The sequence below is a fragment of the Onychomys torridus genome, chromosome X, assembly GCF_903995425.1.
Source record: "Onychomys torridus chromosome X, mOncTor1.1, whole genome shotgun sequence".
NCBI lineage: Eukaryota > Metazoa > Chordata > Mammalia > Rodentia > Cricetidae > Onychomys > Onychomys torridus.
In genome coordinates this window covers 72577663-72649751 of record NC_050466.1, presented here as the reverse complement: position 1 = coordinate 72649751, position 72089 = coordinate 72577663, and the positions used below count along the sequence as shown (strand labels likewise).

General features: G+C 36.7%; 1 protein-coding gene across 1 annotated transcript; it reads left to right on the top strand.

Annotated features, from left to right (window-relative positions):
* The first annotated feature begins 14759 nt into the window (after positions 1 to 14759).
* On the top strand, positions 14760 to 45331 carry LOC118574674 (E3 ubiquitin-protein ligase RLIM-like). The gene is made up of 4 exons (XM_036175599.1): positions 14760 to 15388; positions 37439 to 37632; positions 41677 to 41853; positions 43854 to 45331. Exons 1-4 carry the CDS (start codon positions 14760 to 14762, stop codon positions 45329 to 45331), a joined length of 2478 nt encoding a protein of 825 aa, XP_036031492.1.
* The last annotated feature ends 26758 nt before the right edge of the window (positions 45332 to 72089 follow it).

Here is a 72089-nt window from a genome sequence, read left to right as displayed (position 1 = left end):
TGCTTCAGCCTTCCACTTCCCAGCATTTTCCTCCCTCTTTGTCCTGCCTATATTTCCTGCCTGGCTACTGCCCAATCAGTGTTTTATTTATCAATCAATCATCCACAGCATAATATAATGTGCTGCCTCATTGATTTTTTTCATATAGAAATAACAGTTTACTTCAAAGTCAGTTTTCTTTACCTAGTATTGGCCTGTCATCCTCACCCTCAACTGTATTTTTACTCTGACCATAATTTTATTATCTACTTTCAATGCATATTTTTGTAATTAACTCCATAATTTAAACATTAAGAACCCCACTTGTCTCTTTTCCATCAATACAGTGAAATTCTTGAGGAAAACTGACTTCATACAGTTTTATTTGGCTTACAGTTTTGGGGGCTGAAGTTAAAGACAGAATAGTTTCATTATAATGACCTTTAGTGAGGGTCTCACATTTGAAACAAGTACAGGAGAAGGTATCTTTCATATCTTGAAACTAAAGGCCAAACTGAGCCTCAAAGGTCAGACTCAGTCTTTTAAACTAACTCACATGAAAAAGAACTTAAACATCCCATAAGAGCAATCTTCATTGCTTCAGATAGTTTCACCCTCTGTTAATATGAGGACCTTCCATTAGGTCTACCTGCTAAGGTTCTGTACCTTATACATATACCGGAAGCCTGGGTATCAAGCATCAGACAGAGGCTAGGAATCAAGTCTCAATTTCATGGAACTTTGTAGAACAAAGGAAATAGAAAACATTTAAAGAGGGGGAATAGATGGGCTCTCCATGAGTAAATTGGGGATGTGGGGTGGGCAATGGAGGGTAGGGGATGGGGGATGAGAACATAACAGAATGGGATGGTTGATCTTGAACTAGGATGGAGTGGGAGAACAATGAAAGAGATACCATGATAGAGGGGGACATCATGGAGAGAGGGAGAAACAGGTTGCTAGGAAAATTCCCAGGAATCCACAAGGAAGATCCCAGCTTAGACTACTAACAATAGTGGAGAGGGTGTATGAACTGGCTTATCCCAGTAATCATATCAGTGAATACCCTAACTGTCATCATAGAGTCTTCATCCAGTAACTGATGGAAACAGATGCAGAGATCCATAGCCAAAGACCAAGCCAAGCTCCAGGAGTCCAGTTGAAGAGATGAAAGAGGGATTCTATGGGCAAGGGGCATCATGATCATTATAGGGAAACCTACAGAGACAACCAAACAGTGGGAAGTCATAAAATTTAGACCAATACCTGTGGAACCTCCATTGGACTGGACTAGCCCTCAGCAAAAGCAAGATAGTTCTGTAGCTTGATCTGATTAAGGGTCTCCCTGGCAGTAGGATCAGGATCCATCCCTGGTGCATGAGCTGTATTTTTGGAGCCCACTACCTCTCACAGCCTTGAGGCAGGTGGAGGGGCTTGGACCTACCTCTATTGAATGTACCAGGCTATGCTGATTCCCCATGGGTGGCCTTACCTTCTTGTGGGAGGGGAGTTGTGGTTGAGGGCAGATGGCTAAAGGGGCAGGAGGAGGAAAGAGGGAGATCTGTGATTGGTATGTAAAATGAATAAAGATTTTCCCAGGTGGTAGTGGTGCATGCTTTAATTCTAGCACTTGGGAGTCAGAGGCAGGCAGATCTCTGTGAGTTTGAGGCCAGCCTGGTCTACAGAGTGAGTTCCAGGACAGGCCCCAAAGCTACACAGAGAAACTGTGTCCTTACAAAACCAAAAAAAAAAACTTAATTAAAAAAAGAAATATGCTTGTTTTGTCTTTGTTTCTTGTACTTCAAATATATTCCTTCTGAAATGCACAGCTTTATATTAAAAATTTGCAAGACAAATCTTTCAGTGGATGGTATTTATATATACACTGAGTAAAACTTCTTAATTACAATACATGTTTCCTAGTATAAAGTACTTTTTCATCATGGCCATGCATTAGGTAACCTCTATGCTCCTAAGAAATAGAGAGTATATTACCAATCTTAATTTACATTTACCTTTATTATATAACATTTTACTCACTATGTATTCCTACATGCTGTATTCTTTTTTTGGTATATACTAACATCATACCTATGTTTTAAAGGACACACATTTCCCTGATTATCAACTTAATTTCTAAAAAACTCAAATAGTATATTACTCTAATGATATCATATTCCTCATTGATAAAACCATAAGATACTCCACATTGAACAAATTTAGATATACATTTTCTTCTGTATGTCCCCAACTAAATCATTTATAGAAAAGAACCCAATATATTTATTACTAACCCAATATATCCTCCCCCATATCAAGGATAAGATAATGGAATTTTTGTGACATTAATCGTTCCACATATAATTATAATAAATCTGAAAGAGAGAAGAAATGGAAACTTTTATTTATTCTGATAGGTTACATGATAAATTGCATGTAACTGCTTGAGAAATTCATTGCAAATTAATTTTAGGGGTATAGATCATATACTATCTGTCAATCACTTCAAAACAGGTTTTAAAATTATCTGGCATTAATTTCAATATATGAAAATATCATGTCCAAAATAAAAATCAATGACTGATACATCTTTTATTCTGAACAAATATTGGAGTTGCATGACAAAATTATTTCCTTGTACTAACCAGCTACTTTTTAAGGTCTCTAAATTATATTTTAATTTCTATTCTTGGATGGAGAAAGATATATGAGAAAGTTTTTTTTAAGTCTTTCTCTATGAAATGTCTAGAGAGATAGCACAGGAGGATGAGAAATGTCTAGTCCCCTTATAAGCACAGGAGGGAGCTAAGAGGTTTGTTTTTGCTTCATCGTTGTTTTAGTTACAAAAATGCTACAGGAACATTAGGGTTTATTAGTTTAGGAAATAATGAAGACTTGCCTCATTTTTCAGACTATGATATGGGATTATTTCATGAATAATTACATTTTGAAATTGTTGTAGTATTTTTTTTTCTTTTTTACAGATTCTATTTTACATTCTTGGCATTAGAATTTTTTCTGACTGTTCTGTATCCCTGCATTCATTTTGATCTCACAAGCATAATGCCATTTGATAAGATGAAAGTAGACCATTTTCTGCAGATTGAGTGTTTCAAGGACATTCTTCCATTTTGTGTGGTAGTTTTCTTCCTTTCTAGTACTTCTATCTCCTCTGTTTTAGATTAAATTATAAAAATTAATGCATTTTAACATCTCTAATTCTTACATAAAAAATTAACACAACATTATCTAACATCCTAAAATATGAATAGAACAATAGGTTGAATAAAATATATTTACACTTTATGTGAAAATAAAAACAACTGCCATTTTAAATGAAATTATCATATCTGATATGTGTAGAAACAAAATCATATTTTATGCATTTCATTTAATACCAATCCTACTTAATAATATTTTATTTAATCACCACAAACATGAAGTTTACAGATAAGAAAACTGAGACAACAATACATCCAAATATGCACATGAGTAAGCTTTGATTACAGTTTGAATTTGCCTTAATAAATGCAAAGCAATAAATTTCTGATACTCAATGTCTATTTAAGTGTGTGTCCTTGTCTACTTCATATAGGCGTATGTTAGAAACATAGCTATTAAATTCCCACCACAAAATTGACTGCATCACAATCTCCATTTTAGCAATCACCTGTGGTTGTTTGAATGAGAATGGCCCCCATAGGCTCATATATTTGAAAAGTTGGCCCATAGTTAGTAGAAATATTGGCAAAGATGATGAGGTGTGACCTTGGGAGTTATATCCCTGGGAGTGGGCTTGGAGGTTTAAAAAGCACAAGCCATTCCCAGTTAGCTTTTTCTTTCTTAAACTTTTGCTTGATCAGAAGCAAAGTCTAAGCTTCTGCCCCAGTGCAAAGCCTGCCAGCCTGCTGGCATTCTTTCTTCCATGAAGGGCACAGATTCCAACCGCCTAGAACCATGAGCCTCAAATTAAATGGTTTCTTTAATAAGTTCCTTTGCATTATTCAAAATAGCCAGAACCTGGAAAAAAACTAGATGCCCCTCAACTGAAAGGGAATCCTGTTGAAAAGAGGCAGAAAGAATTGTATGAGCCAAAGGGGTCAAGGTCATCACAAGGGAACACACACAGAAACAACTAACCCTGACTCATAGGATTTCAGAATCTGGACTAACAGCTAGGGAACCTCCATGGAACTGATCTAGGACCTCTATATATGTGTGATAGTTGTGTAGTTTCCTCTATTTATGGGACTGCTAGCAATGGGAGCAGGGCTTGAACCTAAAGCTTTGGCTTGCTTTTGAGAAAATGTTCCTTATATTGAGTTGCCTTGCTCAGCCTTAATGCAAGGGGACATGCTTAGTCTTACCACAACTTGATGTGGCATGCTTTATTGATACCTATGGGAGGCCTGCTCCTTTCTGAACATAAGCAGAGAAGGAGTGTATGGGGGAAGATGAAGAAGAGGTTTTGGGAAGGAATTGGAGAAGATGAAGGAGGGGAAAGTTCAGTTGGGGTGTAAAATAAATGAATAAATTTAATTAATAAAAATATGTTGTTTTTGGTCATGGTGATTGTCATGACAATAGAAAAGTAATGAGATACCCCCCAAGTGATTTTAAGTACATTCAATGTAAAATACACTTCAATGTTGGCCTACAATACTTGTCCCCATAATCACACACACACACACACACACACACACACACACACACACACACACACACACACGCACACGCGCACACGCGCACACGCGCACACGCACACACGCACACACGCACACACGCACACACACACACAATGTGAGGAACCTCCACCTGAAGATACCAATACTTTGTACAGAGATGAAACCTTTATATATATATATATATATATATATATATATATATATATATATTTATATATATATATATATATACACAGTTTTCTCTCTGTATCTATACATTCAGAATAGACAATTTTTTCTGGATATTTTTATTCTTGGTTGGTTGAATTCACAAGTATAGAACACATAATCATGAAGGATTAATAGTGTTTGTCATATGTATATAGCTCAGCACATAATGTAGAAATTAAACACAGTTTAAGAGTACAATAACAGATTAAAATCAAGAAATTATGTTATATTGCAATACATGTTAAAATTAATGTTATCTTTCAAAGTAACATATTGTGTTGTATTCATATTTCTTGTGGTGATATGAGATGATATAGGTTTCCTATATACATATTAAAGCAATAAGTGACAGACATCATTTCATAACAATAACCTAGTAGAGATGATGTATTTGAACACTATCATTCTGATACAACTAAGTAAAAGAAGTTCTATGTGACTAGCAACTAGGTAGTATATGCAATATGTATGTATACTGAATAAATGAGAGATTCATGCTGTAACTAAGGCAGAGTATGACAGCCTGGGCATTCATCCACATTTTCAGTGCAGCATACCATTTAAAATCTAGGAGTTGTTAATTTCAGGAATGTTCTATTTAATATTTCCAATCCACAGCTGACCATGAATAACTGAAAATTTGGAAAGTAAAGTTATGGATAATGGGAAAGTAAAGTGACTGATAACAAGGAAAGGGACTAATGTATGCATTATTCAATTTAGTATTGACCCAAACTTCTCCTTAAACCAAACTTGAGTTGGAATCTTCTGGGTTCTTTTTATGACTGCTATTTACCTTGTATGTGAGCATTGCCATCTTTATTTCAATATGAGCAAGAATACTACTGGGTTAGTTTTAAGAAATATATATGTCTTACCCTTGACAGCTTATCAATTCCTCAACTCTTTGTTCTTGTGTCTGACCAGCTTTCATATTAATCACTTCTCTCCTACCTTGTGTACCTTTCCAGATTGGCCTTTCAACAACACTCATACCTAGATGATTTGCCAAAATGCCAGAAGGACGCTTGTACTGTTTATTAGTCTTAAATTGTTGGCACTTATTTGGCTATAAATTTCTACTTGTCCATGTATTATGCATCACATACTATTAATAAAATCTTCTTTATTACCATTAACAAATATCATGAGTTTTCCTTAAAAATTCTGCCAAAATGTATGATTTCTAAAACCATCACAGTATATTATGTAACTCAACTTTTTTTCAAAATTAATTACAATTGAAAACATCAGAATACAAGTGAAAAAATGTCTCCATTATTTTTCAATGTAAAATAATCATGAAATTCTTGTGCATACAACATACTGTGAATTACTACAAAAATGATAATATGATCCCTTGATTTCTAACAATTGACCCTACTGGGAAAGGTGGCACAGACCTTTAATCCCAGCACTTATGTGTCAGAAACAAGTAGATCTCAATGAGTTTGAGGCCAGTCTGGGCTATGTAGCAAGACACTGTCTCAAGCAAAGCAAAAACTAAAACAAACAAAAACCCTACACCCATTCACCTCTTTGTTCTTCAGTTATAAATTTTCACTTATCCTTATAAGAGGAGTCCTCTGAATAAAATGTTTACTAAAAACCCTTTTCTATTCAAAGAAATAATAATGGATAAACTAAGATTTTTCTAGTCTTCTCTCTATTTTACATCCCTCACTAGCTTCTTTTCCTTCTATATTTCATTTTCTTTGAATCTAGAAATCCCTTTACTTCTTGTTTAAGAAAATAGACTTTATATTCCACCAATGTTACAGATTCTCTCATTCATCTCTCAGAGGAGTGATTGAGAAAATGAAAGCTTGTGGACTTTGACACATATTCAACTCACATGAAAGAGCACTAACAGTGTTCACCTACTTATTATAACCAATGTGGTACTTCTAATACCAAAAGAGAGGATGGTTATAATAACAAGTTCTCTGAGAGATACATTATTACATTTTTTAAATTAATAGATTCAAGAAAAGGATTTCTCCAATGAATTTAAAAATTCTTATTGGAAATTAGAAGCCAAGGAAAGCAAAATGAGTGATATTATACTTTTAGAATAGTTACTCATCATTTTTAAAAATTGTTTGTGTTTTAATTTTACTTATCAGCCATGGGTTCCCCTGTCCCCACTCCTGCCCACCCCCTGCCTTCCAACAAGCCCCTCCCCTCCATTCCCATCTCCTCCAGGGCCAAGACATCCGTGGAGATTCAGCTCAATATGGTAGATTCAGTCCAGGCAGGTTCAGTCCCCTCCTTCCAGGCTGAGCAAAGTGTCCCTGCATAAGCCCATGGTTCCAAACAGCCATCTCATGGAATAAAGACTCATCTTTTTATTATGATTAGCTTGAAATGTCTGTGTCTTTTTATGCTATCTGTTTTATAAATACATTGAATACTTACCAACAAAATTACTTTTAAGTGGAATTTATTAATGAAAAAGGCAATACATTTATTTGGTTAAGCAGACATGGGATCATGAAAACTTTTAAGAAATTACTGAGGCACACACATTTACCCAAGAACCGAGCCACTTCCTGAAAAACAGAGACCAGCCCCCAGCTTCCATCCTGCCCTGGAACTCCCATCTGGACCACAGCCCTTCTCCAACAGCTAGACCTGAACATCATGGAATGGAAGAAGAAGAAGAAGAAGAAGAAGAAGAAGAAGAAGAAGAAGAAGAAGACGAAGAAGAAGAAAACAACTTTATAAGTAACATCATGAAGAGGCTAGAACCTTATATAGAAGAAATCAAAAATAAAGTGGAGGAACAAACAAAGAAAAAATGGAAAGAACGCTATAAAAAACTAGAGGAAAGGACAATTAAAGAGAAAGAAAACAATAAGTCCCTGAAAGAAAAATCATGAAAAAGCAAGGGAAAAAGTCCAAGACCTGAAGAGGGAAATAGAAAAATGAAGAAGACACTAGCAGAAGGAATGCTGGAAATAGAAAATCTGAGTAAACCAACAGGAACTTCAGATGCAAGTATAACCAACAGAATGCAAGAGATGGAAGAGAGGATTTCAGGTGTTGAAGATATGTTAGAAGAAAGAGATTCATCAGTCAAAGGAAACACTAAAACCAACAAAGTCACGACCAAAATTGTCCAAGAAATTTGGGAAACCATGAAAACACCAAACCTACAAATAATAGGGATAGAGGAATGAGAAGAATATCAACTCAAAGGCACAGAAAATATATTTAACAAGATCATAGAAGAAAACTTTCCAAACATAAAGAATGAAATGCCTATGAAGATACAAGAAGCCTATAGAACACCAAACAGACTAGACACCCCAAAAAAGTACTGGGGGAACATAATAATTAAAGAACTAAACATACAGAATAAAGAAAGAATATTAACGGCACCAAAGGAAAAAGGTCAAGTGACTTAAAAAGGCAAACCCATCAGAATAACAACCAATTTCTCAATGGAGACTTTGAAAGCCAGAAGGACCTGGACAGATATAATGCAGACACTAAGACCTGGACAGATATAATGCAGACACTAAGAGACCATGGATGACAGCCTAGACTAATATACCCAGCAAAACTTTCAATCATCATAGATGGAGTGAACAAAACCTTCCAAGACAAAACCAGATTTAAATGATACTTATCCACAAACCCAGCCCTACAGAAAGCACTAGAAGGAAAATTCCAACCTAAGGAAGGTAGATACACCCATGAAAACACAGGCAATAGATAACACCACAGCAGTGAACCCCAAAGAAGAGAAGTACACACACACTACCACCAAAAAATAAAAATAATAACAGGAACAAACAATAACTGGTCATTAATATCCCTTAATATCAGTGGACTTAATTCACCTATAAAAAGACACAGGCCAGCAGAATGGATATGAAAACAGGACCCATCTTTCTGCTGCATACAAGAAACACACCTCAAATTCAAAGACAGACACCTCCTAAGAATAAAAGCCTGGGAAAAGACTTTCCAATCAAATGGTCTTAATAAGCAAGCTGGTGCAGCCATCCTAATATCCAGCAAAAATAGACTTCAAACTAAAATCAATCTAATGAGAGGATGAAGGACATTACGTACTCATCACAGGAAAGATCCACCAAGATGAAGTCTCAACTCTGAATATTTATGCCCCAAACACAAGGGCACCCACTTATGTAAAAGAAACATTACTAAAGCTTGAATCACATACAAAACCCCACACATTAATAGTGGGATACTTCAACACCCCACTTTCACTTCTGGACAGATCACCCAAATTGAAACTTAACAGAGTCAAAATGGTCTTAACTGATGTTATGGCACAAAGGGACTTAATCCATATCTACAGAACATTGCACCCAAACAAAAAGAATATACCTTCTTTTCAACACCCCAATGGAACCTTCTTTAAAATTGACCACATAATTAGCCACAACACAAATCTCAATAGATACAAAACAATTGGAATAACCTCCTGTGTTCTATCAGACCACCACTATTTAAAGTTAGATTTCGGAAAAAAAAAAAAAAAAACCTACAGAAATCCTACAATCTCGTGGAAACTGAATAATGCTCAACTGAATCACCAATGGGTTAAGGAAGAAATAAAGAAATAAAGACTTCCTAGAGATCAATGTCAATGAATATACCACATACCCAAACTTATGGGACACTATGAAAGCAGTGCTATTAGGGAAATTCATAACACTAAATGCCCACATAAAGAAGCTGGAGAAATCTCATGCTAGTGACATGACAGCACACCTTAAAGCCCTTGAACAGGAAGAAGCAAAGTCTCCCAAGAGGAACAGACACCAGGAAATTATCATATTGAGAGCTGAAATCAATAAAATAGAAATAAAGAGAAAAATACAAAAGATTAATGAAATGAAGAGTTGGTTCCTTGAGAAGATCAACAAGATAGACAAGCCCTTATCCAAACTAACCAAAGAAAGCAAGAGAGAGAGAGAGAGAGAGAGAGAGAGAGAGAGAGAGACCATCCAAATTAACAAAATCAGAAATGATACAGGGGACATAACAAAAGACAATGAGGAAATCCAGAGAATCATCAGGTCATACTTCAAAAACCTCTACTCCACAAAACTGGGATATCTAAAAGAAATGAGTAATTTTCTGGATAGGTACCACATACCTAAGCTATATTAAGACAAGAAAAAACATTTAAATATTCCAATAACCCCTAAGGAAATAGAATCAGTCATTAAAAGTCTCCCAATCAAAAAAACCCCAGGACCAGATGGTTTCACTGCAGAATTCTACCAGATCTTCAAAGAAGACTTAGTACCAATACTCTTTAAATTGTTCCACACAATAGAAGCAGAAGGAATATTACCAAACTCCTTCTATGAGGCTACAATTACCCTGATTCCTAAACCAAACAAAGATTCAACAAAGAAAGATAATTACAGACCAATCTCCCTCATGAAGATTGATGCAAAAATATTCAATAAAATACTGGTAAACAGACTCCAAGAACACATCAAAACAATTATTCACCATGATCAAGTTGGCTTCATCCCAGGGATGCAAGGCTGGTTCAACATAAGAAAGTCTGACAAGGCACTACACCATATAAACAAACTCAAAGAAAAAAACCACATGATCATCTCACTAGATGCAGAAAAGGCAACTGACAAAATTCAACACCCCTTCATCATAAAGGTCTTTCAGTGATCAGGAACACAGGGAACATACCTAAACATAATAAATGCAATCTACAGCAAGCTAACAGCCAACATCAAATTAAATGGAGAGAAAATCAAAGCAATATCAATAAAAGCAGGAATAAGGCAAGGCTGTCCCCTCTCCCCATACTTCTTCAATATAGCACCTGAAGTTCTAGCCCAAACTGTAAGACAACATAAGGTGATTAAGGGGATATAAATTAGAAAGGAAGATGTCAAGCTTTCCCTATTTGCATATGACATGATAGTATACATGAGTGACGCCAAAAATTCAACCAAGGCACTGATACAGCTAATAAAAACCTTCAGCAACATAGCAGGATACAAGATCAACTCAAAAAAAAATCAGTAGCCCTCCTATATACAACAGACAAACAGGCTGAGATGGAAATCAGAGATACATCACCCTTTACAATAGGCCCAAATGATGTAAAATACCTTGGGGTTACTCTAACTAAGCATGTGAAGGACCTATATGAAAAGAACTTGAAGTCCCTGAAAAAAGAAATTGAAGAAGATGTCAGAAAAGGGAAAGAACTTACATGCTCATGGACAGGCAGGATTAACATAGTAAAAATGGTGATCTTACCAAAAGCAACCTACAGATTCAACGCAATCCCCATCAAATTACCAACACAATTCTTCACAGATCTGGAAAGAATAATACTCAACTTCATATGGAAAAACAAAAAAGCCAGGATAGCCAAAATAATCCTGTACAATAAAACAACCTCTGGAGGCATCACGATCCCGGACCTCAAACTCTGCTATAGAGCTACCTTAATAAAAAACAGCTTGGTACTGGCATGAAAACCAACATGTGGACCAATGGAATCAAATCGAAGACCCTGACATTAACCCGCACACCTATGAAAATATAACTTTTGACAAAGAAGCCAAAAATGTACAATGGAAAAAAAAAGCATCTTCAACAAATGATGCTGGCATAACTGGATGTCAATGTGTAGAAGGCTGCAAATAGATCCATATCTGTCCCCGTGCACAAAACTTAAGTCCAAGTGGATCAAAAACCTCAACATAAATCCAGCTACTCTGAACCTGATAGAAGAGAAAGTAGGAAGTAGTCTTGAATGCATTGGCAACAGAGTTCACTTTCTAAATATAACAACAGTAGCACAGACACTGAGAGAAACAATCAATCAATGGGACCTATTGAAACTGAGAAGCTTTTGTAGAACAAAGGACACGGTCAACAAGACAAATGGACAGCCTACAGAATGGCAACAGTTCTTCACCAACCCCACATCTGACAGAGGGCTGATATCCAGAATATATAAAGAACTCAAGAAATTAGACAACAAAATGCCCAATAGTGCAATTAAGAAATGGTCTATAGAACTAAACAGAGAATTCTCCACAGAGGAATTTCAAATGGCTGAAAGACATTTAAGGAATTGCTCAACATCCCTAATTATCCAGGAAATGCAAATCAAAATGACTCTGAGATACCACCTTACACCTATCAGAATGGCTAAGATCAAAAACACAGAAGACAGCTTATGCTGGAGAGGATGTGGAGCAAGGGGAACTCTCCTCCACTGCTGGTGGGAATGCAAGCTTGTATAGCCACTTTGGATATCAATATGGCACTTCCTTAGAAAATTGGGAATCAATCTCCCCCATGACCCAGGTATAGCACACTTGGACATATACCCAAGGAATGCTCACTCATACCACAAGGGCATTTGCTGAGCTATGCTCATATCAGCATTGTTTGTAATAGCCAGAACCTGAAAACAACCTGGATGCCCTTCAACTGAAGAATGGACAAAGAAAATTTGGTACATATACACAATGGAGTACTACTCAGCAGAGAAAACAATGACATCATGAGGTTTGCAGGAAAATGGACGGATCTAGAAAAAATCATCCTGAGTGAGGTAACCCAGGCTCAGAAGGACAAACATGGTATGCACTCACTCATAGGAGGATGCTAGATGTAAAATAAAGATGACTAGACTGCTACACAACTCCAGGGATGCTACCTAGAAAATGGGACCCTAGGAAAGACACAGGGATCACCCAATTACAGAGAAATGGTTGAGATCTACATGAACAACCTGGACTACAGTGGGAGTAATGAAGGGCAAGATTTGAGGGAAAAAAAAAGCTTAGGGGAGCAGGAGATTCCAGCTGGATCAAGAACAGAAAGGGAGAACAAGGAAATACAGATCATGATTAATGAAGACCACATTAGAACAGGAATAGGCAGAGTGCTGGAGAGGTCCCCTGAAATTCCCAATGATACATCCTCTGTAGACTGCTGGCAATGGTCGAGAGAAAGCATGATCTGACCTAGTCTGGTGATCAGATGTCCAAACACCCTCACAGTCGTGCTGGAACTCTCATCCAATAACTGATGGAAGTGGATGCAGAGATACTCAGCCAGGCCCCAGGTGGAGCTCCAGGTGTCCAATTGTCCAGAAAGAGGAGGGACTATAAGAGTGTGAGTTGTTGAGACCATGATTGGAAAAAGCATAGGGACAAATGGTCAATCGAATTGAAGCACATTAATTATGAACCAAAGTCTGTGGAGCTCCCAACTGGATCAGACCCTTAGGATAAGTGAGACAATTGAATAGCTTGAACTGCTTGGGAGGCATCCAGGCTGTGGGACCGAGACCTGTCCTTAGTGCATGAGCTGGCTCTTTGGAACAATGGGCTTACACAGGGACACTTTGCTCAACCTGGAAAGAGGGGTCTGCACCTGCCTGTGCTGAATCCTCCAGGTTTAAATTAATTCCCAGGGGAGTTTTGGCCCTGGAGGAGATGGGAATGGAGGGGAGGGGAAGGGAGAAGTTAGGGGTGGGTGTGGGAGGGGGAAGGACAGGGGAACCCATGGCTGATGTGTAAAATTAAAACACAAATATAATAATAAAAATTGACAACGATGAAAAATAAAAAAGTAAAGAAAAGAAATTATTGAGTCTGAAAAGAGAGAAAAGTGCAAGTTCAGTTGTTTATATTTCTCTGAATATTTTACTTCTCTGTATATTTATTTTATTTTTATTTAAATATAATTTTTAAAGTATATATCTTGGCGATAGAGCACTTGACTAGCTTGTGTTACAGCCTGGTTTCAACTCCTAGCACTGCAAAAGTTTATTTTAAGGGACAGAACTAAGGGAGGTAGAGGGAGGTAAGTTTGAGGTCATGCTGGTCTACAACTCAAGTTTCAGGGCTACATGAGGAGAGTGTCTTAAAATAAATGAATATATAGATAAGTAATATATTTATTTTATGGTTAATAAAAGAATAACATTTGGACAAAATAAATCAACAACTTTCCTTCTAGAAAAAAAATAATATTCTAATTCATAGTGTCAGCATTATAGCTTAGATGGAAAGGTATCCTGGTACCTTGGAGCCAAAGAATATCACATAGTCACAACACACAACAAACCACACACAAGAGATGTGTTGGGAGGGGAAAAAATGGGAGGGTGGCTGCTTGCGCATGAAACAGCAGCAAACTGAACAGGATACAGTGCTTGTATAGAACTTCTTGAGAGGAAGGTAGAACTTTTCAGGGTAAAGCTTTCCATGGTCGAGATTGGTGATATTTCACATTCAGAAACTGGGCTTTTTATTCCGTTGATTAGGGGCAAGGTCCAGCAGTTAGGGCATTTAGAATGTTCTGTGGGTAAAACCTGGCAGTTAGAAGTCCTGTGGGAGGTGCTTGGTGGTCCTTGAGGGAAGGTCCTGGTCACTCATGTAGAGGCTTAGATATCCCTCTCCTACTTTCATATTGTTGCTATATAGATTACTGAATGGAAAGAATAAAAAGTTTAGTAACTTTATAATTCTGCTCTATGATTAAGAACATTGGAATGTAAAGGTATATTAAGAATAAATAAATTCAATTCTAACCTTAATTGATTCTGAATGTCTGAATTTGTACCAGAAATGTTAAAGTAATTGTGTAGTGATTACACCACTTATTTAAAACTGGTATGCAATTACATTCCTCTGTTTGTAAAATAGTTTAAACTCTATGAGTGGGCGGGGCTGAGTTAACCATTCTAGAATGTTTGAGCTAATAAAGGGAATCTAATAGTCAAAGCCGCGCAGTCAAGAAAATGGCCGCAACCATTGAGCTCCTCTCTTGGATTTGCTCTATTTTCCCCTAACAACTGTTCATTTCAGAGAATATAAGACTGAAATATCAAGGACCATGAGTTATAGCCATCCTCTTCCTAATGTGGAGGAAATGGCCTTCCTCAAGGTGGACAACGTGGCAAACCTCACTTCATCCAGCACGCTGAAGCATGTGTTTGAGAATTATGGGCCTGTTGGTGATGTGTACATTTCCGAAAATCACTTAACCGAAGAACCTTACAGAGTGGCCTTCATCCATTTCTACAACAAACATGATGCCAAGAATGCAATGGGTGCCTTAAATGGGATTTTACTGGATGGTTGTAAACTGCGCATAAAGATGGTACACAACAATGTTCCACAGTATGCTCAACTTAGCTGTGGCCAGGGAGAGCAATATTATTTCAAAGAAGACAACCAAGAATTCCAGAGGCACGGCGAAAGACACTGTTGTTCCTCCAACAGTCTCCAATCTAGATCTCACAGCAGCTCTTCTCCAGATCACTCGGAATCCCGACCTCAATCTCATAGCTCACACAGAAGATTACCATCATCAACCAAAAGATCCAACTCCTCAATGTCCAATCATCAGCTGCCGGACAAGTCCTGTCCAAGGTCTAGACACCATCCACGAGATAAAAAGAAAAAATCCAAATCTAGATCTTCACACACACATGCCTTTGAGTGTCCCAAAGGAGAAGGTAAGCTCAACTAGATTAAGAATTCCTCATCAAAGAGCCTGAGTACTGGGAAGGGTGGGTATAAAGGGAGAAGATGCTTACTTAGTTGAGACAGATTTTGGCAAAAGCTAAAAGAAGTTAAAAAAAAATGATATATTGTCTAGGATTTTATTGCAAACCTTTGTCAAGTATTAAAGTTAATTTGATATTTCATTTTATTGCTGTTATTTGAATATTATAATTCCCTGTAAAATACAGAAATTTAAAATTTTTCTTATTTATTTAAGTATTTGAAGTAAAACTTTATCATCTTTAGAATGCTTACTTTTTGGTATAAAGTTAATAGCGTACTATCATCAGTTGAAGCCTCCTATGATAATGTGTGCTCTTGTTGCTTATCTAAAACTTGGTAATTAAACATGATTCTTATAATCTTTGTCTTTTCAAGTTAAAATATCAATGAAAACTGTAAATGCTTATTTGCTATATATTTTCTAGTCTGGATGATAAGCAAAACGTTCATTTGCATGAATATATTACAATTAGTTTTTAAGAATGTATTTATTATGAACCATTCAAATGTTCATGTGTATGTGTGTGTGTGTGTGTGTGTGTGTGTGTCAAGCACAACTGTATAGCAGCTGAGGAATTATACTTAGCTACTAAGGTGGTGTTTACAGTACAGATTGAGTACTTTATGTGCTGTATTTACTCCTGTATAAGGATGATACAGTTATAGAAACAAATGATTGGCCAACTTATTAAATTCATGACAACTGCTCTTCCAGTCACCCTGACTTTGCATGGGTATAGCAGTACACACAAAGAATCAGGCAAATAATGAATGGTCTTTTATTTTCTTTTGACTACCAATATCTATTGACTTTCATGTGTGACCTTATAAAAACTGTTAGGAAAGTTAATGATTTACAACTTCTGTGTTACTTTATTGGATTTATTTGATTATATATTCCCTGCTATATTAGCTTTCTGGACTTCAAAGTTTAGTAATGTTTTAAAAACCAAAATTTGAAAATGTGTATAGTGCTAGTCTTATGAAATTTTATGACACACTTTTGGATCATCCATCACAAATATTGTTTTACAATGTATTAACAAGACAACTAATTAACATGCTTGAGAAAATTCAAGATGCACATATTTTAATATTTGCATTTTATAAGCTACAGTAAGTGTTATATCTGGTATTGTCCCATAGTCGTCCTCCCTAGAGTTGAAATAACCTACTCCTGACTCAGTCCTAAACTTTATTAAACTGTCTTTCTTGTCTCAGAAGAGTATTCTAACACTTATTCCTTGTTTGATTTCAGAGCTTGAACCAACTCTCAGAATTGTTTCTCTTTGTGCTTTGTTTGCATTTACTGACACTAATTCTAGTGTTCATTGCTGTTCTTCTTTACTTCATGGTTACTATTACAAAATCCCTTGGTTCATTTCCTTACCATAGTATTTCCTCTCTAAACTCCTTCCAGATCCTCCTAGCTTTCCCAACCACCCCTTTTTTTTCTCTTTCATTAGATTCAATAGGCATCCAAACAAGAACCAAAAAAAAAAAAAGAAAAGGAAAAACAAACACCCAAAGAAAACACACCAGAAATGCATACTATTATAGAAACATATTTATTTATGCAGAAATCCCATAAAAACATGAAATGATACACAATAATATATAATCAGAAACACACGCTGTTATAGAAACACTATTATTTACTCAGAAATCCAATAAAATATGAAATTAGAGACCATAATATATAATCAAGATCTATAAGGTTAAAAACATTTTCAAATAGAGCAGGAGACAAAGAACCTAGTTTGCATTGGCCATTTACTGCTGGGCATGGGTCCTGACCATAAGTGTGGTTTGAATAACCAATGAGATTTCTTTGGAGAAAAAATTTTCCCTTTGGGAGTGCTTATCAATTAGAGATAGCTTCTGCATTAGGAATGGGGGTTTCTGTCCACTTCCCCACTCAGGTCTGGAAATCCAACGGGCTAAGACCCATGCAGGCCCTGTGCAACAGTCCTGTTGTATCTAGGAGGCCTTGTTTCCTTAGAGTCTTACACTTACACTGTCTCTTAAAATCTTTCCACCTCCACTTTTATAGAGTTAACTGAGCCCTTAGAGGAGTGATTTGATGAAGACATCCTATTTGGGACTGAGTGTTCCAAAATTGCTCTCTGCACATTGTCTAATTGTGGATTGTCTTAGTCCTTGTTCTATTGTGAAATGTCACCACGACCAAGGCAACTCTTATAAGTACAAGAATGCATTTCAATGAGGTTTGCTTATACTTTCAGAGGCTTAGTCTATTATTAGCATGGCATGGAGCATGACAGCACCAACACCACAGGCAGACATGTTGCTGGAGAAATAGTTGAGAGTTCTGTTTCTGGATTCTCAGCAATGGAAAGAGAGAGATCCACTGGACTGTGCTTGGACTTATGAAATATCAGACTTCCTCCAACAAAGCCAAACCTTCTAATACTTCTAAATAATACCACTCCTTGATGACTAACATATGACATTTCAAACATATGAAATTATAGGGGCCATTCTTATTCAGATCACCACATGAGTTTTTGTATTTATTCCATTTTGTGCAAGAGGAAACTTCGCTGATGATGATTGAGCAGGGTACTGATCTATCATTATAGTAGAATATTTATAGGAGTCATTTATTGCTATGTTCGTTAAGTAAAACAATAGTTTTACTCATGGTCGGTGACCTATCTAGTCTCAGGTTTTTTACCATCTTAGCAGTGTTGAGCATGGGTTCCATCTAAAGGACTGTACCTTAAGTTTAACCAGACAGTAGTTTGTTATTCCCAAAACTTTTATGCCACTATTGCACCAATGTATCTTGAAGGCAGATGACCAGGGTAGATTAAAAAAATTGTGGTTGGGTTAGTGTTTACCTTTCTCCTTTGGTATCATGCAGGGTACCTTCCAGCAAAATGAGTAAGAGTCAGTTGGAGTGAAGGCTCTAGGTAGGCACCAGCTCAAATCCTCCATGTTAAATTAGTTATGTGGGTGTTGTCTATAGTTGGAGTTTTCCTGCCTGGCCCACAGTCAGGACAAATCTCTCTCACCCGCCAGTCCCACAGTCTCTCAGACCTAACCAAGTAAGCACACAGAAACTTACATTGTTTAGAAACTGTATGGCCATGTCAGGCTTCTTGTTATCTGCTTCTTCTATCTTAAATTAACCCATTTCTGTTAGTCTATTCTTTACCACGTGGCTTGTGGCTTACCAGTGTCTTTACATGTTGCTTCTCATGGCGGCGGCTGGCAGTGTCTCCTCCCAGCCTTCTACTTCCCAGAATTCTCTTCTGTCTTGTCCCGCCTATACTTCCTGCCTGGCCACTGGCCAATCAGAACTTTATTTACACAGAGCGATATCCACAGCACTTTTCTTTTTTTTTAATAAGGAAGGTTTTAACTTTTACATAGTACAATTACATATAACAAAACAATTATCAAGCAAGAATTACAGTTACAATATTAAAGAAGATATCCTATCTATCTTATATTTATCAGTCTAAGGTTTTATATCTAACGTTTCTTTTATCATAACTGAGGAAATTATAACTATCTAGTCTTTAACCACATCAAAGACCTCAGAAGGATATAATATTACCTGAGAACCGGGAGAAGGATGCAAGCAACTTTCGGGAGTCTTGCAGGGTAGACAGAGACAGCTGGCAGCCTGAACAGTCACCTAATGTTCCTTTGTAAAGTTGGGGCATTTGTCTTCAGCCCACAGGGCTAGAGTCTCTCAGTCACTTCTCTCAGTGTTCTGTAGAATGTCTGGCAGTTTCCTCTGTGAAGTAGGAACCTGAAGGACCATTTTGAAAGCAAAGTTCAGTGGTCACCTTTCTATGGGTCCTGCATGTCCAGGTGATCGAGCAGTCCAGGCAAGAACAGTTTCTTGCCCAAATGGCTATTTTTGCCAAGGTGAAGATAAACTCCATATGAAGTGTCTTCAATGCCCATCCTCCTCTCTGAAGTAAATTGGTGCTGCCAGGAGCAGACATGTCTCACTGTCCAGAAAGTCTAAATTTTAAAAGTATTTTAAATGCCATATTCTGTATGTCTTTGAAGTATTTGAAGATTACCTATCTATCTGAAATATGTCTATGTATATCTAGAAGACTTAACTAACATGGCTATGACTATTATTTTCATAGATGAATAATTATTAATCTATTTTTAATTATCCATTTCAATTTAAAATGAGCTATACAAACATAATACCTTAAACACGAGTAGAAATATACACACAGTATAACAAAATTAACTTTAAGTTTGTATCAATAGACTAAAATCTATAGCAATGTAAAACATTTTAAACAAGTTTTTGCTCTTTAGAAGTAAGTTCATTAATCTACCCTTTCATCCTATCATATCTATATCATATCCCCTTTTTATCTTTAGAAAGAGATCACATTTATAATCAACCTGCTTTAAAGAAAAATATTGGTTTTTCTCTGTCCCACACCAGAGGGCTCTTCTGATTTGGGACACAAGAAGCTCTTAACCTTTTCTTTTAGCAATATGTCTGGGTTTAGAGAAGGAGTGAGCCAATTCCATCTCCAAAGCAGCTGGGAATTTGAGCATAGTTTTTCTTACTACTTCCTGCTGGAGGGGGGCGCTGTATCTTATGGGGACACAAAGAAAATTTTAGGATTATGGAGTAGTCCATTAAAGTGAACCTCTGAGCCAGTTGCCTTGAAACCATTCTGGATGTCGGATCATCTGGGCCATGGTGTCACTGGAGACCTTTCAGGTGGTCTTGGCTGATCAAACCTGATATATCTTAATCTGGAACAAATCCACAGCCTCTGGCTTTCTGTGGACACAAAAGCAGAGACTCTTTTCCAAAGCAACATATCCTTATATCCAAATTTTGAAGTCAAGTTACCTTTAAAATTTACATATTTATTTAACTCAACAGCTTTTACGATCAAATCTTTTTCTGCAGTTAAAAGTCCCAAAGACAACATAAACCAGATTCTCTGTGTAATATCCATCTTTGTAAGACTGAAATGCTGCTGTGGGTGCTGGCTCCGCCCACCTCTGCTTCCCAACTTGGCTGCGGTACAGTTTACCACCAGCTCTGGGTCTGGAGCCATGTGTACCATCAACTATCAGAAGCAGTTCTATCAAAGCAGTGCATAGCCCAGAAACCCTTTTTTGTTTTTGTTTTTTTTTTTTTTAACTCACAAAGGCTAAATCCACCACGCAGCAGAGCAAAGTGTTGCTTGTAGACTCCTCATTCCCGCCACACTGCAGGTCAGATGCACAAACCAGAAACCCGCCATAGCAGCTCAAACCGGCAGGCTGCCGCTAACTTGAGGGAGACAACTAGGAAGCTGTTTTAGCTCCGTCTTAGAATCTTTTTTTCTCAGGTTTTAGGTGGAAATTCTTGCCAACACGTTGGGTGCCATTTGTAGTTGTAACCAGCTTGTTAAATAAGAAACACAGAACCGATTGCAGAGTTGAAAACCACGAGGTCAGAGCAAAAGTGGAAAACCTTACCCTTCACGGCTTCTGCGGTTCCTCCTCTCCGCAAGAGACCTACTTCTGTGCGTCCTGTCTATTTAAAGACTTTCTGTTCTGTTTTCTCATTGGTTGTAAACCCAGCCACATGACCTCCTTGTCACTGCCTGTTTGTACAGACCTCCAGGTCGTCTATGGTTGGTATGGAGATTAAAGGCGTATGTCTGCCATGGTGGCTCTGTCCTTGAACACACAGAGATCTGCCTAGCTCTGCCTCCCAAGTGCTGGGATTAAAGGCGTGCCCCACTACTGCTCGGCTTCTGCTCTGGCTTGCTCTGACCTCAAGGCAATTTTATTGACATACAATCACATTTCAATACAAATAAAATATCACTATAGTTGTCTTCAGTAATGAGGCCTTACTATCAAGTTATCGAGAGCAACGAATAGCCTCAGCAATAACCTGAGTTGTTTGGGAGTTTCTGTGAGGTTCCTTTACCAAGAACTCAATAATATGTAATGCATTCCTGGTGCTGACGGTTTCACTTGGCTGTAAGGGATGTCCAGTGAGGCTTTGTTTTCCCCATTATTTGTGTTTAGATTCCTTTCATATATATATGAAAGGGTTTCTCTGTATAGTTTTATGCCTTTCCTGGAACTCACTCTGTAGCCCAGGCTGGTCTCAATCTCACAGTGATCTGCCTGCTTCTGCCTCCCAAGTCCTAGGATTAAAGACATGCATCACCACTGCCAGTTTATATGTATATATTTTAAGAAGCACCTGCTGTAGTAGGTTTCCATATGACCCCTCAATTTGCCCTCTTTATACTCCTTGTCTTAAACCCTCTTCACTACACTGCTCCATTTAATCTTCCCTTGCCTCTGGTATGAAAAATACTTGATCATGGTGGATAATCATTTTATATGTTCTTGGACTAGGTTTGAAGGGATTTTATTGATTTTTTTACCTCTATTTTCATAAGAGAAACGGATCTCTAAATTTTTCTCTTTTGGGGGTCTTTGTGTGAAGTTTTTCCTTCTGGTGACTTCTCTAGAGCTGAATTTGTAGACAGATACTGCTTAAATTTAGTTTTAAGTGAAATGCTTTTCTTTCTACATCTATTATGATTGATAGTTTTTTTTGCATATAGTAGTATAGGCTGGCATCTTAGGTCTCTTAGAATTTGGAGGACATATGTCCAGGCCCTTCTTGCTTTTAGAGTCTCTGTTGAGCAATCAGGTGTTATTATAATGGGTTTGCCTTTATATGTTACTTGGTCATTTTCCTTTTCAGCTTTTAGTCTCTCTTTATTCTGTATGGTTATTGTTTTGATTATCATGTGCCTAAGGGACTTTTCTTTCTGGTCTAGTCTACTTGGTATTCTGTGTGCTTCTTGTACATTAATAAGCATTTCCTTCTTAAGGTTAATGGAACTTTCTTCTATGATTTTGAGGATATCATCTATGATTTTGGCCTGGATTTCTTCCTCTTTATTCTCACTGTTCATAGATTTGGTCTTTTCATTGTGTCCAAGATTTTCTGAATTTGCCTAGATTTTTTTTCAGATTCAACAGTTTCTTTAACTTAGGTATCCATTTTTTCTACCTTGTCATTGACAACTGAGATTCTCCCTTCCATGCATCTGTTAGTAGGACTTTTCTCAGAGATTTTTGTTTGGCTTCATAAGTTTTTCATTTCCAATTTTATCTTAGTTGGTGGGGTTTTTTTTAGTGTATCTCTTTCTTTGCTAAATTCTACAGTTGTGTCATAAATTGTTTTCATTATTTTATTATGCTGTATTTTCATAGACTTCATACATTGCCTGGTAGAGGAGTTTCTGGATGTTGGTTGGTGGGAGGGAGGTGGGATAGGAGAAATGGAAATAATTGAGGGTATCCTCCTCACACCTTTGAGCTGGGGGTCCCCAGGGAATCAGAGGTATGGTAGGAAGAGGATTTCCTGTATGAAGTTGGTAGTAAAGCAATGAATCATCTGGAGACACAGGGATGAAAGGAATAGAGGGACCCTCTGTCTGAATTAGGAGCTGCAGTCTTTAATTACTGAAGTAGAAGAGGGAGGAGAGACACTTGTAAACATATTGTTACTGGGCTGAGTGTTAGAATGAAGAGCTCTTAGCAGAAGACAAGGATGATGAGATTTGCCAACCAGAGTCACTGCCAAGTATTGTCACTGGAAGTTCAGTGTAGAATGTGTTTCTAGGCTGACTGGAAGGAATGGAGGTGGTCTTAATGGGTCAATATGATGTAGGAACACTGAGGCCACTGAAAGCAGAATCCCCAGGGACCAGAGGTGGCAAGTGTTCTGTCAAGGATTGGAGATGAGAATGAAAGAACTGTAGTGGTGGGAAAGAGAGAGAGGGAGAATTTCCTACCAGATTTCCAGCTATTGTGGACTGTTAGTTCTGAGATAATTTAAACTTTATATTTAATTTGATGTTATGTCATGCTTAAGCCAATGATGTTTACTTGTAATTGAAAATGGCTATTCAGATATGCCTCATTCTATAAGCCTCTCTTTGATCATGACATTTGATTCAGTTTCACTAAGCCAAATAAACTAAGATTTTGAGGGTGGATTGTTTCCCGTTGGTAATGAATGGCATTGTCTTATGTATTTTAAGTAGATGTTAAGCAGGCAAAATCAAGTGCTTTTGTCAAAAAATACTTGAAATATATTCATTTGTCTTTTATTGTGTAGAAAATATCAAAATCAAAATTATAGACTGCATCAATTGTCTCTACATGAATCAAGGTCACATTCTGATCTCCAGCTCCCAGTTTAGGCCAGTTTTCAAAGTGTATTCCTTCTCTCTGACAACACAGGCACATGCATAATAACTAGATTCTACATGTAGAAACTCACACTTGTATATATGGACTCAGATTTATTGTAATATTTTTTGAAAGATTTTTTTTTTTCAAATTCTATTGTGTAATTCATGCCATCCATTTGTCTTTATTCATAAAGAGAACAAACAGGACACATTTTGATATTATATGATATTTCCCTCATATAGAATCTAAATTGGGAATGCAGACTACTGCAGCATTAGATAAAACATGTAGAATCAAGGATAGTACTATGTTGAATAAGTATGGGAAGAGGGGACAGCCTTGCCTTGTTCCTGATTTTAGTGGTATTGCTTTGAGTTTCTCTCCATTTAATTTGATGTTGGCTGTTGGCTTGCTGTTGATTGCCTTTATTACATTTAGGTATGTTCCCTATATTCCTGATTGCTCCAAGACTTTCATCATGAAGGGGTGTTGGATTTTGTCAAATGCCTTTTCTGCATCTAGTGAGATGATCATGTGGTTTTTTTCTTTGAGTTTGTTTATATGGTGTACTACATTGACAGACTTTCGTATGTTGAACATCCCGTGCATCCCTTGGATGAAGCCTACTTGATCATGGTGGATAATTGTTTTGATGTGTTCTTGGAGTCTGTTTGCCAGTATTTTATTGAGTAATTTTGCATCAATGTTCATGAGGGAGATCGGTCTGTAGTTCTCTTTCTTTGTTGCATCTTTGTTTGGTTTAGGAATTAGGGTAATTGTAGCCTCATAGAAGGAGTTTGGTAATATTCCTTTTGCTTCTACTTTTGGAACAATAACTGATGGAAGTGGATGCAGAGATTCTCGGCTAGGCTCCAGGTGGAGCTCCAGGAGTCCAATTGTCAAGAAAGAGGAGGGACTGTAAGAGTGTGAATTGTTGAGACCAAGACTGGAAAAGAACAGGGACAAATAGCCAAACGAATGTAAGCACATGAATTATGAACCAAAGGCTGTGGAGCCCCCAGCTGGAATAGGCCCTCCAGATAAGTGAGACAACTGAATAGCTTGAACTGTTCAGGAGGCAACAAGGCAGTGGGACCCAGACTTATCCTTAATGCATGAACTGGCTGTTTGGAACCTTGGGCTTACACAGGGACACTTTGCTCAGCCTCAAAGGAGGGGACTGGACCTGCCTGTACTGAATCCACCAGGTTGAATTGAATCCCCAGGGGAGTCTTGGCCCTGGAGGAGATGGGAATGGAGTGGAGGGGCTGAGGAGAATGTGGGGGTGGAGGTGGGAGGGGGGAGGGCAGGGGAACCCATGGCTGATGTATAAAATTAAAACACAAATATAATAAATAAAAAAGAGAAAAAAGGATAGTAACTGAGTCAGTTTATGCAAAATGGACTTATTAAGTCAATAAAATAATGCAGTGTTTCTCAAATTCTGTACCAAGGTGTCCCCATTATCAAGAAACTTAAATGACAAATTTTAAAACAAGCCCGTAGAGCAGCTAATCCTAATGAGTTCAAAAAATTTTCAAAGTATAGTGGTATTACAAATAAGCATTATTTTTCCATAGGCATCCTGGCCACGTTAGGACACATGGAACCATACCAGTAAAGTCATTAGTAAAATATAATTACAACCTTTTCCCACTTCTCTTTCCTCCCTCCAGACCTTCTCATGCCCTCCTAACCTTACCACTTCTGAAATTAATGACCTCTTTTTCTTTCATTATTATTAATACATGTACTTATAAAAAGATAAATATATTCATACAACCCACTGAGTCCCTTTATTGTTGCTTATATGAATATGATTCCAGAGCTGATCACTTAGTATTGGATAACTAACTAGGAGAATCTTCCTTGGTAGTTTCTGAGCTGTCATTTATTGCTTATAGTTTGTTATCTAAGGGTGAGGCCCCTCGAGATTGCCCCCTTCCACATCAGCCTGTCTATTAGTGTTGTTGTTGTTTGGGTTTTGTTTCTTGTTTGTATTGACAGAGGATTGTTACGTTGCCTAAGACATCCAAAAGTTCTTGTTATCCTTCCAGCACTAAGATTACAGTAAGAAATTCCCAATCCTGTCCCCATTATATATCTATTTTAAAAGTGCCTGTGGCATTTTATGATTCTGCTTTAGTATTTTTTAGATTTATGAGAAAATAAAATAATAAATGAAACATGATGCCTTTGAGCAGAATCCCTGTGCTAGGGGGCCTGACACCAAATTTATTAATTTATTCACTTGATTATTTGTTACTTACATATTGTGTTGAGCTGGGGAATAAAAACTTAGTTGTTTTTTTTTTTTTCATGCTTGGAGACACAAGATGCTCTACTACTGTGCTACAGCATCCTCCCAGCCCCAGATAGAGTTTTTGAAACAGTTTGCAATCCTTTTCACAGTACTGAAGGAATTTGATTGCATCATATGTAGACATTAAGATCGTATTTTCAAAATGAGAGAAAACAACTGAAGAGAGTGAGTTCTAACCCTGGTGAGTTTTCAAATGTTTTGATACATGTGAGATACAGATATGATAGGAGGCATTCACAAGGAAAGTCAGAAGTTCCTATGCACCTGAAAATGAGCTTCATTTAGCTATGATTACCTTAGAAAGGCATTTTGAAGCATGTGATTTATGTAATGCACTACCGGCATTAATGCCCTGTAATTTAGCTGACAAAAAACTGGAACCCAGAAGAACTTGAAAAAGGTTCCTAAAATCAAGAGCTCATAATTGAAAGTCAGCGATAGGCACTGCTTGGCCTAACAAAGTTACTTGGAAATACTTTCAATGGGTAAAATTAAACTTAATATGTATTTGGTCCATACTTCGTAATAATGCAAAAGATAATGAGCACCTAGACATCTTTTGATTGGTGCTATGTTACCGGTTGATCAGGAAAACTCACCTTAGGCTGAGGGTCATAGAGATGAGAAGATTTGGAAGAGGATGAGCTGCTTCTGAGGCAGAAGGAACAGTGTTGAATTCTGCTACTAATGGTGACACTGAGAGTCAAGAAGATTATAAAACAATACTTTAAAAAAAATGGGGCAAGAATCATTGTTCCACTTGTTCACTAAGATGGTAAGGCCAAATGTTCTAACATGAAAGAGAGTGAATCTGCACCCCTGTATGAAAGTCAAATAGAGATTGGCTCATGAAGAAGTCTTCAGTCAATTCTGAACAACCTGAGAGACGATCACAAGTTTATAAGGGAAAACACTGCACCAAGCATCATAGGAGAAAGTACAGAAGAAAAGTTGCTGAAGAGACTGCAGTTTAATGATCACTTATAAGAATTAGGTGGAAATAGAGTTTTTTTTTTCCACTGTGGTGAAAATTAGGGTTGGGATGGGAAGAGTAAATAACTCCACAATAGAAATTAAGTGACAGAAAATAATTTGGGGCTCAATAACTTACACAGAGTTAAAGAGGCATTGTGGTACAGGCCTGTAAGCCCAGAATTCCTGAGGCCTGATAGTATCAAAAAACAAAGCTAAATAGAAAGAAAAAAAAAAAGACTAACAAACATAAAACACAGCTGATATTCATTCCTTCCCTAATGGAATGTGAAGGTATTTTTTTTTTCATTCTAATTTCAGATTCACATTCAGATAGTTTCTGCTGGGAAAAGTGAGAAGTAGCTTATTAATTTATTGCTCTTTTTTATGAAAACTGTTACAACTGGAGTGAGATGGAATACTTATGTGGTGTTAATTTGCATTACCCTGATGGAAAATGATTCAGGACACTTTTTTCACACATTAATACATTTTTATGTATTCTTTTGAGATGTAGCCATTGATTTCATTGGCCCATTTGATTGTGATGCTTCTTTCCTTTGATTTTTTAAAAATTTTTTTCTTTATTATTATGTGTTTTAAATTTTATACATCAGCCATGGGTTCCCCTGTCCTCCCCCCTCCCACCCCCACCCCCACTTCCCCCCAGCCCCTCCCCTCCATTCCCATGTCCTCCAGGATCAAGGCACCCCTGGGGATTCATTTAAACCTGGTGGACTCAGTATAGGCAGGTCCAGTCCCCACCTTCCAGACTGAGCAAAGTGTCCCTGTGTAAGCCCAAGGTTTCAAACAGTCAGTTCATGCACTAAGGACAGATCCTGCTCCCACAGACTGGATGCCTCCCAAACAGATCAAGCTATTCAATGGTCTCAGTTTTCCAGAGGGCCTGATCCAGCTGGGGGCTCCACAGCCTTTGGTTCATAATTCATGTGCTTCCATTTGTTTGGCTATTTGTCCCTGTGCTTTTTGCAATCTTGGATTCAACAATTCATGCTCTTGCAGACCCTCCTCTTTCTCGACAGTTGGACACCTGGAGCTCCACCTGGGGCCTGGCTGAGGATCTCTGCATCCACTTCCATCAGTTATTGGATGAGAGTTCCAAGACGACTGTTAATGGTGTTTGGCCATCTGATCACCCTTTGATTCTTTTAGGAATTCTAGATATTAATGCCTTCCAATATTTATAGCTGTAAATTACTTTTCCCCACTCTGTAGTTTGTATCTCCACTCTATTGTTTCCTTTGGTAGGCAGCTTTATAATTTCATGTATTTCTTTTTTTTTTTTTTCAACTCTTGAGATTATTCCCTGTATTAATGGGGTCCTTTCAAAAAAATCTTTGACTGCCAATATCCCTCAGTATTTTTCACTTGGAGTTTAAGAGGTTCATTTTTTTTACTAGTCTTACATTAAGGTGTTTGAACTCTTTTTGAGTTGACTTTTCTTTGTAGGATCAAAGACAATGTTCTAATTTCATTTATATTCATGTTTTCCCAGCACTAGTTATCAATACTTTCTTCTCTCTGATACGTGTGTGTGTGTGTGTGTGTGTGTGTGTGTGTGTGTCTTTGTCAAAAAACATATATATGACAAGGCGGTGGTGGCACACACCTGTAATCCCAGCACTCGGGAGGCAGAGCCAGGTGGATCTCTGTGAGTTCGAGGCCAGCCTGGTCTACAGAGCTAGTCAAGGACAGGCTCCAAGGCTACAGAGAAACCCTGTCTCAAAAAACCAAAGGAGAAAAAGCATATATATGGTATATATGGTTGTTCCTGTGTGGGCTTATTTTAGACTGTTCATTCTCTCCCATTTGGTCATATGTTTTTGGGGTTAATTTTGAGGAAGGTGTTTGTTTCTTTGTTTATTGGCACATGTGCCATATTTTTGGTACTATGGTTCTGTGCTCTGGGGTATAGTTTGAAATAAGGTATTATAATATCTATAGCATTGTCCTTTCTGTTAAACATCACTTGGACTACTAAGGATGTTTTAAAATTTCATGTGACTTTTAGGATCATATTTTCTCTTTCTACAAAGAATTTCATTTGAATTTTGCCAAAAGTTATATTGAATTTTTAGACTACTTGGGAACTTAGAAAGTTTTTATAATTTTGAGTTTGCCAACTCCATGGTCATGGGGAAGTCTTTCCATTTACTAGATTCAACTTTGATTTATCTTTAGTGTATCAAAAATTTCACTGTAATGGCCTTTAATCTCCCTGCTCAACTTTATTCCTGATATTCTTTTAGTTTTTTAGGGAATTATAAGTGGAATTGTTTACCTTGATTTGCTAGAAGCATGCTCATTGTCTATATATAGAATAGTATTTTTTTTTAAGTATTTACTAAATCTCAAAGTTTTCTGATAAAGAATTTTGGATGTTTTAAATATAGCATGCTATAATCTATAAGACAAATGCTAGCACTGCATAAAACTATGTACAGAACATTTTTATATACCCTTGTCTTATTCCTGATTTCAGAGGAAGTATTTCCAGATTTCACCCAATTATTATATAGTATTGCCTGTAAGTTTGTCACATATGGCAATAATTATCTGTTAATATGTTCCTATATATAGCTTTTTAAAAACTTTCTTCAGGAAGGTGTTTTGAACTTTGTCAAAGACCTTTTATGTATCTATTGAAATGATCACATTATTTCTGTGGTAGTCTGTTTACGTGCTGCATTACCTTCTTGATTTGCATACATTAAACATGCTTATGTCTTGTTTACTCTGATTTTATTGTATTTCATTGAATTACTTATTTGAGATCTCTCTGATTTTTTAATGTGAACATTTGTTACTATAAGCTTCTTGGTTAGAATTTCTTTTCCTGTATTTGAAATGTTTAAGTAAGATATGATTTTATTTTCATATGACTCTTATGTGCTGTACAGAGGCTTTTATCTCTATATTTCTATCTGGGGATCTAAATGGTTGTTTAGCTTGTGAATGTCCAGGTTTTGGGAAATTTCTTGTTATAATTATATGGAATAAAATTTCACTGATTTTAGTTCTCATCTCAGCTCTTGGATTTTTACTATGGATGGCACTTTGACAATTTCCCACCACCCCAGTAACACAGACAAAGCTCTACTTGCTTCACTGTGTTCCTTTCTGCTACTTTGCACTTTTCAAACACCCTATCACACTTTTTATAATACCAGTATTTACCATATTTTTCTCTTTGGAATGGAGTTTATTTTTTTTGTTATCTGAACTTGAATGATTCTCAGCATCACCCAGAGGCAGCTTGGAATCTGTCATCCTACCTTTCAAATAAAATCACAGATATATTTTGTGGAGTCCCAAATCATGATAAAATCACAGTAAACAAGACATTATAGAACTGACAAGAAATTCTTTTGCAGTAGATGATAAAGATGCAACCAGCCTTAGCAAATTTATGGAATTTAGTATGTTATTTATTTTGATGATAGCCATTGAAAATGGTTTGAGATGACATTTCAAATTATTTTGATGTATTTTTACATAATGATTAATCCTATTCACCATTTTCATCTATCTTGGTAGCATTTATATTGCCTTTTTGAGATATCAGACATGTAGCATCTTTGACAGCAACTAGAAATGTAAAACGCTTATCAAGTAGAACTCAATTGGAGACAAATGGGTTCCCCAATAGGACATATGTCAACGTCATGAAATAATTGTGAGTTTCCAAAACTAAGGGTAAGGCTGGTGATGTATTTGTCTACACCAGAGCTTCCAAAATGTCTATTCTACAACATAGAGGATATATTCCTAATACAGCTATTAGACCCTGGAATTGAAGAGTATTGATGTTACAAAATTCAGTTTTAGCCAGAAGGCTGAAATTTTCTCCCAGTGAGAAGTAGGGGCAAACATTATCTTAATAAGTCCTACTATAATCAGTTATTGCTTATCTTAGACTTATGTCAATATAGTGTAGTGTCTATTGTAACCGGTTGCTTCTTTGGTATTGTCTTAGATGTATAAGTTTAGATTCAATGTAATTTTGGTTTGAGAGGCAATTTATGTCAATTCCAGATTCTAGTATAATTAAGAATTATTCAAACTATTTTAAACCTATAAATTTAATTTAATTTTGTCAGTATCTTCAACAATTTTTAGCATATCTTCATGAATTATCAGAACCATATCATTCAAGAAATATTAAACATAATGTCCTAAAATAGTGAACATCAGTACAAAAATGTAATTTTAAAAAAAGCACCAGCACTGAAGCTAAACTACAGTATCTTTAATCATATTAATATCATTATTACAAACTGAAATGGCTTTATTTAGATGAGTCTTCCATAGCAGTCTATAAGACTGTATATATAGTGAAATATTGAAATAGACTATTTTCTGATTCTCTTTGAAATGTCTCTAAATTTATTTAGGATAACATTAATCTTTGCAAGGGAAGTTGAAACCAGGTTCCCTTTACTTGTAAAACTATGCTATGTCATTGACAGGTGTATTAATTTTGAAAATAATAACATGTAAAATATCCAAATATTTGTTTTCCCATGCATGATGTTTATAGAAAAAATGTGCACACTATTTTATGGTAGTTCAGGTTTTTAGAATTCCTTTTTGATTTCTTCTTTTTATGTTAACTGGTCCAAGAGATAGATGATCTTCTGTCACGTACTTAATAGTAATTTTGTTGAGTCTGCCTAATGTTTTTGTAACAATATGAAAATATATTAGAAGAGGAATAAAGAGAACTGTATGTTTCAGTAACAAACTGAATAATTCAAATAATTCTGATATCTTAGAATAATTTGATTTTAAGAATTGGAGTCTAAATTAATAAATCTGTACCAGTCCTTCACAATATTTCTTGCAGGAGAAAATATGGAAAGTAAGCAATTACAAACAGAAAATTCAGACTCTGATGTAATATTTGTAAGAGCATATCAATTAGAAGGAAACAGATCTGAAACTCTGACTGCATGTCCACCTATCACAAGTCAAAAGAGAATTAGTAACCCTGACTTTACAAAAAAAGGAGCATGTGATGGAGGTAAGTCACCTCTAAATTTACTGAATCGAATGTTATGCTGGTCTTACTTTACAATATGTGTCTTCAGAGAATCTTAGGGAAAATGAGCCAGCTATTTTACAGAATTCAGCACTACCAGAGTAACAAAGCAGGTAGTAATTCTGGAGTTGAACTTTTTGTAGCTTCCTTCTCCAATAAATACCTTTTCAGTAGTATATACTCAGCAACTACCTGCAGTGCTTCTGTGAGTTTGAAGAGTTGAGTTTATTTTTGTTGTAAAATGGGATGAGTTGACCTCTCAGTACATATTGAGATGTCTTATGTTGTGGCTAATAATATTTGCCATTTTTCATAAGTTTAATTGCCATTATTTGTCATGTTAAAATTTGAAGAGTTCAACATTCTCAATACTAAGCAGACATGTTGAAAATGCCAATCAAGTGGATCCAAAATGGGGGAGAAATGTGTTAGTAATGGAATAATTGTAAAATGGGACAACTCTAAGAATGTTGATGTTATACTCATCTGCAAAAGAGAAACTAGAGATATTGACAAATACCTGACTGTTCTCTCCAATGTAGTTATATAGACCTCCACAGTCAAGAATACTGATACTGAGAAATTCTGCTATTACTTCTTACTCTATCGCAATGTGAAATATGCATTATTATTAATATCAAAGACAACTAAATAGATTAGTTTGTTCTACTACCTCATAAATATTAGCAAGATAAATTGCATATCAGATCAATAACTAGATAGAAGGTATGTATGTGTAAAGCCATGCAGATAAATCAAACTATCATAGTAAACTCAACAACTAATCTAGTTTGCAGTTTCTCTGCAAAGGGGCTCTTCAGGAAAATATTATCTGAACACAACCAACAATAGGAAATTTATGGAGTTGTTTATTATTATTATTATTATTATTATTATTATTGAAAATCATTTAGTCTACATTTCTTATATATTTTCCTGTTAGGTAATGGTATTGCTTACCTTTTAAAACATATCTCTGCCACTTTTATATGCCTTCTTTTTGAAAACTCAAAATACAACATTTTCAATAGCATAAAGTAATGGTGAAAAACTGAAAAACTCTATAATCTTGTGGACACAAACTGAAAATAGCTGTATCTGTTCTTGCAGAATAGTTCTTAATATTTTGGAGTCAATTATGAGTTTACATCTAGTATGTTCTAGTGAGATGATGACAAGAATATGGCCGAACCTCCCACAATTCACTAGTTTTGTTTCTTAAAACTAGTCATCTGAACCAAAAGTCAAAGGATTCAGTTTTTTAAAATAAACTGATCTAATCACACATAGCACTACTTTTTTTTCCCATTAAGTATGAGGAGCATTACTAACCAAAGACCTAAAAGTTTGTTCTTGAACATGGCCTCACATATATCCAAAAAAATTCTACTATAATATTTGGGTTGTTCCACAATTCTCTTACCTGCATTTATATGTTATGTTTAATCTAATGATTTAGAGTAATATGTAATTCATCTAAATTCATAATTCTTTCAGCATTGTGATTTATTCAAATTATTTGAAATCTTTACATATGGTTGCATTTTTCCAGTGTCTGCAATATTCACAACTTAAAATAATCCTCCATATTTAAGACCATAACATAAAAGGAATACTGTATATTAATGAAAAATTGACAATAATGCATTTTGGCTAAAAATTAGCAGTTGATATTGACTTCAGAACACTTGTCTGGTCATATTAATCACTTTATTATGAATTGTAAGAAATTTTTTGACATAACTTCCACAGTGTTAGATAACTTTATGTAAATGGTAAAATGCTAAGAGATTTCTTACTGATTCCCTTTATATTTTCTCTAAATTTATGCAGTCTTTTAAAATTAATTTTAAATATGTTATTGTTAAAAATTTAGACTGTATAGTATGAGAAATAGTCTATAAACATGAAATATATATATATATTATATATATATATACAATATATATATATATATATATATATATATATATATATATATATATAATATGTAGAAAATTTACACTTTTCTTTTGAGAGTTGCTTCTGAAGCAAAATTCAGGACACTATTTTATAGCAGATCTGGATATCTGAGGCTTTTTCTTGCCTCCTTCCATTTGTGGGCACCCATGGAGAAGACCCTTTGTAATTTTTTTGGTTTTTCAAGACAGGGTTACTCTGTGTAGCTTTGAAGGCTGTCCTAGATCTCACTCACTCTGTAGACTAGGCTGACCTCAAACTCACCGAGATCCGCCTGGCTCTGCCTCCCAAGTGCTGGGATTATAGGTGTGCACCACCACTGCCCAGCTTATATATATATATATTTTTTACAAAGGGAAATTCTACTAGAGAACAGCTCTTTTCATGAAAACAATCTGAAAGTATGATAAAAATGAAAAAATAGAGATAGCAAACATGGGATATGGAGACTGTGATTAAATCAATTTGACAAAAAGACATGTCCACAGAGTGAAGAGTGTTAAGTTTACAAAATGAAATCAATTCACAGGAATGAGATTTTGTCATTTATGTGGAATTTTACAAGACATAATTTGTAATCCAACCACAAACATGTAGAACATCCACAATCTGAGTCTAAATTTTTGACGGTATACATATCTCAAGGACCATAACCAAAGCAATGATTTTAGTTGACCTAGTAGAGAAAAGACAAGAAGAAGAAGAGGAAGAAGAAGAAGGAGGAGGAGGAGGAGGAGAAGGAGGAGGAGGAAGAGGAGGAGGAGAAAAGAAAGAAAAGAAGAAGGTGGTGGGGAAGGAGGAGATGAAGAAGAAGAAGAAGGGGAAGGGAAAGGGGAAGAGGAAGAAGAAGTAGTGAGGTCCCCAAATTGTTAATTGATAGAGCATGAATTGAAGTTAGGTGGCTTCAAGATTTACTGATTTAAATGTTTTATAAATTTTGGTGACACATGGCATAATACTTCTGAATATCTTATCACAAATGGGAATGAGATGTAGGTTTAATTACACACAATTAAATGCCAAGAATTCAATAAGTTTCAAATCAGTAAACTTTTTAAAGTTTCTACAACAAAGAATATCTTCTCAGTAGAAAATTCTCTGATACAACTATTCAACACAATTATAGGAAATGGCATATTTGTGTAGTATCCAATAAACATAGCTAGAAATGACATTTTAGTGTACCTTTGATATGTATTTCCCCAATGCTTAAAATTATTTATTGTTTTTAATATGCTTTTTGTTCTGTATATTTCTTCTTCTGAGAATTCATAAACGCAGCATCTTCAAAAGAAAATCCAGATGTTGCATACCCTTAATCAATAAGTCTCAGTTGAGAACAATTATTTCCCTCTCTAGTGGGTATATCACATTTTAAATAGTTATGGGTTGAGACAATTGAGGGTGGGATTACAGTAATAAATATCTCAGGGATAAAATAACATCCCAGAAATAAGACTCTAGGAGTGCTTGTTACCAAATGTCATTTGACATACAAGATGGTGTCCAAATAATTCCAATTGGCCTCTAAACTCAATAGTGATTATGTTGAGAAACCTTGCCCTGCTGATGGCTGTTTCTCTTTCCGTGAGAAACAAGAAATTTTACAATCTAACAAAAGTTAAGTAAAATACTTTGGTCCTTGAACATGTTTTTATATACATATAGTGCAAAGTCTACTAGTTGTCAAGTCCAAGGGGAATCTCAATAGGCTACGGCAATCCCAAAATGACAGTCCCTTGGCTCTGCTGAAGCTGGACTATAAAAGGTTGCTGGTGAAGAGACAAAAGCCTATAGTTGACATTCCTCTGGCACAAGTAAAATGTGTTTCTATCAGTCAGAATGTCCCACTCCCCCTGGTATATACATGTGAATACATATCAAAGCCAAAAACCGACTTTGAGGCACCTCTGGTTCCTAGTAACATATACCTATTATGAATATGAAAACCCCTACACTCCCCTGCTGGCACTTCTCACCTCCCCCTCTACTCATCTACTATGTTAGTTCCTGGGCTATTCTAGATAACCAGCCCTCTTTCTTCCTCAATAACTTATAACTTGCAGGACTATTCCACCATTTTTGCTATTTTCTCTGGTCCAAAGTGAGAGCCCTGGCATTTAACCAGTTGACACCTCTTGATGCCTCTGACTGTTCTCTCTTACATATCTGCGCACTCCTCAATCATGCAGTGGTCACTTACACTAGTTTATTGTAATATTTGGGATTTTAACAAGATCTTATATGTAGAACAATGGATCAATATACTCATTTGCTCTGATTTATAATTTCAGGCCAACTTAAAATCCTGGTTACAATATGAGTCATTCATATTATATTGAATCCAAAACATTTTTTCATTTGTCAATTTCTTCAATGTACTTACACTTCAAATAATCCCATGAATTATCAAGGTACATCATTCAAGAACCTAGAAATCTAAATTAGTGAAAATCAGATAAAATTGTATTTTGAACTAAAGCACTAGTATTGAATTTTAATTGTAATATGTCAATATTTTTACCATGGACTAAAAGAAATAGATTTTTTGATAACCCCTAAGGGGAATATTTAAAAATACATGTTCTGCTTTTCTCTTAGATGTTCCTAAATTTATCTAGGAAAATGTTAAGCTATCTACTATGAATTTGAACAATCCCTTTCTTACTTTTAAATCTAGATTGTATTGTTGGCAAATGTACTGATTTTGAAAATATTTTCTTTTCATGAAATATCTAACTCTTCAGGCTTCTCTTCATTGTTTTTTTTTTTTTTTTTACTGAAAGTGGATTATTCTCTCATACAATACATCCCTGCCAATTTCCTGTCTATCATTTCCTTCTAGCTCTCCACCACCACATCCCCCTCTCCTCCAGATACACTCCCCATTCATTTCCCTTCAGAAATGAACAGGCCTCTAAGAGACAACAAGCAAGCACAACAGAGTAGATTACAATAAGACAAGGCAAAACCCTCCTGTTGAAGCTTGACAAGGAAACATAATAGGTGGGAAAGAGGCCCATGAACAGGCAAAGAAAACCTCAGAGACATATCTGCTCCCACTGTTAGGATTCTCACAAAATTACCAAGTTAACAGTCATAAAATACACTCAGAGGACCTGGTGCACATGGTTTATAAAACAAAGGTTTCAAGAAGTGTTTCATTATGGGTCTGATTCTTACAGTTCCTTCCTACTTCTTCTCCTTTTGTGATATCAGGTGACGCTGACCCTTTGTATGATATGCTTAGCTTTGATATTGCTGGTTATCAGCCAACTACTTTTCAACAATATGATGTTATGGAAGAAGAACAGAGAGAATGCCAATCTTGGATGGGAACATCTCTGAGCGAGTCACAAGGTCATAATTTCATGGAAGAAGATAACATTAATGATAGTTATGAGAATTCAGATCTAAATTATGACCATTTGTATTTTGCAAGACTTCTTGGAGAAGAAAATATGCAGAACAATGAGAGGCAAGAGGAGAGTGAACAATCAAAGTCTATGTTTAACAGTCCTCATAGATCAGAAGCAAATGCAACTGATACATTGATGGCAGTTCCATCTATCAGAAGTCGGACAAGAAAAAGATGCAGGGGCCAACAAAATTGGAGAGAAAGACCATGGATGGAAAGTAAGTTGTATAAAATGACATGATTGTTTCATGGTATGGAAAGAGACAGAGCAGCCAGAGGCGTTTGGAACAGTACAAACAGACAGAGAAAGAAGTAGAGAGATCATAGCCAGAATACTGGACATGGCCAGGGCTATCTGAGAGATGGAAAAATTGCAGGGGATAGGAAATAGAAAAAGCAAAGTGAGAATAGCAGGAGCACATAATAGGGAGAATAGCCATATCAGAAGAAGTATCAGATGTTGGGGGAGGGACCCACCAGGAAACTGGTATTGGGGCTTTCAAATGGACCTGTGCGTAGAGACTAGAGTAGCCTGAAGGTTTGAAGGTTAGCCTGGACCTTGATATTCTGACTGGAGAGCCATATAAACCCTTTGTTGGAGGTACAGGAAATTACTCCTTTGGTAGTCAGGGAACTGGCTTCACAAATTTCTGAGGTATGCTGGCTTTTGCCAACCTGCCAGAAATCCCCCTATAGTTCAGGTTGGGTTTATTTCTTGACATTTTGATTGACTTTTGGAATTTGCAGACTTGAAATTTCCTTTTGACCTGATGCAAGTCACCACCAGATTCACAGAGTAAAATGTTATGGAATTTTTTCAATTTATTCATCAAAGAATGTGTTCCAGGCAATTGTATCTATCTGAAGGAACACTTCTAATCTTGAGAAATAATTGTGAGCTGTTGAAGCTAAATTTAGGCACTATGATATTACTTATCTACTATGGAACAAACAACAATGCTTCTACTTTCACAAAATGCAAAGGAAACCTCCACAGTGGAATTATTTTAGCATATATTCAGTAATGCTGAAGTTGAAAAAATATTCTAGGGTTGGGGATTTAGCACAGTGGTAGAGTGTTTGCCTAGCAAGCACAAGGCTCTGGGTTCGATCCTCAGCTCCAAAAAAAAAAAAATAGAAAAAATATTCTAACAATAGAACTTATATTTCCCTCAGAGTGTGAAATATGCAGTATTACTGTCTTGCAAAGGGTGATTAAAACTGTTTTCATTCTGAAAATGGTATTATATGAATCCAATAGAGCATATAAGAATCCCTTAGGTTCTTCTGAATATCCTGTTATATGCTACATATATATCGTTTTGGGATTATAGGCAATTTTTGTCTACTCAAAATCATCAAAACTGAAAGAAGCACATAGAAAATACCACAGATACATCTTTGAACATGTCTTCATCCTATTAGCATTTTGTTTCAATGTTAATGAGATGTATCACTCATTAACATTGTCTTTCCTATGGCTTAGTCATTAAAAGTGAAAACAAATTCTAATGACTGTCTTAGATTATTTCTGTGCTGAAATACCATGACCAAAAGTAAATAGGGGTGGATGGGCTTATTTCTTCTTATAAAGTACTTCTTTATGTTTACCACTTACATTCTGATAAGCTTATCAATTGTTATAAACCACTTTCCCTTTATTTCTCCCTCATAATACAACTTGAAAAGGATAAAAATTTCTGTACTGCCTTATATAAGTTAATTATATGAGCTTTAAGTGTTAATTCATTATGACAAAATGCATGTTAAAAATACTTATCACAAAAAAGACATGTTCAAGTGATTTTAAATCTATATAAACCTTACTTCATTTTTCAGTACCTACAGTAGCCGTATACTAAGAAGATAACACATAGTATCAAAATCATGTTAGACAGTAGCCTAGAAGTAATTTCATGGGATGATGAAAATTATATAATAATATGAATTGAATTATGAAACTTTTACTGAATCTTACCTAGAGTCCTACACATTACTTCACCATATTATAATCTTGATTCTGAGATGTAAGAAAGTGTAGCATGAATCTTAAAAATTCTTATTAATAAAATCAAACCTGAGGCCAGTTATTGGGGTGAATGCTGGAAGATCAGAGAAGCAGAACAAACCACAACTTCCTCACCTTGCCAGTTCCTCAGCTGATCCTGTTTCCTCAGACTGGAAACCTCATCTGGAATGAATCTCAGATGAAATGTGCTGCTCAAAGCCTGAATGCTTAACCAGCCGAAAACTTCTAGTTTCTGGTTCTCATGCCTTATATAATTTTCTGTTTTCTACCATCACTCCCTGGGATTAAAGGCATGAGTCACCATGCTTGGCTGTATCCTTGAACAGATGGATTTCTGCCTCTGGAATGCTAAGATTAAAGGCGTGTGCCGCCACTGCCTATCCTCTCTGTTTAATATTGTGGCTGTTCTGTCTCTGACCCCAGATAATTTTATTAGGGTGCACAATATTTTAGGGAACACAATACCACCACAAGAAAGTGGCATTTGGTATGACTTCTGCAATAAAATATTACAAAGAAACCCCTTATAGTCTCCTTTGTGTTGTCTGTCTCATAGAGGGTGTGGTTAATAAGCTATGCCTTGGAATTCATAACTACATGTGCCTTTCAGTCACTAAGTACTGGGAAAGGCTGCCAGCTCATTTTCTCTGGTATAACTTAGGCCCTAGAATCTTTGAATAATTGCTTCTGCTCATCACTCTGCTGAGGAGCTAGTGAATCTCACACTAGCATGGCTCAGACTATATTTCCACCAAGTGAAACACTGAACTATTGTCACTCAGCATTTTCTTTCCAAGTAGAATTACTCTATGTGTTATGACACAGAGAATAGTTCCATGACACTTGCCTTAGGTTCCCATGGATGGCTGTGTAGAAAGGAAACTTTTTTCTTTGTCTCTGGATTCACCTAATATTGATTCAGTAGTAGTCTGTATTTTTTTTTATTTTACAAACTTAAAATTTTTCTTAGAACTTTATACATGCATATACTGGTATTTACATCATTTCTACCTCTAACTCTACCCTGAAAATACACCCATATATTCCTGACTCCTTCTCATATTCATTACTCTCTCTCTCTCTCTCTCTCTCTCTCTCTCTCTCTCTCTCTATATATATATATATATATATATATATATATATATATATATATATATATCAGAGTAAATATATTGTTGCTCATATGTACATGTGTATATGAGTTGATACTTTTGGTTGTGGACTGGATGAACTATGAGTGGGTTCTCATCCCTGGAAGAAACTATCCACACTCTCTCAACATCCATTGATTGCCTATAGCTCTTCATCTAGGGGTGGGACATTATAAGGATTACCCTATCCCCATTGGTGTGAGGATGCATTTTGTTTAAACAACCATATTGAAAATGACTTTCTGCAGCTATTCTCACAAAATAGTGAAAACAAAGATTTTCTGGGCAACTTTAGATTTCTTATTTCATTGCACTTCAGATCTTTAAAGTGATATGTTCAGGGTTCATTGTGTGTTTTAAGTCTGTTTTATTTCCTGAGATTTTTTTTTTTTACTTTGGTCTTTACCCCTTCCTCTGATAATATAGCCAACATAGGGGCTCTTCTGTCTTCACTCCCTCTCCCCTGCAAATTTTCTGTTGTTTAGTATATTGTGAATATTTTCTGAGACTCATTGCTCATCTTGAGTTACATCTCTGAACCTCTCAGTTGTAATTGCTTTCACATTAGAAGTAGCTTCAATTCAAAAATCAGATTGAACTCTTCTCTTTTCTTCTTTTAATTTATGACAACCTTTTTTTTTCTGCCATCATTCACCTTATTGGTTAGCTCCCAAGTTGTCCCCCAATTAGTCCCTTTAAACTACACCAGTCCTTGATTGGGCATGATCTACCACCCTCTTTATTCATTTTTATTACTGTTTTTTGAATCAAAATTTCAAAGCACTGTTATATGCTGACTTTTTGTTTTGGAGTTCCTTTCTGATCTTGTTCTGTTTGATAGTCACAGTTATAGACAATCATTTTTAGGATGTGCTTAGTGATACTTTTTAAGAGTCTGGCTAACCTCTTTTTTATATTATTAAAATATGGCAGATAATGAACCCAGAGAACCCCAGTCTTGGACAGAAACACTTCACAGTAATTCAAAGTGTCCCAGTATAAGTAAAGAGGTAAGTGTTAACTTGTATGATACAAGCTTGATTGCATGAACACCATTGTTTGTGTTTATTTTTTTTTTGCAGGAGAACATATGAAAAATAACCAGAAGCAAATGGAATATCTACAATCTGAATCAACATTTAAAAAGCCAGGTGTATCAAAAGATCACAAATGTGAAGTATTGATGTTATATAATAGTTCTCAGAAAAGAACAAGAAGGAGGTGCCCAGGACATCCAAAGCCCAACAAATGGATGAAATGTCAGTGTCCTTTGAATTCTCTGAATTCAATACTTTGGAAATTTTTGCATAATTTATTATCTAAGTCTTTTGAGCATCTTACAGTAAATGAGTCTCTAATATGTTCTAGTAATTAGCACCACAAACTTTTACTCAACTTATAATAATATTTGAGTTGCAAACTACAGGTCTTTCTTTTTTAGGTTTCTCCAATGAGAATGTGATCAAACCACTATGAATAATAGGGATTATATAGGAGTGAACCACTGCTGTGGAATGTCATTCTATATGCTGTGAATGTGTTTTGCTCTGATTGCTCTGTGTTGTTGATAAGCAAAATGATGATTGGTCAATAGCCAGGTAGGAAGTATAGGTGGGATAAGCAGACAAAGAGAATTCTGTGAAAAGAAAGGCTGAGTTAGGAGACACTTTTAGTCACCACCAGAAGAAGCAAGATGTAAATAAAGTACTGGTAAGCCACAAGCCACATGGCAAAGTATAGATTTATAGAAATAGAAATAGGTTAATTTAAGATGTAAGAGCTAGCTAGGGAGCCATAAGGCCTGAGCCATAAGGCAACATATATAAGCCTCTGTGTGTTTGTGTGTGTGTGAGCAGCTGCAGGACTGGGCAAGACACAGGAAAACTTCCAACTACAAACCTCTAATATTTTGTTTTTCTTGATTATAAATTATAAACTCTGCTGGGCAGTGGTGGCACAACCTTTAATCCCAGCACTCGGGAGGCAGAGTCAGGCAGATCTCTGAGTTTGAAGCCAGCTTGTACTACCAAGTGAGTTCCAGGAAAAGGCGCAAGGCTATACAGAGAAATCCTGTCTCAAAAAAACAAAAAATAATAAATAAATAAATAAATAAATAAATAAATGAACTCTATGCTATTGTAAGTAGTAATAGTGGCAGTAATCTATTGTAAGTCAGGAAGAAAGCATCCCAGTGTAATTTTGATATGCACTTACATTCCTGATGGCAAATGAAAGTAATGATTTTTTCCATGTATTTGTTGCTCACTTGTATTTCTTCTTTTGAGAAGTCATACAAAAGAAAATCTGTATCAACAAATGAAACTTTACATAATTCTGTTGCCCTCCCCAGGGAGATCAGTTAATATCTGCAAAAAAATTTTGGTTGTGATGAGTAGTATCTGAGGATATGTTAATTCTATCAAGTATGACGAGGCCAAGAACAATATCAATCATAAACACAAAGAATGCCACCCAATAATCCAGATGCCCTCAACATAGTTGGTGCTTCACTTAAAATTGATACTCATAACTAAGAATTAATGTTTCTCTCCCTGGGTGCAACCCCACTATAATGATTTATTTTCTTAAGATGGCTTCTTATATTTCCAATGGATGATTGCAATCCATGAGCATATAAATAAAGTTACAGACTAATAAATATTAGAAGATAAACAATTTTTAACTTTGATATGAGTGTTGTATCTTGAATAGAACCTTTTTTGAGACTAGTTCACCTTGTGTTCTTCCAAAGGACCTGGGTATCTCACAACTATCTATGACTCTAGATCCAGGGGATCTGAACAGTTGTAGTTCCAACAAGCATCTGCGCACATGTGGCATACACTCATACAGACAAATACACACATGCATAATATAAGTAAATCTTAAAAAAAATTTAAAGCTTTGAGAATTATTTTTGGTTGTATTGGTATCTTGATTAAATGCCTCTCCATGGTGATATATAAGATTCTGAAAAATTAAACAGAAGTGCCCTCTAATTCACTTAAAATTACCATAAATTTGTCTAGAATAAGATATTTCAAAAGCAGTTTTGAAATCCTCTTGCTTTTCCTTGTAAATTTAGTTTTTTATACTTTGCAAAAGTATTGATTCTATGTGAAATATGAATCAAATTAAGATTAAATATCTGAATCTTTAGGTGCTTGTTTTCTTAACTTTTTTTTGCAACAGTGTCTAGACAGCATTTGTTATAGTTTTTACAGTTCTTTTCTTATTATCATCCACTTTATGTTTACAGGTGAAGCGATGACATTGGATGTTGCGCCTCAAGATGATTCTGAAAGAGGCTCCCTTACCTCCATTCAACAATCCAAAAATAGGACAAAAAGTGAGTGTGGGTTTTGGACAACAAAATATCAGGGTAAAACAAAAAATGATGATATCATTGGAGGAATGGGATTTATCTTTAATATTGAGAATTCAAACCCACAAAATGACCTTGTATTTCTTTCAGGATTTGGCTGTCATGACAGTAATAGAAATGAACAGAAGCAAGTGCATCATCAACAACCTGAGTCCACATGTGTAATTCCCTTTTTACCAGAAGAAGATACCACTGAAATTTTAATGGAAGACCCATTGACTAGAGAGGGAAGAAATACCAGAAGTGAGAGTCCAGAAGTTCTGATAGTTGGAGAAATGACTGAAATTAGAACACCTCAACCTATTCACCAGGTGGCGTTAGTAAAAGGTCATCATCATGTATCAACTGAAACTTTTCCACATCTTAACATTCATGAACCTTTGCCAAGTGGTAGGCCAGTTTTTCCACTGAACATATCTGAGTTGCAAAGAAGGCATTCTTTTACATCTTCTCCAAGAAGTCACATAGTCTGCACTGCTCATAGAGGTCAGCCTGTATCTGTAACACCAGCTAACTTTGTGTGTGTGGAAATTAATAAAAAAGAACACACAAACAGCTTTTCACATTCTAATCAGGCAGGTATGCAGAATTCTGAAATAATTTCTGTTGCTCAAACTTCAAATACTAGTGTAGAGTTTCCTTTAGCTACAGTTCCCTATGGAACATCAGGGTATACTCTGACAGAAATTCTTGACATAGAACATAACAATTGCCCTGAGATTGGTTTAGAGGTCTGTGACTCATCTTCAAGTCAAAATAATAGAAGAGTTTATTCTGGTGACAGTAGTATTTCTAGTTTTGTTTCTAGTTCTTTTTCACATTCTACTAGGAATTCTAGTACAGTTTCCTCATTATTTTCATCATCAACTCCCAGACAACCGATTTTGCAAATTCCTATTATTTTGGAGACCACTATTACCAGGGATGAAAATTTACCGGATGCTTTTCAAATTAATGAAGACAATAATGAACGAATTTTATCTTTTCACCCACCCTCTGAGACCAGGAGGGAAACACAAGTTGCGGGCCGAGAAGAATCTGATAATAGTGATTCTTGGCCACTTTTGCCTAATTTTGCCAACTTCAATGATATTCATAATAACCATCCTAAAGGACTTACCAAGGAACAGATTAATACTTTACCAATAAGAGCTTTTTGTGAAAGTGATAGATTAAATATCTGCACTATTTGTATTACAGAATACACAGAAAGCAGTAGGATTCGCATTCTCCCTTGTTCTCATGAATATCATGATGAATGCATTGATAACTGGCTATCTGAAAAATCTAATTGTCCTATTTGTCGGAGACAAATAATCAATCCCCCTGATGATACAGAAATTCCATTTTGAGTTCTTGACCTCAGATAAATAAATTGTTATAATGATGAATGAACAATTGTCACTTGCTATCTTAATTTGTGTTTATATTGATTTGAAAAGCATAATGACCAAAAAGCAGCATTGGCAAAAAGGGTTTATTTGGCATGCACATCCACCCACAGAAGAGAAGGCAGGAATTCAAGGAAGGAACCTGGAGCTGTGTGCTGATGCAAAGACTATGGGGCGGGGGGGTTGTTCCTTACTGGCTTGTTCCTCATACAACCTTTTTTCTTATGCAAAAAAACAACATGCTGGACTCACCCCAATTAATCACCAATTAAGAAATATCTTATAGGGTAGCCTGCCTGCAACCCAGTTTTGTGGAATCATCTTCTTAATTGAGGTTCCCTCTTCACATATGACTCTAGCTTGTTCCAAGTTGACAAAATATAGCCATCAAATGTGATGCCTTGTGAACTTGACATACAAACACCATCACATAGACATGCCATTTTCTTTCCTGTTGCCTTTAAAAGGTCAATATTAATATAATAATACATGGCATATTACAAACTTATAAAGTCCCATAGTTTTTCTTTACAAATTGAAATGCTTTAAAAGCTCAGCCTCTTAAAAAATCTAATTTCTCTGTAAAACTCCAAAACCTCTTTAAATGTTTATAGTCTCTCAATGTGGGCTCTCCAAAAATCCAAATAAGTAAAATATTTTTTTATTTCACAATCATGTCAAAGCAAAAGCAAAACCATCATTATACACTTCAGTATAAGTCATTTAGAATTCACTCAAGACCATCTGAGCTTTTCTAAAGAGCTCAACATAACATGTACAACTTTTCCCATAGGATTAGGCCAGCTCTACTTCATTGCTGCTACTCCCCGTGGTGGTCATTGCATGGTTTTGACATCTCCAGAATTCTGGGGTTTCCTGCTGCAACTGAACTGCACTTTCATCAATTACATCTCCTAGGCATTCATTATATGGCCAGGTCTCAACTTCTCTCCTTGACCCTTTAATACTGAGGCTTCAACTGTCATTGAGGCTGCACCTTTTCCAATAGCTTCTCCTATTTTCTCACATTGCCAAGCCTCAGCACTTCTCCAAGACCCATTCATGCCTTCAAAACCAGTACAAACTTGGAGACTCTTCCAGTTGACAAGTTTGACTACCAATACATGGTAGAACCTTAGCTCTCTTAAGAATGTAGCTTCTGTGTGCTGACACTGAGGAAACACTTCCCAGAAGATTTCACCTTTATGATACTTGTCTCTTTGGAATCACTGTTAATTTACCCATCTACAGCTGATCAACATCAATTATCCCATTAAACCAACAGTTTCACTTCAGTAGTCCTGTTCACTTTTTAATTACAGATGACTCCAGCTTGAGATGACCAGAACCCACAAATTCCTAACACAAAATATCACAAAATAGCCCAATAGAGGTCTTGCTTTCCTCTGAAACTTCACAGACCATGCCTTATATTGTCTGAAATGCTCTAAACATGCTTATCTTCTAACATTCTACAGAATAGCCAAAGGGCTCTATAGCACTCCCAAAGATCAAAAGTCCTTCTGCAATCCTTCCAAAAGCAAATGGTCAGGTCTATTGAAGCTATACATCACTTATGGTATCAATTTCTGTATTAGTTTGTATTTATATTGCTATGATAAAACACCATGATAAAAATCAGCTTAGGGAAGAAAAGGTTTATTTGGTTTCTATTGATAGAAAACAAGGTATGAACTCAAATAAATCAGGAACCCAGAAAAGGAAGCTGATACAGAGACCATGGAGGAATGTGGCTTACTGACTTGTCCTTATAGCTTTCTCAGCCTCCTTTCTGAAAGAACCTAGGACCAGCAGCCAAAATGGGCTAGGCTCTTCTCCATCAATCACTAATTTTGAAAATCTGCTGCAGTCTTGCCTACAGTCTGGTCTTATGGAATCAATTTTGCAAGTGAGATCCCATGTTCTCTGATGACTCTAGTTTGTGTGAAATTGATAAAAGAACCAGTCAGTACACTTGATTGATATTGTAAATCCCTGATATGAGTCATTGAGCCCAGAGGAATGATTTGCTTTCCCCAGTATTTTTTTCAAAATGAAAATAACTATTTTACGTACCTTATCTTACAGAAAAGTCTAATTTCACACTGGGACAGGTCACTGGATTTGGAAATGAACTTAAAATTTATCCCAGGTTGTGATGCTCCTGATTCTAGGAAACAGTATTTTAACTATAGTATAATAAGCTTCAGATATATCCTAAAATTTTTATCTAATAAGATGTGTCTCAGGGACTTTACAATCTTGGCTAATATTGTGTGTTCAAAAATGTAACAACCAATTAAAATTATAATTAATGCAAGAACTTAATAGAATTATCAACATTAAAATGGTGTTACTATTACAACTTATTAAAAATATTAACATATTTATCTTCTTATCTGATATTCCAGTAGTTTTTCCCATCCCTTAAGAGATTACTTTTTTTTTATTAAATGCTGAGTGTCCACATTTATTTCAAACAATTTTTACTGGTGAACAGTAATAATATAGCATTCATAGGGTTAGAATTTTAGTACTTTAAAAGGGAATTTATTTTTATTTAAATTGTTTTTTATTTTATTTTTTTCATTTTACATATGAATCACACTTCCCCTTCCCTCCACTCCTCCTGATTTCCCCACACCCTTCCTCCTATCCATTACTCAGACAGGGAAAATCTCCAATGGGGAGTAAACAAAGTCTGACATATCAAGTTAAGGTAGGACAAAGCTTTTCCCTCCTGTATCAAGGCTGAGCAAGCAATCCCACCATAGAAAATGGACTGTGTTACCTCACTCAGAATGATTTTTTCTAGATCCATCCATTTGCCTGCAAACCTCATGATGTCATTGTTTTTCTCTGCTGATTAGTACTCCATTGTGTATATGTACTATATTTTCTTTATCCATTCTTTAGTTGATGGGCATCTAGGTTGTATCCAGGTTCTGGGTATTACAAACAAAGCTGATATGAACATAGCTGAGCAAATGCCCTTGTGGTATGATTGAGGATTCCTTGGGTATATGCCCAAGAGTGCTATAGCTGGGTCTTGGGGGAGATGGATTCCCAATTTTCTAAGGAAGCACCATATTGATTTCCAGAGTGGCTGTACAAGCTTGCATTCCCACCAGCAGTAGAGGAGAGTTCCCCTTGCTCCACATCCTCTCCAGCATAAGCTGTCTTCTGTGTTTTTGATCTTAGCCATTCTGACAGGTGTAAGGTGGTATCTCAGAGTTGTTTTGATTTGCATTTCCCAGATAATTAGGGATGTTGAGCAATTCCTTAAATGTCTTTCAGGCATTTGAACTTCCTCTGTGTAGAATTCTCTGTTTATTTCTATAGCCCATTTCTTAATTGTACTGTTGGGCATTTTGATGTCTAATTTCTTGAGTTCTTTATATGTTCTAGATATCAGCCCTCTGTCAGATATGGGGTTGGTGAAGACCTTTTCCCATTCTGTATACTGTTGCTTTGTCTTTTTGACCGTGCCCTTAGAACCCAGACTCAGAAGGACAAACACAGTATGTACTCACTCATAGGAGGATACTAGATGTAAAACAAAGATGAGTAGACTGCTACACAACTCCAGGGAGGCTACCTAGAAAATGGGACCCTAGGAAAGACCTAAGGATCACCCAATGACAGAGAAATGGATGCGATCTACATGAACAACCTGGACCACATTGGGAGTAATGAAGGGCAAGATTTGAGGGAAAGAAAGCTTAGGGGAACAGGAGATTCCAGCTGGATCAAGAACAGAAAGGGAGAACGAGGAATAACAGACCATGATAAATGAAGACCACATGAGAAGAGGAATAGGCAGAGTGCTGGAGAGGTCCCCCAAAATCCACAATGATACATCCTCTGTAGACTGCTGGCAATGGTCAAGAGAAAGCGTGATCTGACCTAGTCCGGTGATCAGATTTCTAAACTCCCTGACTGTCGTGCTGAACTCTCATCCAATAACTGATGGAAGTGGATGCAGAGATCCTCAGCCAGGCCCCAGGTGGATCTCCAGGTGTCCAACTGTTGAGAAAGAGGAGGGTCTGTAAGAGAGTGAATTGTTGAATCCAAGATTGCAAAAAGCACAGGGACAAATAGCCAAATGAATGGAACCACATTAATTATGAACCAAAGACTGTGGAACCCCCAGCTGGATCAGGCCCTCTGGATAAGTGAGACCATTGAATAGCTTGATCTGCTTGGGAGGCACCCAGTCTGTGGGAATAGGATCTGTCCTTAGTGCATGAACTGACTGTTTGAAACCTTGGGCTTACACAGGGACACTTTGCTCAGTCTGGAAGGAGGTGACAGGACCTGCCTGTACTGAATCCACCAGGTTTAAATGATTCCCGAGGGGTGCCTTGATCCTGGAGGACATGGGAATGGAGGGGAGAGCCTGGGGGAAGTGGGGGGGGGGGCGGGAGGGGGAGGACAGGGGAACCCATGGCTGATGTATAAATTTTAAATTAAAAAAAACCAAAAAAATAGAAAAAATGAAAATGAACTGCAAAATGACAGTTCATGCAGCAGGAATAAGCCCTGGTCTCACTGCCAGGGGCCCCCAAAACAGACCAAACAAAACAACTGTCAATCACAGAGGGCCTAGTTTAAGCACTGCAGGTTCCTCAGCCATCAGTCCAGAGTACTTGAGCTACCACTAGCTTGGGTGAGCTATCATTGGGTTTCTATACCATGACCTAGATACCCACTGGTCATGCAATCCTCCTCCTTCTCTTCGACTGGACTCCAGGTTCTCAGCCCAGTGCTATATGTGTATCTCTCTATCTGCTTTCATCAGTCACTGGATGAAAGCTCTATGACAACTAAGGTGGTCACCAATCTGATTACCTGGGAAGACCAATTCAGGATCACTTTCCACTATTGCTAGGGGACTTCTCTGGGGTCATCCTTGTGGATTTCTGGGAATTTCCATAGTACCAGTTTTCTCTCTAACTCCATAATTGCTCAGTCTATCAAGATATCCCTGTTATACCTCTACCTCTCTGTCCTTTCCCATACTTGACCATCCCATTCCCTCATGTTCTCATCCCCCCATCCCTGTCCCAGGATATTGTATCTTATCCCAGGGTGATTCATTCAAGCCCTTCTTAGTGTCACACATGTTACCTAGTTTCACTGGGGTTGTGGATTGTAGGCTGGTTATCCTTTATTTTAAAACTAATATCCACTTATGAGTAAGTATATACAATGTTTGACTTTCTGAGTCCAGGTTACCTCACTCAGGATGATTTTTTTTATGTTCCATCCATTTGATGGCAAATTTCATGATTCACTGTTTTCCTCCCACACTGAGTAATATGCCATTGTGAAGATACACCACATTTTTTTTATCCATTCCTAAGTTGAGGATCATCTAGGTTGTTTCCAGGTTATGGCTATTATGAATAATGCTGCTAGTAACATAGTTGAGGAAGTATCCTTGTGGTATAACTGAGCATCCTTTGGGTATATGCCCAAGAGTGGAATTGCCAAGTTTTGAGGTAGATTAATTCTCAGTTTTCAAGGAAACTGCCATAGTGATTCACAAAGTGGTTGTACAAGTTTAAACTCCAACCATCAGTGGAGGAGTGCTCCCCTTTCTTCACATCCACTCCAACATATTATCTTATCAGTGTTTTTGATCTTAGCCATTCTAACAAATGTAAGATGGTATCTCAGAGTCATTTTGATTTGCATTCCCCTGATGGTTATGAATCTTGAACAGTCCTCTAAGAGTATCCCTGGCATTTGATTTTTTTTCGGTTGAAAATTCTCCTAGAAGGAACCATTTCTCAGTGCAATGAAATAACCAAATGCTTATTGTAAAAGAACCATACTGCTTGGGGTGTTAGAACACTTTTAGCAGAGAGAACAGGAAATTCAGAAGAAACAATAAAGCAATTTTTTTGGTAAACTTCTATAAAGGGATAAAGACCAAAATTAAAAATACAAATAAATAACTATCCCTTGGAAGGTCTGGTAGACACAGGTGTGGATGTTACAATAATTGTAGCAGAATTTTGGCATCCAAATTGACCTCTTCCATAGGTAATTGTTCAGATGCTAGGGATTGGAACATTATCTCAAGTGAAATAGAGTGCAAGAGAGCTCAGATGTATAGGGACAGAAAGATAGAGATGAAAAATTAAAGACATATGTGGCTAATATAGCTATTAATTTATGGGGCTGTGAGTTATTACAACAATGGAATACCCAGATTAACATTCCTCCAACCTCAGAAACAAACCATAAACTAACACATGTTTCTGAGAGAAATATTAGGAGATATTAAAAAGAGCACTCACTACCCCTCCAGTTTGAACAAGAAAAGGACACAACAACTGCTGATCTTTCAAAGACAGCAATAGCTCTACCTTTAAAATGGTTAACAGACAAGCCTTTATGGGTTCAGCAATGCCCTTTAACAACAGAGAAACTGTAGGCTTTAGAAGAGCTGGTACAATGGCAGTTAAATGGTCAGCATATTGGAAAATCAACCAGGCCTTAGAATTCAACTGCATTTGTTATTAAAAAGATACCTGGTAAATGCAGAATGGTAACAAACCTAAGACCAATGAACAAAGTAATTCAGGAAATGGGCTCATTACAATCTGGAATTCCTTTGTCTATTCTGTTACCTAAAAGAGGAGCTTTTGTAGTTACTGATTTTAAAGAGTCTTTATTCTCAATACCCTTACAAGAAAAAGACAGAGAAGGTTTTGCCTTCATGGTGCCAAATTATAATAATTCTCAGCCAGTTAAGAGATATCAATGTAGGGTTCTCCCACAGGGAATGTTAAATAGCCCAACCCTGTGCCAATATTTTGTATGACAGCCATTGGAAGTAATATGTACACAATTTCCCAAATCTATAATTTGTCATTATATGATGATATATTACTAGCTGATTCAAAGGCAGATAACTAAGAATGTTTGAAGAAGTAAAGAAAATTTTACTTTGGGGATTACAAATTGCTCCTAAAAATGATAAAAAGAGGAGATTCTATTATTTATTTAGGATAGCAATAGGTCTACAAAAAATAGACCCCAACGCCCAGAGAGGCCTGCTCCCCAAAAGTTTCATTTTCCAGGATCCCCCTGACAGACACTGCAATCTCCATGCCCAGCCACCACACCCATCTGTCTGAGACATCAGCTACTGCCTGAGACTCAAAGACCAGCCCCAAGCTCCCATCTTGCACAGAGCTTCCATCTGAACCAGAGAGTGGCTTCCTGAATCTTTCAGCTCTGTCTGGACCAAGAACGCTGACAAGACAAAGAATGAATCCACTAGGAGATGAGGAGACATCAAGGCAGAAGTACATACAACAAAATAAAGAGCAATACAGCATCACCAGAACATAGCTCTCTACCGACAGCTAGACCTGAACATCACAAAATGGAAGAAGCAGAAGAAAACAATATTATGAATAACATCATGAAGATGCTAGAGGCTTATAAAGAAAAAATCAAAAATGAAATTCAGGAAGAGATAAACAAAAATGGAAAGAATGCTATAAAAAACACAGAGGAAAGGACAAATAAAGCAGAAGAAAAAAAAATCCCTGAAAGAAAATCATGAAAAAGCAATGAAACAGGTGAGAGAAACAGTCCAAGACCTGAAAAGGGAAATAGAAAAAATGAAGAAGACACAAACATAGGGAATGCTGGAAATAGAAAATCTGAATAAATGAACAAGAACTTTAGATTCAAGTAAAACCAACAGAATGGAAGAGATGGAAGAGAGGATCACTCATTTTGAAGATATGGTAGAAGAAATAGATTCATCAGTGAAAGAAAATACTAAAGTCAAAAAAGTCATGACCCAAAATATCCAAGAAATTTGGGACACCATGCAAAGACAAAATCAAAGAATAATAGGGATAGAGGAAAGAGAAGAATACCAACTAAAAGGCAGAGAAAATATACTCAACAAGATCATAGAAGAAAACTTGTACAACTTAAATATGGAGAAACCTGGGCTGGAGAGATTGCTCAGAGGTTAAAAGCACCAACTGCTCTTCTGGAGATCCTGAGTTCAATTCCCAGCAATCACATGGTGGCTCAAAACCATATGTAATGAGACCTAGCACTCTCTTCTGTATACATAATATATAAATAAATCTTTTTTTTAAAAAAAGGAGATACCTATGAAAATACTAGAAGCCTATAGAACACCAAACAGAGTAGAACTCCCCCCCCCTCAAAAAAAAAAAAACCTCATGTCACATAATAATTACAAAACTAAATGTACAGAATAAAGAAAGAATATTAAGGGCAGCAAAGGAAAAAGGCCAAACGATTTATAAAGGCAAACCCATGAGAATAACACCCAATCTCTCAATGTAGACTTTGAAAGCAAGAAAGACCTGGACAGATGTAATTCAGAAACTAAGAGACCATAGATGCCAGCATAGAATAATATACCCAGCAAAACGTTCAATCATCATAGACAAACTTCCAAGACAAAATCAGATTTAAACAATACTTATCCACAAACAGGCCTGCAGAAAGCACTAGAAGGAAAATTCCAACCTAAGGAAGGCAGATACACCAATGAAAACACAGGCAATAGATAACAACACAGCAATAAACCCCAAGGAAGAGAAGTACACACACACTACCACCAAAAATAAATGAATAAATAAATAAATGACAGGAATGAACAATCACTGGTAAATAATATCCCTTACTATTAATAGACTTAATTCACCTATAAAAAGACACAGGCCAGCAGAATGGATATGAAAGCATGACCCATCTTTCTGCTATATACAAAAAACAAATCTCAACTTCAATGATAGACACTACCTAAGAAAAAAAGGCTAGGAAAAGGTTTTCCAATCAAATGGTCTTAAGAAGCAAGCTAGTGTAGCCATCCTAATATCCAGCAAAATAGACTTCAAAGTAAAATCAATCAAAAGAAATTGAAAAAGGCATTACATACTCATCACAGAAAAGATCCACCAAAATTAAGTTTCAATTCTGAACATTTATGCTCCAAACACAAGGGCACCCACATATGTAAAAGAAATATTACTAAAGCTTAAATCACATATAAAACCCCACACATTAATAGTGGGAGACTTCAACACCACACTTTCACCTCTGGACAGATCGGCCAAATTGAAACTTAACAGAAAAATAAAGGACTTAAATGATGTTATGACTCAAATTTACTTAATTGATATCTATAGATTCCATCCTCACAAAAAAGAATATACCTTCTTCTCAGCACCCCATGGAACCTTCTATAAAATCAACCACATACTTGGCCACAAAGCAAATCTCAATAGATACAAAACAATTGGAATAACCTCCTGCATTCAATCAGACCACCATGGTTTAAAGTTAGATTTCAACAACAACAAAAACTACAGAAAACCTACAACTTCATGGAAACTGAATAACACTCAACTGAATCACCAATGGGGTAAGGAAGAAACAAAGAAAGAAATTAAAGACTTCCTAGAGATCAACAGAAATGGATACACCACAAACCCAAACTTATAGGACACTATGAAAGCAGTGCTAAGAGGGAAATTCATAGCACTAAATGCCCGCATAAAGAAGTTGCAGAAATCTCACACTAGTGACTTAACAGCATACCTAAAAGCTCTAGAACAAAAAGAAGCAAAGTCTCCCAGGAAGAAGAAATGCCAGTAATTATCAAATTGAGAGCTGAAAACATTAAAATAGAAACAAAGAGACCAATACAAAAAATTAATGAAACAAAGAGTTGATTCTTTGAAAAAATCAACAAGATAGACAAGCACTTATCCAAACTAAACAAAAGTCAGAGAGAGAGAGCATCCAAATTAACAAAATCAGAAATGAAAAGGGGGACATAACAAGAGACAATGAGGAAATTGAGGAAATCCAGAGAAACATTGGGTTATAATTCAAAAACCTGTACTCCAAAATAAATGGAAAACCTAAATGAAAAGGATAATTTTCTGGATAGGTACCACATACCAAAGTTAAATCAAGATGAGATAAACTATTTAAATAGTCCAATAAACCCTAAGAAAATAGAATCAGTCATTAAAAGTCTCCAAACCAAAAAAATCCCAGGATCAAATGGTTTCCGCACAGAATTCTACCAATACTCTTCAAACCGTTTCACACAATAGAAGCAGAAAGAACATTACCAAACTCCTTCTATGAGGCTATAATTACCATGATTCCTAAAACAAACAAAGATGCAACAAAGAAAGAGAACTACAGACCAATCTCCCTCATGAACATTGATGCAAAAATACTCAATAAAATCCTGGCAAACAGACTCAAAGAACACATCAAAACAGTTATCCACCATGATCCAGTAGGCTTAATCCCAGTGATGCAAGGGTGGTTCAACATACAAAAGTCTGTCAATGTAATACACCATATAAACAAACTCAAAGAAAACACACACACACACACACACACACACACACACACACACACACATGATCATCTCACTAGAAGTAGAAATGGCATTTGACCAAATCCAAACCTCTTCATGATAAAGGTCTTGGAGCATTCAGGAATACAGGGAACATACCTAAACATAATAAAGGCAATTTAAATGAAGCCAACAAGCAACATCAAATTAAATGGAGAAAAACACAAAGCAATATCACTAAAATCAGGAACAAGGCAAGGTTTTCCACTCTCACAATACTTATTCAATATAGAACTGGAAGTTCTAGCCAGAGCAATAAGACAACAAAAAGAGATTAAGGGGATAGAAATTGGAAAGGTAGAAGTCAAGCTTTCCCTATTTGTACATGACATAATAGTATACATAAGTGAACCTGAAAATTCATTCAAGGAACTGATACAGTATATGAACTCCTTCAACAACACAGCAGGATACAAGATCTACTCAAAAAAATCAGTTGCCCTCCTATAGCCAATAGACACAAAGGCTGAGAAGGAAATCAGAGATACATCACCATGTACAATAGCCACAAATGATACAAAATACCTTGGGGTAACTCTAACTAAGCAAATGAAGGGCTATATGAAAAGAACTTCAAGTCCCTGAAAATAGAAATTGAAGAAGATATCAGAAAATGGAAAGATCCCCAATGCTCATGGATAAGCTTGATTAGCATAGTAAAAATGACAATCTTACAAAAGCTATCTACAGATTTAATGCAATCCCCATCAAAATACCAACACAAATCTTCACAGTCCTGGAAAGAATAATACTCAACTTCATATGGAAAAACAAAATACCCAGGATAGCCAAAAGAATCCTGTACAATGAAGAAACCTCTGGAGGCATCACTTTCTCTGACCTCAAGCCCTACTATAGAGCTACAGTAATAAAATCAGCTTGGTACTGGCAAAAATCTGATAAGTGGACTAATGGAATTGAATTGAAGACCCTGACATTAATCCGCACACCTATGAACATATAATTTTTGATAAAGAAGCCAAAACTATACAATGGAAAAAAGAGCATTCAACAAATGATGCTGCCATAACTGGATGTCAATGTGTAGAAGGCTGCTTATAGATCCATAGTTGTCATTGTGCACAAAAATTAAGTCCAAGTGGGTCAAAGATATCAACATAAATCTAATTACTGTGAATCTGAGAGAAGAGAAATTCAGAAGCAGTCTTGAACTCATTGGCATAGGAGATCACTTCCTAAATATAACAACAATAATACAGACACTGAGAGAAAAAAAATCAATCAATGGGACCTCTTGAAACTGAGAAGCTTTTGTAGAGCAAAGGACATGTTCAACAAGACAAAGCGACAGCCTACAGAATGGGAAAAGGTCTTCACCAATGCCACATCTGACAGAGGGCTAATATCCAGAATATATAAAGAACTCAAGAAATTAGACATCAAAATCCCCAACCATCCAATTAAAAAAATGGGCTATAGAACTAAACAGAGAATTCTCAACAGAGGAAGCTCAAATGGCTGGAATTGCCCAAGATCCCTAATCTTCAGAGAAATGCAAATCAAAATGACTCTGAGATACCACCTTACACCTGTCAGAATGGCTAAGATCAAAAACACAGAAGACAGCTTATGCTGGAGAGGATGTGGAGCAAGGGGAACTCTCCTCCACTGCTGGTGGGAATACAGGCTTGTATAGCCAATTTGGAAATCAATATGGCACTTTCTTAGAAAATTGGGAATCCATCTTCCCCAAGACCCAGCTATACCACTCTTAGTGATATTCCCAAGGAATGCTCAATCATACCACAAGGGCATTTGCTCAGCTATGTTCCTATCAGCATTGTTTGTAATAGTCAGAACCTGGAAACAACCTAGATGCCCTTCAACTGAAGAATGGATAAAGAAAATGTGGTACATAAATACAATGGAGTACTAATCAGCAGAGAAAAACAATGACATCATGAGGTTTGCAGGCAAATGGATGGATCTAGAAAAATCATCCTGAGTCAGGTAACCCAGAATCAGAAAGACAAACATGGTATGTACTCACTGATAGGAGGAAACTAGATTTAAAACACAGATGACTACACTGCTACTCACAAATCCAGGAAGGCTACCTAGAAAACAGGACCCTAAGAAAGACACAGGGATTGCCCAAAGACAGAGAAATGAATGAGATCTTCATGAACAACCTGGACGTGAGTGGGGGTAATGCAGGGCAAGGTTTGAAGGAAAGAGAACTTAGGGGAGTGGGATATCCCAGCTGGATCAAGAACAGAGAGGGAGAACAAGGAATAAGGGCAATAACAAATGAAGACCACATGAGAATAGGAAGAAGCAAAGTGCTAAAGAGGTCCCTAGAAATCCACAAATATGCCTCCCCTATAGACTACTGGCAATGGTCAAGAGAAAGCCCAAACTGACCTACTCTGATGATAGTATGGCCAAACACCCTAACTGTCTTGCTAGAAATTCCATCCAGTGACTGAGGGAAGCAGATGCAAATATCCAGGGCCAGGCCCCAGGTGGAACTCCAGGAGTCCAATTGGTGAGGAAGAGGAGGGATTATATGAGTGAGAATTGTTGAGACGAAGATTAAAAAAAAAAAAAAAAACACAGGGACAATTAGCCAAACTAATGGAAACACATGAACTATGAACTATAAACCAAAGCTGAGGTGCCCCGAATTTGATCAAGCCCCCTGGGTAATTGAGACAGTTGATTAGCTTGAACTGTTTGGGAGGCACCCAGGCAGTGGGACCCAGACCTGTCCTTAGTGCATGAGCTGGCTATTTGAAACCTGGGGCTTATGCAGAGGCACTTAGCTCAGCCTGGGAGGAGGGGACTGGACCTGCCTGGATTGAATCTATGAGGTTGAGCTGAATCCTCAGGGGAGTCTTTGCCCTGGAGGATATGGGAATTGGGAGTTAGCTTGGGGGGGGGCATAATGGGGGAGGACAGGGTAATCCATGGCTGATAGGTAAAATTAAGTTAAATTATAAAATAAAAAAATAGACCCCAAATTGAGCAAATTAGGAGAGATTGATTACAGACTCTTATTGAATTGTAAAGTTTATTCAGAGACATATCCCATCTATGAACTGTTGTTGGGGTAAAAAACAATGAACTGAGTAATGCGTTCAAAACCTTAGATGGTGACATAGACCTAAACAGTCCAAGAGAATTATCAGTTGAAGATGAGAGAGAATTAGCTTTGGTGGAAAAGAAAGTACAGGAAAGCCATGTGGATCATGTGGATCCAAATCTTGACTGCATTTTAGTTATTTTACCCTCTAAACATTATCCTATAGGAATTTTAATGCAGAAGTAAGATATTATACTGGAACAGATACTTCTATCAAATAAACAGAGTAAAAAAAATCCAAAACATTATGTGGAAAAATCTCTGACACGATTTTAAAAGAAAAATGGAGAATTTGTCACTTAGCAGGAATAGACCCAGGAGAAATTGTAGTACCTTTAATGAAAGATAAGACTGACAAATTTGGGGCAGAAAGTGAACCTTGCCAAAGAGCTTGCAGTAATTTTATGGGTAAGATTAACAGCAAATATTCCAAAAGCTATAGAATTCAACTTATGAAGTGAGATGGTTGCTTTCTGCACTGCATTGTAAGGGAAACACCCAGATGTGGAGCACTTACATTTTATTCAGATGCAAACAAACAAGCAAAGGCAGGTTACAAGTCAGAAAATTTAATTAAAATGGTTCCAAGTCCTTAGAATTCAGTTCAAAAATTGGAATTGTATGCTATTCTGTTGGTATTAATGGATTTTTCAGAACCTCTCAACATTATTTATAACTCACATCTGATCTATACATGTCTGCCAGGCCCTCTAGCTTAAGATAATGAAATGGTTCATAACCTATTGATAGGAAATGTGCTGGAGTCCTCAGAATTTCATTAAAAAGAAGATCATGTCAATAGTAAAAATTTAAAAAGGGATTTTTCCCTAACCTAGCCACTAGTGAAGGGAATTATAACGAAATGTCCTACTTGTTCTTTTGACAATCAGACTCCATTACGAGTAGGATATAACCCAAAGGGTACTCAGAGGAATGAAATCTGGAAGATGGACATGTTTCACTTTACAGAATTTGGAAAATTATACCAATTGGGAACAGGTAAAGCCCCATCTCTGGGCTGGGCAGATCAGGTCCTTTGCACCTAGGCCCTGGGGGCACACTCTGTGCCCCTCTTCCAAATTGTTGGAGCCCCAGGGACTGGCTAGTTTCCACTTCCCCTGCCTGCTCACAGAAAGCAAAAACCAAAAACTAAAAATAAACAAAAAAAACAAAACAAAAGCAAACAAACAAACATCCCCTGTGACACCAGTGAAAACCAGAGACATAAGCACACCCTGCACCAATGGCAAACAAGTAAGACCTCATCTCTTGACTTCACAGACCAAGTCGCTAGCCCATAGGCCCCAGAAGTATGTGCTATGACAGTCCCCCAAGCCATTGGAGCCCCAGAGACCAGCCAGCTGTCTCTTTCCCCACTCCCTCACCAAGAAAACTGTCCCTTGCAACACCAGTAAAATTTGGAGTCACAAGCCCAACCTGCACCAACTGTTAATAGGTAAGGCCCCATCTCTGGACTGGGCAGACCAGATCCCTAGCCTCTAGGCCCTGGGAGCTCATCCTGTGACACTCCCCAAAGCCATTGGGGCCCCAGTGACCTGCCAGCTGCCTCTTCTCTCAACCCATCACCAAGAAAACAGCTCCATGTGACATCAGTGAAAAATGGAGTCATAAGCCCAACCTGCACTTATTGGAATCAGCACAGATTGCACAAAGAGCCTGGATTTACCAAGAGCTTCCTTTAGACCAAAAATATCATTTGGACCAAAGGAGGCTCCCTCAGACACATACAACACTTGTACAGAGTGGAGGAAGAGATAGGTATATGCAAGTGCAAAAATACAGTCAACAACATAAAGACTAATATGGCACCATCAGAACCTAGTGGTACTACATCAGCAAGACTTGAACGTCCCAAAGCAGAAGAAGCAGAAGAAATAGACCTTAAAAATGACCTTAAGAAGATGATACAGGCTTTTAAAGAGGAAATGAAAACTAACCTTAAAGAAATCAAAGAAAAGACAAGAAAAAATTTAAAAAAATAATTGGAAGAAATCAATAAATGCCTTAAAGAAAGCCAATAAAAAAAATTAAGCAGGTGAATGAAACAGTCCAGGATTTGAAAACTAAAATACAGGCAATAAAGAAGGCAAAAACTGGAAATGGACAATCTGAGGAAATGTATAGGAACTACAGATGAAAACATATCTAATAGAATGCAAGAGATGGAAGAGAGATTCTCTTGCATTGAAGATATGATAGAGAAAATAGATTCATCAGTCAAAGAAAACACTAAAACAAAAAAGTCAAAATACCAAATGTTCAGAAATTTGGGACACAATGAAAAGACCAAACCTATTAATAATAGGGATAGAGGGAGGAGAAGAATACAAACTCAAAGGCACTGGAAATATATTCAACAAAAGCATAGACATAAACTGTCCAACTTAAAGAAGGAAATGCCTATGAAAGTATAGGAAGCTTACAGAACACCAAATAGACAAGTTAAAAAAAAGGGCCCCTCACCACATAATAATCAAACCATTAAAGGTACAGAATAAAGAATAATATTAGAGCTACAAAGGAAAAAGGCCAAGTAACATAAAAAGGCAAACCCATAAGAATAATGCCTGATTTCCCAATGGAGACTCTGAAAGCCAGAGATCCTAGACAGATTTTCTGCAGACACTAAGAGACCATGGATGCCAACCCAGACTATTATATCAAGCAGAATTCTCAATCACCATAGATGGAATAAACAAAATATTCCATGATAAAACCAGATTTAAACAATACCTATCCATAAATCCAGCCTTACAGAAAGAACTAGAAGGAAAAATGAAGCCAAATGAAGTTAGATACAACCATGAATACAGACAATAGTTAATCCCACACCAACAAATAGCAAACAAGAGAAACACACAACACTACAAACAAAAAATGATATGAATTAACAATTACTGGTCATTAATATCCATTAATATCAATGGTCTTAATTATCCTATTAAAAGACATAGGGTGACCAAATGGATACAAAAACAGGATCCATTCTTCTACTACATACAAGAAACACACCTCCACTTTAAAGACACACACTGCCTCAGAGTAAAATACTGAGAAAAAACTTTCTAGTCAAATGGATTTAAGAAGCAAGCTGGTGTAGCTATCCTATTATCTAATAAAATAGCCTTCAAACTAAAATCAGGCGAAAGAGACTGGGAAAGACATTACATACTTATCACAGGGAAAATTCACCAAGATGAAGTTTCAATTATGAAAATTGATGCCCCTAATACAAGGGTACCCACATTTGTAAAATAAACATTATTAAAGCTTAAATCATACATCAAAACCCACACACTAGTAATGAGAGATCTCAACATCTTATGACTGGATAGATCCGCCAGACTGAAACTTAACATAGATATAAGGTACCTAAAAGAAGATAGGACTAGTTAGGAATCAAATGGACTTAATAGATATCTACAGACCATCCCACCTTTAAAGAAGAATATAGCTTCTCAGCACCCCATGGAACCTTCTCTAAAATTGACCGCATGCTGGGTCACAAAGCAAATCTCAACAGATACACAAAAGTTGGAATAACCTCCTGTTTTTCATCAGACCACCATGGTTTAAAGTTAGATTTCAGCAACAACAAAATTTACAGAAAACTTAGTCTCATGGAAACTGAATAAGGCCCAAATTAATCACCAATGGGTCAAGGAAGAAATAAGAAAGAAATGAAAGATTTCCTAGAATTCAATGAAAATGAAAGTACAACATACCAAAACTTATGGGACACTATGAAAGCAGAGCTAAGAGGGAAATTCAAAGCACTACATGCCCACATAAGGAAGATGGAGAAATCTCTCACTAGTGATTTAATAACACACCCAAAATCTCTAGAACAAAAAGAAGCAAACTTCCCCAGGAGGAATTGTTGCCAGGAAATAATCAAATTGAAACAATGAAAGAGAACAACACAAAGAGTCAATAAAACAAAGCATTCGTTGTTTGAGAAAATCAACAAGATAGACAAGCCATTATCCAAATTAACCAAAAAGCAGAGAGAGAACATCAAAATCAACAAAATCAGAAAGAAAATGGAGACATAACAACAGAAAATGATGAAATCCAGAGAATCATGAGGTCATACTTCAAGAACCTGTACTCCACAAAATTTGAAAATCTGAAAGAAACTGAAAATTTTCTGGATAGGTACCACATACCAAAGTTAAATCAAGACCAGATAAAATATTTCAATGGGCCAATAATCCATAAGGAAATAGAAACAGTCATTAAAATCTCCCCACCAAAAATGTCCAGGACCAGTTGGCTCCAGTGTAGAATTCTACCAGAATTTCAAAGAAGAGCTATTTCCAATACTCTTCAAATTGTTCCATACAATAGCAACAGATGGAAATTACCAAATTCTTTTTATGAGGTTACAGTTACCCTGATACCCAAACCATACAATGTTACAACAAAGAAAGAGAATTACAGACCCAATCTCCCTCATGAACATTGATGCAAAAATACTCAATAAAATATTGACAAACCAATTCCAAGAACACATCAAAAATTTTTCCACTATGGTCAAGTAGGCTTCATCACAGGGGTGCAAGGATGGTTCAATATATGAAAATCTGTCAATCTAATACACTATACAAACAAACTGAAATAAAACAAAAGAAATAAAAAAGCCCACATGATCATCTCATTGGATGCCAAAGAAGCTTTTACAAATTCCAATTCCAATACCCCTTCATGATAAAGGTTCTAGAGAGATCAGGAATACAAGGAACATACCTGACATAATAAAGGCAATTTACAGCAAGCCAACAGCCAACATCAAATTAAATGGAGACTAAATCAAAGAGATTCCACTAAAATTGGGAAGAAGACAAGGCTTCTCACTCTCCCCATATTTATTCAATATAGTACTTGAAATTCTAGCTAGAGCAATATGACAAAAAACAGAGATCAAAGGGATAGAAATTGGAAAGGAATAATTCAAACTTTCACTCTTTGTAGATGATGTGATAGTGTACATAAGTGACCCCAAAAATTCTACCAGGGAACTCCTACAGCTGATAAACTCCTTGAGTAATGTGGCAGGATACAAGATTAACAACAACAACAACAACAACAACAACAAAAAAAAAAAATCAGTAGCCCTCCTATAAACAAATGATATACAGGCTGAGAAAGAAATCAGAGAAACAACACCCTTTTCAATACCCACAAGTAATATAAAATACCTTGGGGTAACTCTAATAAGCAAGTGAGGGACCTGTATGACAAGAACTTTAAGTCTCTGAAGACAGAAATAGAAGAAGATATCAGAAAATTGAAAGATTTCCCGTGCCCATGGATAAGTAGGATTAACATAGAAAAAAATGCCAATCTTACCAAAAGCAATCTACAGATTCAGTGCAATCCCCATCAAAATCCCAACACAATTCTTCACAGATATGGAAAGAACAGTACTCAACTTCATATGGAAAAAAAAAAAAACCCAGGATAGCTAAAAGATTCATGTACAATGAAGCAACCTGTGGAGGCATCACAATTCCTGACTTAAAGCTCTACCATAGAGCTACAATAATAAAGACCTTATGCGAGCTTGGTACTGGTATAAAAAACAACATGTGGACCAACAGAATAGACTTGAAGACTCTGACATTAATCTGCACAGGTATGAACACCTAATTTTTGACAGTGAAGCCCAAACTGTACAATGAAAAAAAGAAAGCATTCAATAAATGGTGCTGGCATAACTGGATGTCAACATGTAGAAGAATGCAAATAGATCCATATCTGTCACCATGCATAAAACTTAAGTCCAAGTCGAACAAAGACCTCAACATAAATCCAGTTACAATGAACCTGATAGAAGAGAAATTGGGAAGCAGTCTTGAACACATTGGCACTGGAGATTACTTCCTAAATATAGCTCCAATATCACAGACACTGAGAGCAACAATTAATAAATGGGACCTCCTGAAATCGAGAAGCTTTTGTAGGGCAAAGGACATGGTCAAAAATACAAAACAACAGCCTACAGAATGGGAAAATATCTTCCCCAACATTATATCTGACAGAGGGCTGATATTCAGAATATCTAAAGAACTCAAGAAACTATACATCAAAATACCTAACAGTCCAATTTTAACAAATGGGCTATAGAGATAAACAGAGAATTCTCAACAGAAGATTCTCACATGGCTGAAAGACATTTAAGGAATTGCTCAAAATCCTTAGTCATCATGGGAATGCAAATCAAAACAACTGTGAGATACCATCTTACACCTGTCAGAATGGTTAACATCAGAAACACAGAAGACAGTTTATGTTGGAGAGGAAGTGGAGCAAGAAAACTCTTACACTGTTGGTTGAAATGCAAATTTGTACAGCCACTTTGGATATCAGTATGGCAGTTGGGAATAAATCTTCCTCAATACCCAGCTATCCCACTCTTGGGCATATACCCAAGGAGTCCTCAATCATACCACAAGGATATATGCTCAACTATGTTCATAAGAGCACTATTTGTAATAGCCAGAACCTGGAAACAGCTATTACAAACAATGCTGATAAGAACATAGCTGAGCAAATGCCCTTGTGGTATGATTGAGAATTCCTTGGGTATATGCCCAAGAGTTCTATAGCAAGCCATAGCAGAACCTGAGCAGTATTGGCACATGTCTTTAATTCCAGCACTTGGGAGGCAGAGCTAGGTGGATCTCTGTGTGTTCAAGGATATAGCCAGCATGGAGACACACACCTTTAATCTCAATACCAACCATAGAAGATCTGAAAGTCTGTATAGACAGGCAGTGATGAGGAGGTCATATGATTGGGTTTACAACCAATGAGAAGGCAAAATAGAAAGTCAATAAAAAGGACAGACACACATGAAGTAGGCCACTTTCTGAGGGGAAGGACGACAGTGACAGCTAAGGGTAAGAACGGCGGTTTTAAGTCTCAGCTCTCAGCTACTTCTCTGACCTCTTGGGCTTTTAACTCTGCAATTGGCTATGTGTTTCTTATTTAATAAGACTGTTCATCTGCATTTGGTGCCCACGTCACAAGAATTCATTAAAAACCCTTTTACTTGACTTGGCAGAGGGTCCGGTTTCCTGCCTGGGTGGGCCTAGCCACCTAGCTCAGGCTTAGCTTGGCCTAGGCACCAGGCCCAACCAACCATAGCTACAAGTGGTTACCCACAGCTAGAGCTATTTGCTTAAAGCTGGTGCTAGGAACAACTCAGGCCTGCTGGAGCTACTGTTAATTGCATGTATGCTGCTTCTGGCTGAAAACCCAATGCTTGTGGTCAGAGCTTAAGGAAGCCAGAGCCCAGGCTTGACTCAGCTCAAGTGGGAAAATGTGGCTGAATTTAAACTTTTAGCCAGAACTTGTGACTGATTTCTTGCTTCCTTGCTCTCTCTCTCTCTCTCTCTCTCTCTCTCTCTCTCTCTCTGTCTGGATTCACATCTCAGACACTAGGTAGCTGTTTTGAAGTTCCCTCAGATTTCTACTCTTCTACATATACTTGGTAAGTCAATTAAGAGATCAGATATTTCAGATATTTTAAAGGAAAATAATACTTAAAAGAGAAAATTTTTCCACATTAAAAAGAAATGGGTTTTATGTGTACATTGGAACAAATTTGGTGTGTGTTTGATAACATTTTAGGCAGTCTGAAAATGGAACAACTACATAGGAAAATTAATTTTGATGGAATTATGCACACTATTAATTTTCTTATCCTTAGTTTACTATTTAAAAAGATAGTCAATTTAAGTGCCAGGATGAAAACTTCAGAAAAATATGTTAAACCTATTAATATGAATTATAGACAAATTCAGATTCACACAGAAGAAATTAACAGTGAAATTGTTTCAGGATTGGATTATAAGATTTCAGAAAGAAAGCCTATTTTCACCCAATCACCCTTAACTTATCTGGTAACCATACAGCAGCTACCTGGTCAAGTGAATGCACAAAATATTTGGAATCCAGTTGACATGTTAGATTTACAAAGGTTTAAGGAGGCAACAGTATCTTATGGCATGCATTCCACATATTTAAAGCAAATGTTAATCTCCTGGTCAACTTATAATAGGATCATACCACAAGATTGGTGAGAACTGATACATGCTGTTCTGGAACTCAAAGCACAACTACAGTGGCATGTGTGGTTCTAAGGGGAAGCTAAAAACATTGAAAAACAATGGAGGGGTAAAGGTATATAAATCTTCCAGGATCAGCTTTTTGGAGAAGGCCAATATGCTGCAATAAAAACACAAAGGCTTGGCGGTGGTGGCACATGCCTTTAATCCCAGCACTGGGGAGGCAGAGCCAGGTGGATGACTGTGAGTTCGAGGATAGTCTGGACTACCAAGTGAGTTCCAGGGAAAGGTGCAAAGCTACACAGAGAAACCCAGTCTCGAAAAACCAAAAACAAACAAACAAAAAAAAAAACCCACGATATTTAAATGATATCAAATCCTAATTCTATGTCAAATGACAGCCTTGAATGCATGGGACAGAGTTGAGGTACCAGGAAAGAAAACTGAGTCATTTACAAAGGTTATATGCGGCCCAAAAGAAACTTTCACGGATTTCTTACAAAGACTTACTTCAACAGTAAAGAGAATGGTCCCAAATTCAGAAGCTAGCCAGATAATAATGAAATCTTTGGCTTTTAAGAATTCAAATGAAGCATGCAAGAGAATAATCAGGCCATTAAACACAAGATCTGCTCCCTGGGAATATTTGATTAGAGACAAGTTTAATGTTGAGGCTCCTGTCCATGATGATATGTGGATAGGAGAGGCAATTTAAAGAGGTTTGAGGAATGTCAGATGTTTTGGATGTAGAAAGCAAGGACATTAGAAGAGGGACTGTAAATATGGCAGGGCATTCCTAGAAACAATGTTTCTTCAAATAACAATGGCAACAGAATGTCCCTTCCTTCTGGAGTATGCAGAAGTTGTGGTAAGGGAAAACACAGGACCAAGGAATTTAGATCAACAAGGGACAAGCAAGGTAATACTTTGCCTTGGTCTTCAGGAAACTCCCAGAGAGTCCTCAAGCAGGCTCCAAAAATGAATCCAGTTCAGACCTTTCCTGCAGTCATAGAGGAAACACCTACTCAGACCAATTAAATAACCATATGCCTATTGGAATAAATTAGGCTGCTCGGGATGATGAAACAGAGAGCAGAAAAATCAAGAGAAAACATAAAGAAAAATTTTTGGCACACTTCCATGAATGAACAAAGACCCAAATTAACAATAAAAATAAATTTCTGGTGTAGTTAGAGTTTTCCTAACTGGCCCACAGTCAGGACAAATCTCTCTCACCTGCCAGGCCCATAGATGCTCTGGACCAACCAAGTAAACACACAGAAACTTACATAGTTTAAAAACTGTATGGCTGAGGCAGGCTTCTTGTTATCTACTTCTTCTATCTTAAATTAACCCATTTCTATTAATCTATACTTTGCCATGGGGCACATAGCTTACATCCTCCTCATGGTGGTGGCTAGCAGTATCTCTCCACCCCAGCATTCCACCTCCCAGAATTCTCTTCTTTCATGTCCCACCTATACTTCCTGCATGGCCACTGGCCAAAGAGCATTTTATTTATACAGAGTGATATACATAGCACTTCCCCTTTTCATTTTTTTTAAAAGGAAGGTTTTAATTTTTACATAGTAAAATTACATATAACAAAATAATTATCAAGCAAGAATTACAATTATAATATTAAAGAAGATAGCCAATCTATCTTATATTTGTGAGACTAAGGTTTTATATCTAACTTATCTTTTATCATAATTGAGGAAACTATAACTATATAGCCTTCAACCATATCAAAGACCTCAGAAGGATATAATATTACCTGATAACTGGGAGAAGAATGCAAGGAACTTTCAGTAGTCTTGTAGGCAAGACAGAGACTGCTGGTAGCCTGGACAGTCACCTAATTTTCCTTTGTAAAGTTGGGGCATTTGTCTTCAGCCCACAGGTCTAGAGTTTCTTGGTCACTTTTTTCAGTGTCCTGTAGAATGTCTGGCAGTTTCCTCTGTGAAGCAGGATCCTGAAAGACTATTTTGTCAAAGTTCAGTGGTCACCTTTCTATGGGTCCTGCATGTCCAGTTGATCAAGCCGTCTAAGCAAGAGCAGTTTCTTGCCCAAATGGCTATTTTTGCCAAGGGGAAGATAAACTCCACATAAAGTGTCTTCAATGCCCATCCTCTTCTCTGAAGTAAATCTGGTGCTGCCAGGAGCAGACATGTCTCAGTGTCCAGAAAGTCTAAATTTTAAAAATATTTCAAATGCCATATTCTATAGGTCTTTGAAGTATTTGAAGATTACCTATCTATCTGAAATATCTCTATGTATACCTAGAAGACTTAACTAACATGGCTATAAGTATGATTATCATAGATGACTAATTATTAGTCTATTCTTAATTTTCCATTATAATTTAAAATGAGCTATACAAACATAATACCTTAAACACAATAGAAATACACACACAGTATAACAAAATTAACTTTAAGTTTGTATCAATAGAATAAAATCTATACCAATGTAAAACATTTTAAACAAGTTGTTGCTGTTTAGAAGTTCGTTAATCTACCTTTTCATCCTATTATATCAATATCATATCCCATTTTCTTCTTTAGAAAGAGATTGCATTTATAATCAACCTGATTTAAATAAAAATATTGTTTTGTTTTTTTGGTTTTTTTGTCCCACACCAGAGGGCTCTTTTGATTTGGGACACAAAAATCTCTTAAACTTTTTTTTAGCAATATGTCTGGGTTTAGAGAATGGGTGAGTCAATTCCATCTCCAAAGCCAGCTTGATAATTTTGGGAAAATGGGCATAGTTTCTCTTACTACTTCTTGCTGGAGGGGGGCACCGTATCTTATAGGGACACAAAGAAAATTTTAGGATTATGAAGTAGTCCATGAGGTTAAACTTCTGAGCCAGTTGCCTTGAAAAAACTGTGGATGTTGAATCATCTGGGCCATAGTGTCATCAGAGACCTTTCAGGTAGTCTTGGCTGATCAAACCTGATGTGTCTTAATCTGAAACAAATCCATAGCCTCTGGCTTTTTGTGGAAACAAAAGCAGAGAGTCTTTTCCAAAGCAACATATCCTTATATCCAAATTTTGAATTTAAGGTACCTTTAAAATTTACATATTTATTTAACTCAACAGTTTTTACAATTAAATCTTTTTTTTTGTAGTTAAAAATTCCAAAGATAACACAAACCAGATTCTCTGTGTAATATCCATCTTTGTAAGACTGAAATGCCACTGTGGCTGCTGGCTCCACCCACCTCAGCTGCCCAAAGTGGTGGTGGTACAGTTTACTACCAGCTCTGGTTCTGGAGCTATGTGTACCATCAACTATCAGAAGCAGTTTTATCAAAGCAATGCATAGCCCTGAAACCTTTTTTTTTTTTTTTTTAACTTGCAAAGGCTAAATCCACCACACAGCAGAGTAAAGTGCTGTTTATGGACTCCTCATTCCTTCCACACTGTAGGTCAGACACACATGACAGGAACCTGCCATAGTATCTCAAACCAGCAGGCTGAAGATAACTTGAAAGAAACAACTAGGAAGCTGTTTTTAACTCTGCTTTAGAATCTTTTTTGTCAGGTTTTAGGTGGAAACTCTTGCCCCACATTGGGCGCCATTTGTAGTTACAGTTTTCCTACCTGACCCACACTCAGGACAAATCTCTCTCACCTGCCAGGCCCATAGATGCTCAGAACCAACCAAGTAAACACACAGAAACTTATATTGTTTAGAAACTGTATGGCCATGGCAGGCTTCTTGTTATCTACTTTTTCTATCTTAAATTTACCCATTTCTATTAATCTGTACTTTGCCACATGGCTCATGGCTTACCATTACTTTACATCCTCCTTTTCATGGTGGTGGCTAGAAGCATCTCTCCACCCCAGCCTTCCACCTCCCAGAATTCTCTTCTTTCTTGTCCCACATATACTTCCTGCCTGGCCACTGGCCAAAGAGCATTTTATTTATACAGAGCAATATCCACAGCAGTGTGGGCTGGTAGACCCAGTGCTGAGATAACCATAATTACACCAGAATTTCAGCATCCAACTTGGCCTCTTCAGGAGGTCAACATTAAAAAGAAATCTGGTAAATGGAGAATGGTAACAGACCTTAGAACTCATTTGCTAGAAGTTATGACCTTTGTGGGTATACTTGCACAAATTAAAACTGACAATGCTCCAGCATATGTCTCTGTTAAAATGAAAGTTTTTTTTGTTTATTCCAATATAAAGCATATTACAGGTATACAACATAATCCTACAGGCCAAGCAGTTATAGAAAGATCTAATTGAACTCTAAAGGTTATGCTAAATAAACAGAAAGGGGTAACACCCCCCCAGAAATAAATTACATAATGCTCTATTAACTTTGAATTTTCTCAGTGCTAATGATAAAGGAATAACTGCTACAGAGAAACATTGGATAATAGAAAAAAACTATAGAATTAAATAGCATATACATTTTAAGCATGTGCTGTCCTCAGAATGGAAACCAGGGTATGTGTTAAGTTGGGGATGAGGTTTTGCTTTTGTTTCTATAGAAGATAAGCTGTGGATGCCATCAAAATTGATAAAAGTTTGATTTGAACTAGAGAAACCTCTTTATTAGAAGAGGTAAAAGTTCATCATCCAGCATGACCATACAAACTAAAACTAATTTATACCACTAACTAATGCTTTTTATTTAATCAGATATAACTTGCCAAAAGGGAACCTCCCCAAAGTTAGGCTTGGGGAAGAATTTTTGTTTTGGTCTTTCAGGAGAATGAAGGCTAAGGAATCTGAGGAACACTGGACGAATGAGACACCTAAAGAAAAAGGACAAATCATTCAGAAAAAAAAAATATCCCAAGAAAAAGAAAAAAAATGGCCTACTGGTATATCACATATAAAATTTTATAAGTTGTCTTAAATGTTTGTTTCTTCTCTTCTCTACAGACATCTAACACAAATGACCTTTATGTATTCCCAGTTCTATTAAAAATTAGAGCTGGCTTTGGAGTCGCAGAAAGACTCTCTTCTTCTCTAAACATGTTTGGTAATAGGAAAATACAAAATCTCTTTATCATGTCAGAAGTGCCATCTGATATG

Coding starts and splice junctions, on each gene's coding strand:
- LOC118574674 (XM_036175599.1), top strand. CDS start 14,760: ATGAGTTATAGCCATCCTCTTCCTAATGTGGAGGAAATGGCCTTCCTC. Junction 37,633..41,676: donor AGAAAGACCATGGATGGAAA/GTAAGTTGTATA, acceptor TTTTTTTTGCAG/GAGAACATATGAAAAATAAC. Junction 41,854..43,853: donor GCCCAACAAATGGATGAAAT/GTCAGTGTCCTT, acceptor TTATGTTTACAG/GTGAAGCGATGACATTGGAT.